Source organism: Thermobia domestica, chromosome 7, assembly GCF_964235325.1.
Source record: "Thermobia domestica chromosome 7, izTheDome1.hap1.1, whole genome shotgun sequence".
In the NCBI taxonomy this organism is placed as follows: domain Eukaryota; kingdom Metazoa; phylum Arthropoda; class Insecta; order Zygentoma; family Lepismatidae; genus Thermobia; species Thermobia domestica.
The window spans coordinates 245827497-245899585 of NC_137460.1; positions in this window are offsets into that span (position 1 = coordinate 245827497).

Sequence of the window (72089 nt, forward strand, 5' to 3'; positions counted from 1 at the left end):
TGCACGTCCTCCCCTAGTGGAGGAAGACGTCCACTAGACCTTCCTCTTCCCGACTCCCACCAACCACCCGCGAGTCCGGTAGCGGTATTCGCGGCTGAGAGGGCATGCAATGATATGAAAATGAGGGGTGATAAATGAATGACGTATGAAGCCGCCCTCTCAGCTCCACCCCCTCCCCGACGATGACGGTCCGCTACATGGAGGGGGTTTAAAAATTGGGAAATAATAACAGAAAAAACCTTTAAAGAGAAAGCGAAGGAAAAGTGGTATGAAGAAGTTGTTAAGAAGAGCAGTTTGAAAGGAATATACACACATAAAAAGCGTTATGTGAAAATAAATTATATGAACAATGATTTACGAAGCATTTTACTTTTCAAAGCCAGGTCAGAGAGCCTTGAAACAGGGGTAAGATTGAATAAAAAATTAAAGAAGTGAACGAAAAATATCAATTATGTTTTAAAGAAGATGAAACATTAGAACACTTATTGTTAAAATGTGAAGAAACCCAAAAAATCAGGGAAAAATGGAAATGGATCGATGAAATGAAAGAGAAAGGAAATTTGGTTAAATTAGCTTGGAGGGTAGGCTTTAACCCATTTGGGACCAGTTTCCTATTTTTAGGACACTTGATATTTTATTTTTTATAACAAAGAAGAATAAGGTTTTCGTGTTCTGCTAATTACAGGGAGCAATTGGAGACCTGACGTAATGCACTGTATTTTTTTATACATTTTTTTTCTTTCCCTCTATAAAAGACGGATGCTTAAATTTACCTGTGTAAGTTACTTTATTTGGGTATGTTTCGGGCAACGTTATGTTTTGTTTTTAATACAAACAATGCATTTAATTTATATGTATTAGGCAGCAATCAGACTATAAAAAAGTTATTTTTGTTTTGTTATTACTTTCGGTGCTATAGATGTTGAAACATTAGTGTCTTATAAATAGGACGCTGGTCCAAAGCAATATACTACTAAGTAATAAAAGCGAATGTATAGATAGACTGACGACCTTGATTTTTCGCGTTTTTATGCTTATCATTCATTGTTCAATACTTAAATACTACATTTTTTTACTTTTCTCAATTGAATGCAATTTGCATCTAAGCTTTACTGTAACTACAGTAAATAAGTAAGTGGTAGAAAAAGAAAAGTGCTGAATAATAATGTTAAAATTTGAAAAAAAAAATACGCATCATACAGAAAGCTTCCCCTAGTTGGTGTACAAACTGACAAACTTCAGCGAACTGAAAGAGAAATGTTGTAAACAAATCACCTGCAGAGATATTCTTTTGTATTTTCAACAGTGACTCAGTGCAATATAGCTATAGTGAAGGAAACAGTTCGTTATGATGTATATATAAAGAACAATCAGCATTTTCTGTTGTACGATAATACAACTTGTTATGAGAATTTGATCTCTGCTATGGAAAGGATATGAAAATAAAGGAGAGTGCTAGCGACAATATATATCATGATAGAGAAGACGATTTTTCTTAAGATTCCAGAGTGGTTTTCAATATGCTAGATATTGTAAATGGTCTGAATAGTCATCTGCTATATTTTGAGAATTTTTTCGCAAGTAGAGATCTGCTAATACATCTTCGTGAATTGGGATTCAGAGCAACCGGTACTCTGCAAAGCAATCGTGTGTCTCAGTATCCATTGACTGATTCAAGAGTTGAGTAAATACATATGCAGGGAGTTCATATGAATACAGATTCGACTGGGATGGTAAGTTCTCATTGCCAAATGAAATGACAATTGGTGTTGTAATTGGCACAAATTCTGAAAACATACATCCTGTTTCGTGAACGATGAGGTGGAGCCGACTACATCATGAGCATATTAGAATTGAGCAGCCTCATTTTATCCTACAATAACCATATGGGAGGTGTCGACTGTTTCAAAAACTTAGAATTGATATAAGATGCAAGAAGTGGTATTGGGTGATATTTTCACGAATTATTAACATGATGATCGTAAACTCATAATCATGTTTACGAAACCAACTCAGCTCAATATGGATCTTCTGACATTTACACGCAACATATCTGTATATCTATCATATATATCAAACTTGGCGTTCACATTTTCAAATGTATGCAATGATGAAAGTCTCGCTGGAAGTGGTTACTTCATTATGGAAAGGAAGACGTAAAGATGCCAATAGATGCACTTGAATATCATTATCATACTTTGTAAAGTGTAATGTCACATTGTGTTTCAAAGCGTTTCGTGAAACACCAAGAAGGCAAAGAAAAATAAACTTTGAATCAAAGCCAAACACGTGTAACAAACTAGCACAGGTAGACTGAAATTACAAAATAGCAATTATCTGAACTTCAAACGTATCAGTTTAGTGTTCTAAATACTGGTATTTCTACGTTATGTTTAGTTATGTCATATATCTTATTTTGATAATTTTCGTAAATAAACATCAATACAAAACACACACGCATATATATATAAGTCAGGAAGACTTCGTGCTTCGATAGACCGGCCGTGATCACTCAAGCAATAGAATGCAATTAGTTAGGAATATGGCCTTTCTAGTATATCAGAAAGGACCAGCGTTCTATTTATAGGACAGGACGTAAGTCACATCCGATGCGCAGGAAAAATCAAAATGTTATATTTTCGTGATACTTAGGCAATAATAAACTAAATCGAATTCTTAAACTGAAAGAAATCAAAAAAATAATAATTTGGTCCCAAATGGGTTAATGTAAATGGAAGGGAAATAAGTGAAAAAGAAATAGAAAAAAAACAGAGAACTTCTTGAATTTTGGTGGAAAAAGAAAATGGAAAACGTTAAATAAAAAGAAAAAAAGAGCAGTACTTACTTTTTTTCAGGATCCAAACTTCCGAAGAGAAGGAAGGAAAATGCCTTGAACCCAAACTGTTAGGTTCGAGTTTCGGCAAAATTTTTCGAAACCAATTGCTAAACACATCACCTGTCATCTCATCATGATAATCCCCTGTTTTGTTGGATTCAAAAAGTAAGACTCCTCCCTCCATAAAACCGTCTTCACTTCCAATATGTAGGAGAAGCAGGCGCTTCCCCTTTCCTGTAGGATTTTTCAAGTCAGTGCTCAAACCTGAAAGAAACGCTTGCTTTCTATCTTTTACACTTTTGTTGTTGTATGACCTTCATTGACCCAAGTCTCATCAAGGTAATATATTTTTTTTACCTTGTTGCCTGTAGGAACGAATTTTCCTTAGGTATTCCCTCCGCCAGTGTATTATATCTTCACGATCAATGATTATTTGTTTTCGATTTCTGCGGACAAATTCGAACCCAATTTCACACAGTAGAGTATAAAAAGTCGTTCTTTTGAAATTAGGTAAATCTGTATCGCTGTTTACAGGAGAAAGCAGTTTATTGAGTGTCGGTGGTTCATTTCTCACATAAAATTGATGAACTTTTCTACGAATAGCAGTTCTTACAAATTCATCACACTGAACTTCCAATACTGGTTTCTCACGTCTATTTCTTCCCGGGAGTTGACAGTATTCCTTTTTTCTAATCTTTCACTGCGAGCACCATTAACACTAAACACAGACACACCAGTAAATTCTGCACTTAATTTCACTATGTCTTTTATGGCTAGAGTTGGATGTTTTTCACACAGCTTATGGAAAACATTGAGGACAATACGTTTTTCACCACTACGCAACGGTTTACCCTGTAGATGTTTTACATATTCCCCGCCCGCGGCCATATTATAAACTGTAATTCGCGCGAAGGTGGAGGAAAGCCACTTTCTGCGCATGCGTATTCTCATTTATTTCATTAATTCAATTTAATTCTTAGATATATTGTTACTTCTATTATTTAATTGTAAGGAAATTGCATTTCTCGAAGGAAATTGCTTTATAAGAAACAAAACATTTAAAAAACAGATTACTTAATGATGGACTATTTTCTTCTACCGCGTGGATGTTGATAGGTTCTGTAACGAATGAAATAAAGCCATCACCACGTGTATTTGTTTACATGAGGTACTGAACGTTCCTTGAATGAACTTTACTGTTTTCGCTGTGATACCTGTCAAAAGATGGACGCATACACTGATACTTTTGAAGGTATAATATTAAACATAACTGAGATTCGTTTCACAATGTGAAACTACGGTAGACTTCCAAATTACACGATATCGATACTCATACTTGGAGTACTACTTCGATAACAACTGCTTGCAATAGACGAGTAAGATCATATGTAGAAGCTGTTGTTGGACTCGGAATTCATATCAAAAAGCATTATTTTCTATATCGTATTGTTTCTGCTCTATGGAGATAAATATTCAACCCGGACGTGCTAATTACAATCTATCATCTGTCAATATCATCTACCACTTTAATAGACATGTAACCTATTCTTGCAACGCTGTTTCAATTGCAGAAAAAAGTTTCTCTGGATCTCTTAACGTTTTTGCCCCATGAAAATAAATATTGAAACCGAACGTACTAGTAAAAATTATCATTTTTGGTTTCTGTAAAGTGTTGCAGTTCGTGTTGGTATGTTTTCTTAAGGCAATGAACCAGTAGAAAAAAGTTGCCGCTACCTATTATAATTTATATTCTATGGCAATCAACGCTGAAACCGGAAATGGTTTATATCCAAATCTTCCAATAGAGGGTTAGAGTAAGGCATGGATGCTATTCTTGACATGCTGAATCCATAAGAATACAACGTTTCTTTTTTTACTGTTTTTATTCTATGGAATCATATTGAAACCTGAAGTACTACTGAATTGCAACATTTCCGGTTTTAGAACAGTGTTGCGGGCGGTTATGTTATGCTCCATGAGACGCTGAGTCGGTTCAAAAAATGCTTGGCGCTGTCCTCTACCTTTTTTCTATAGCTATAAACATTGAACTGAAACCTAAAATGACTGATTTCTATCACTTCTGGTTCGAATAGAAGGTTAACGGATAAGGAGCCTATTCTGGAAATGTTGAATTGATTGCGAAAAATGAATTCTCAATTTCCCTGATTTAATAGGGATAGGTGCATTAGACCGACACCCACCAACCACCCGCAAGTCCGGTAGCGGTATTCGTGTCTGAGAGGGTATGCAATGATGTGCAGATGAGGGGTCATAAATGAATGAAGAATGAAGCCGCCCTCTCAGCTCCACCCCGTCTCCGACGATGACGGTCCGCTACATGGAGGGGGAAGCTTGGAATTGAAGAAATGCTGAAAGTAAATAAAAATGGCCAAACAGCAATGAAAATATATCTACGCTTACCTCTCTTTCCAGCGCCAACTATCGAAGACAGTATCATGTGCATAAGAACTTTCATTGTTGAGAGTGGCTTAGAAGCTGAATTTACAAGATTCCAGCAGTATTTCTGAGATCGTTGGCTGCGGAGAATCACACCCGAATGGTTTTCTGTATTCGGACCGCCATGTAGAACTAATAATCTGATAAAGTTTCTATTCAACCTTACTAAAGAAAGTAGGATTTCACCCTTCTTTCTGGAAATGCACAAGTAAGAAGTATTTTATCGCTAGAAGACAGTGGCGTAGCCAGGGGATGGGTCTGGGGAGACTATACCCTCTCCCACCAAAATTTTCCGAAAAAAGACCCAGGATCCCCTGAAATCCTGGTTATGCCACCGGTAGGAAACAAATGAATCGTTTCTTGATGCTCACTTTAAAGATGTAAATAGTAGCATTGAGCAAAATAATGTATACTTATGAGGGGAAGTCATTGAGGGATTATTTAGGGAAATTGGATAACGAAGTGTTGGCATCAAATCCTCTTAAATAAGCTTGTAAAATGAAATGTTGTAAATTTAAATCTATAACTTCTCTCTGAAAGACACTACAGTCATATGCTGCATACTATCGGAAAATCCATTCCATTACGATTCAAACGCGCTATTTCTAACCTCTGTTGGATAAAAACAGGATGCAGTGGCGTAGTCGCTAACGCTTTCGCCTTTGGTACGAGTGGTCGCGGGTTCGATTCCTGGTGGGATCACTCGGTCGAAAAGGTGTAACAGCTTTTCCAGGCCAGCAATCCCGAGTGAGATTTTAGCCTGCTTGGGTTGTCTTCACTCCGTCAGGCAAACGCCGGGAAGGTACCTAACTTAAGGTCCCAGGCCGTTTCTTTCCCTCCCCTTCCATGGATTGTGTGATAGCCGAAAGAAGTCATCCCTCCAATTTTACGGGCTTAAGGTTGTAGATGTCGGCAATTCCCATTTATACGTATAAACAAATGAATAATAAATAAAAACAGAGTAAGCAATATATACATTCTTTGGTGGTAACATAAAAAAGATTAACAATCTATAGATCGCAAACCGCTGGGAGTAGATCATAGGTTCGCGACATAGAATTTTTTTGAGTAGAATCTCCTCCCCTATCACTACTCCGAGAGACGCTAATTCCTCCTGGAACACCCTGTATAAGCACTTCATGGTGCGTGAGGGGAAATTTCTCTCAAAAGGGAAATGTTGAAGCTTGTGAGGGGAAAACGCTTACGGAAAAATTGGCAACACTGAGAATGTCTTTAGGAAAAGTGCCAAGTATTGTGGGTACATTGAGGACCACTGAAATGTGTGAGCACACAGTTAGTGTTGAAAACCATCTGTGAAATATACAGTGGTGGAAAGACACCGCTGTCAGACATGGACCATTGGAAAGTGTTCAACTTAGACAGGGTATCTACTTTCAGAAATATGTGTTTTGAACCAATAACTACTGTAAAGTGTGACTAGGTAATGACTCTTTTGTGGCTGTCCAGACATTACTCCAAAATATGCACGTCACTTATAGCGATATCATACACCACACCCATATAACTCGAAGAAGATATATATCAGTGGACTGTGGCCCGGAGGCAATGCTACAGAACCCCTCCGTGCAGTCTGCCTTCCTGAGAAATTACGCTCGAAATAGCGTTGTGCATACACACAAAAGTGAAGCGGAGCACCAAAACTCAATATGGAGACATTTTGGGCATTATTCAACTAGAAAGTTTTTATCCCATGCTTTCGGACGCCTATAACTCATGAACTATTCATGAGTTAATAGGGATGATCTATATTGCTTCCACTTTCAAAATCATATACCGAAGTTTGTCCCTAGAGTTCTGAAACACATTTATATATGATTTCGGCTTTTTAAAGTAATTGCGTTTCAGTTGTGGTCTATCCAATGTTAGAATATAAATACAAACTTAATATCTACAATCCCCTTCCTCCTAATAAATGAACACCATATTTTTAAGGAAACGGAGAAAGTAATTTTATTAGGATCACGTAGTGGGACTTGTAAGATCGTAATGTTAGTACCTCCATCCGTCCTCCGTTACTGCGCACAATAACTCTGGAACGAATACGAATTTTTCAATTCTGTTTTTTGCAATCGATAGGTATATTAATTATCTCGGGCAAGTTCGTTAATGTGGAGGTACTACATAAACCGGAAGTGCTTGAAATGAGCAATCTCCAGTTTTAATGTTGGCCACTGTAAAGAGAAACGGTAATAGATAGCGATAACCTGTTCTCTGTAATCGATTAACCATCCTTAGAATACATTCCCTCTCCATACTAATATCTACTAAAACTGTAAGCGGTACAGATTTACTAGAACTTCCTGTTTCAATTAAATCTAAAGAGAACAATAACTGTATGAGATAGCGAGAAGCGTTTTTTTGCAATCAATTTACCCTTCTAACAATATGTATCATCTTCACTTTTAATCTCTTATTCAAACCAAAAGAAGCAGAATTCAATCACTTCCGCTTTCAAGTTCGTTCACTATAGAGTAAAAACGATAATAGATAATGAGAAGGTGTTTTCTGCAATCAATTAAGCATTTCATTATCTCCATCAAGATTCTACTAAAACCGGAAATGGTTCCAATCCCTACAACTCCCGGTTCTAATGTTAACTCATCAAATATCACACCCCACATACCAAACTCCCTAACCTGGTGTACTACTTCTATTAGTTATTTTCACAATACTGTATATTTTAGCAGTAAGGAAATACTATTACAATAATAATGGTATGGTAATACAGGCATAAATTATTTTCATTGTTGCAAGCTAGAGAGTAAGCATTTTGTCTTATTTTACTTTTCAAAAGTCATTATTGGTTACTCTGAATCAAATAATCTTGTGTTTGCAAGGGGAATATTGTTTTTTTTTTTTTTTTCATGCATATTATGATGACACATATACCAAGGAAGGGTACTTTGTGTCTACAACAAAAACTTTTGCATAAATTTTGGATTGTTTCTTAGAAGATAGAATATTGAGACACAAAATAAACTTGACATTAGTTCGGCTGCAGGGAAGCAAACTAGTTCACACTGGTTTTTCATGAATCTAGTAAATTGGACCACGAGAAACATGAACCTGAAGGAATTTTGACGATTCGAATTTCGGAACTCGAGATATTCGAATTTGAAGTCACCAGGGAAGCAAACTGGTTCACACTGGTTTTTCATGAATCTAGTAAATTGGACCACGAGAAACATGAATCTGAAGGAATTTTGACGATTCGAATTTCGGAACTCGAGATATTCGAATTTGAAGTCACCACGGAAGCAAACTAGTTCACACTGGTTTTCCATGAATCTAGTAAATTAGACCACGAGAATCATGAATTTGAAGGAATTTTGACGATTCGAATTTCGGAACTTGAGATATTCGAATTTGAAGTCACCAGCGAAGCAAACTGGTTCACACTGTTTTCTCATGAATCTAGTAAATTAGACCACGAGAAACATGAATTTGAAGGAATTGTGACGATTCGAATTTCGGAACTCGAGATATTCGAATTTGAAGTCACCAGGGAAGCAAACTGGTTCACACTGGTTTTTCATGAATCTAGTAAATTGGACCACGAGAAACATTAATCTGAAGGAATTTTGACGATTCGAATTTCGGAACTCGAGATATTCGAATTTGAAGTCACCACGGAAGCAAACTGGTTCACACTGGTTTTTCATGAATCTAGTAAATTGGACCACGAGAAGCATGAATCTGAAGGAATTTTGACGATTCGAATTTCGGAACTCGAGATATTCGAATTTGAAGTCACCAGGGAAGCAAACTGGTTTACACTGGTTTTTCATGAATCTAGTAAATTGGACCACGAGAAACATGAATCTGAAGAAATTTTGACGATTCGAATTTCGGAACTCGAGATATTCGAATTTGAAGTCACCACGGAAGCAAACTGGTTCACACTGGTTTTCCATGAATCTAGTAAATTAGACCACGAGAATCATGAATTTGAAGGAATTTTGACGATTCGAATTTCGGAACTCGAGATATTCGAATTTGAAGTCACCACGGAAGCAAACTGGTTCACACTGTTTTCTCATGAATCTAGTAAATTAGACCACGAGAAACATGAATTTGAAGGAATTTTGACGATTCGAATTTCGGAACTCGAGATATTCGAATTTGAAGTCACCAGGGAAGCAAACTGGTTCACACTGGTTTTTCATGAATCTAGTAAATTGGACCACGAGAAACATTAATCTGAAGGAATTTTGACGATTCGAATTTCGGAACTCGAGATATTCGAATTTGAAGTCACCACGGAAGCAAACTGGTTCACACTGGTTTTTCATGAATCTAGTAAATTAGACCACGAGAAACATGAATTTGAAGGAATTTTGACGATTCGAATTTCGGAACTCGAGATATTCGAATTTGAAGTCACCAGGGAGGCAAACTGGTTCACACTGTTTTCTCATGAATCTAGTAAATTAGACCACGAGAAACATGAATTTGAAGGCATTGTGACGATTCGAATTTCGGAACTCGAGATATTCGAATTTGAAGTCACCAGGGAAGCAAACTGGTTCACACTGGTTTATCATGAATCTAGTAAATTAGACCACGAGAAACATGAATCTGAAAGAATTTTGACGATTCGAATTTCGGAACTCGAGATATTCGAATTTGAAGTCACCAGGGAAGCAAACTGGTTCACACTGGTTTTTCATGAATCTAGTAAATTAGACCACGAGAAACATGAATTTGAAGGAATTTTGACGTTTCGAATGTCGCAACTGGAAATATTCGAATTTGAAGTCACAAGCGAAGCAAGCTGATTCACACCGGTTATTGACAATTATCGTAAATTAAACTGTGAGAAACATTGATTCGAAATAAATTTGACGATCACACTTTTGAAACTGAAGATACTTGATTTTGAAATATGGATGCCGTTGCGACGGTTTCCTGCATAATTTTGATATGAACCTTTCTGTGGACTCCGATACATGAAAATTTGTTTCCCTTTTCCTTTCGTATGTAGTAATTAGGACTTTCCGAATCGTAATAGTTTGTTTGATTTATTGATAAATAGTAGTGTATATAACAAATAACTCTTGTTTATCGAATATTCTACTTTTTAGTTTTTGGCACGTAGCCTACTATATATTTTTCTACTAGCCTACTATATTTAAAGTACTTCTTTATATTTTATTGTCTGAGCGGCACGCTGAAGCAACATAAGTAGAAACGTAGAAATAAGGAAATAGCACTACCTAAGCATAATATACTTAAAAAGATCGAAATATTTACAAGTGAATAAAACGAGTGACGATCAATCAGAAGTAATCATGTTCATCTGCTTTGGATATATTGGTGTAAAAGTTCTCTTCCTCCTCCTCCTCCTCCTCCTCCTTCTTATTATTATTATTATTATTATTACAGTAAAACTTGTATGAAACTGAATGTATTGGATTCAAGATTTTCTTACGTTTGGGTCAGATTTCCGTTTTGCACAAATTTGGGAAGAAATAAAATTAACCATTGGGACTTTAAAAGGTTTCCGATATAGATAAATTTTCGCCTTATTTAAGTTTTGATTAATACAAATTTCACTGTATATGAAAATAATTTGTTTTACTCTTATGTTATGTGGAGTTCAAGAAACTAGTGGAAAATATTAACTATAGGAGCATTTTATATATGATGCCGTATAGATGGCAGAAAAGAAATAATGTTTCCGGTACATAAAGTTTCAGCTTCATGTTTGATGTAATTTGTAACTAACTTACAGGTTATTTTGTAATAATTAGTTATTTCCTGGAAATTAATATTTAAATACAAATTGCATGAATTGTGAAGTTTATGTGAACTACTTTAAAACAAACTGTTATATTTACAGTATCCTGGTAGTATATAATTTCTGTTATTTAAATCTTGTCTCTGTTCCTGTTGTTGAGAGTGCATGCCAATTTTTGGTGATTGATTTCACGCAGCAGTTTGGTTTTTCAACAAACTCATACTATGTTAAACAAAAAAGAACAGATGAAGCAGTGGCGAAAGCCAATGATTACAACAGAAAAGAACGACGAGGGCATATGGCCCGAACTGGTAAACTTGACAAAGGACAACTTTCTTAGCACATTCAATTCTGAAGAGTTCGCAATTAAATTTCTGCAGAAATACCAGTTATTTCATCGTCCAGAAGATGAGTACAGGGAGGAGTTCACCTGCTTTGTGTGCCACAGTCACTTACGGGTCATAAATCAGAAAGATCTGAAATTGGGTTGGGGCTTTCGCTGCTCGAACCAAGGATGCAGATCACGAAATTGTTCAGAATGTAAGCGTCTCAACCGAAAGTGCAAACCACTATGTGGACAGCGATACTCCCCTCTTCACAACACAGTTTTTGAGAACACCCATTTGAAATTTACGGAGATCCTTCATCTCATTTACATTTGGCTACAAGGAGACGAATCACGACGAATGGATGCTTTTGAAAGAACTAACGTTACCCCACGTGTTATTTTAGAGTGGACAAAAGTGTTCCGAGAAATATGTCATTATGTTGTCGGTAAGCGGCGAAAACACCGGAGAAATCGAGATGGATGAATGTCATCTGTATACTCGTAAAAATCATCAAGGCCGGAAACTGAGAGGAGATTCTCTGTGGGCCGTTGGTGCTGTTGAAAAAGACACTGGATACTGCTTCGTGGAAATTACAGAAACGAGAAATGCAGAAATCCTGGAGCAAATAATCCGTGATAATATTGAAGAAGGATCAACAGTGACAACAGATCATTGGTCTGGATATAATAATATATCAAAAAATTGCAATGTTAACCACAAAAGAGTAAATCATTCACAGTGCTTTACAAAACTTAATGTAAAAATCACGAGGGAAGGGGATTCATATAAGTCCGACCTTGTAAAAGTAACAACAAATCACTGCAAAAATATGTGGGGGAAAATGAGACCTCACATCAAATGTGTCCGCGTATACAGAAATAAAGAAGGAGAGCTCATCGAATTCGCATCCACGTATTGCGATCAATTTGTGTACTTCCAGAATATTCTCAGGCCTTTCAAATACAATCATAAAGGCTATACATTAAAAGATTGGCGGCGAATGTTTCAACAGTTCTTGATCGACATTTGGAACGTTTACCCTGGCATTGGTGGAGTGCGATATGAACACCCTAAAGATGTAGAAGAAGAACTTGATGTCTATTTGGTCGTGGAGTCTCGTCGATACAACCCTTCCTTACTTGAGATGGATCTTTCTGAAGCTCATTTAGAGTCACTAGGAACGTAAGTACAACGTAAGGAGGTGACATTCTCTGAAACACTAGCCAAGCCAGATCAACATTCATCTTCCCAGCCATTGGGTCAGTTTCTGGAAGAGCTGAACACCCGATTTCGTGATGCTCTCACATGGATACGCTTTCATCACGCAGCTGAAGATCTCAATGCTTTTCTCCCAACTCTTCATTGGGTTAGTGAAGTTTTCCAAACTGTTCAACATCAAGAACAGATCTGCGGCTGGCAAATTCCACCAAATCATCCCTCAAGAGATACACATCATATGCAGCGACACCCTCAGTTGGCTTTCTTACTTAGTGATTTCACAATTCCACATATAAATGGTTTGGGTAACTGTTTGTTCAACGCAATTAGCTTTGCTCTCTTTGGTCATGAGTTTTACGCCTATTTTTTACGACTCTACACTGTCAAATATATGTGGCAAAATCGAAACTGGATACTCACTCCTCGAGCAGATCCTCAAGATGAACTTCAACGCGTCCAATTCTTTATTGACAACGAAGGAGATCTCCTAAACTATATATATCATAGCTCTGAGGTAGTTACTAACGAAAATATGAATGAAGGAGGTATAGCTCGAGAAGGCTGGGGAGCAAATATCCATATGGCCATTCTGGCAAGAGCACTTTGCAGACCAATACACGACCAGTACACTGTTATAGTCCGAGTAGAAGAACAGGATTACCAGCAATTGATCAATGTCAAACTATTCAAGAAAAAGTAGAAGAATTATTGAGGTGCGGGAACCGATATACACTTGATGTTAACAATTAACATGAGCCCTTAAGAATTTGGGTTCTTGACGCACATATTGAACCTCTAATCAAGATTCGAGAAGATTTGAATCCTCATTTTCTTGAGTTGTAAACATTTTGAGACTAGTACTTACTATACATTAAACCTAGCCTATATAGTGTAATTTGTTATTCTGTATATTATACCTATGTTGTACCTGCATGCCATTCATCTAATTAAAATGCATAAATTTAGAATACAGAGAGGATGTATGAGCATTTAAACAAGTGCCATTCGTAATTTTCAAATCTATATGTAGGAACATATGAAGCAACGTATCAAGAACCGCAAAATTATCATTAGTTTACAAAGTGACTGAATGTCTTGCATTAAAAACTGTTGACTCAACGAAAGTTAATACCCATACCCTAAACAAGCAACATGCCCGAAAGTAGAATAAATACACGATTGAGTCACAAATTGCCAATCCTAGAATGCCTGTAGTTGTTCAAAAAATCTAAATCAAAAGCAATAATACAGTACTCTGGTAGTGATATACAACAATAACAACAATAGCAATAATAATAATAATAACTTTGAGCCTCCCGAGGAGTTATGGTACTTTCAGATATGTTGTTTGTTCACAGTATAATTTAAGTCGACGACTACTCAAAATGTGTCAATTTAAAAAGACATAAAGAGGCACTTTGTTCACAACTAGCAGCCTCTAGTTATAGCTCCGAAAATTGAAAAAAAAAATCCCCAAATGTTAAAAAAAAAACCTCAAAATTAATTCACTTGCGACCCTCGGTCCATGTAGGCAAAAATGTTCCAAATTAGTTGTAGAATACACCCTCTAATTAATACATCGAATTTTCAGTTACTCTGCATACGAACAGCGAAACCTTTTATGAATCAGAAACAGGAAAAGAACTTCTTTCAAATATTATGCTGAAAATCATCTCCATTATGTCATATTAAATTTCAAATTTGCAAGTATTCAACTTCAAAAGTCTTATCGACAGAGAGTATTGGAATCAACATTCATCGTAGTGTAATTTACGATAATCAAGAAGAAAAAACAAATAAAAAAACAGTGTGAACCAGTTTGCTACCCTGGTGACTTCAAATTCATGTATCTCGTGGTCTAATTTACTAGATTCATGAAAAACCAGTGTGAACCAGTTTGCTACCTTGGTGACTTCAAATTCGAATATCTCGAGTTCCGAAATTCGAATCGTCAAAATTCCTTCAAATTCATGTATCTCGTGGTCTAATTTACTAGATTCATGAAAAACCAGTGTGAACCAGTTTGCTACCCTGGTGACTTCAAATTCGAATATCTCGAGTTCCGAAATTCGAATCGTCAAAATTCCTTCAGATTCATGTTTCTCGTGGTCTAATTTACTAGATTCATGAAAAACCAGTGCGAACCAGTTTCCTTCCCTGGTGACTTCAAATTCGAATATCTCGAGTTCCGAAATTCGAATCGTCAAAATTCCTTCAAATTCATGATTCTCGTGGTCTAATTTACTAGATTCATGAAAAACCAGTGTGAACCAGTTTGCTTCCCTGGTGACTTCAAATTCGAATATCTCGAGTTCCGAAATTCGAATCGTCAAAATTCCTTCAGATTCATGTTTGTCGTGGTCTAATTTACTAGATTCATGATAAACCAGTGTGAACCAGTTTGCTTCCGTGGTGACTTCAAATTCGAATATCTCGAGTTCCGAAATTCGAATCGTCAAAATTCCTTCAGATTCATGTTTGTCGTGGTCTAATTTACTAGATTCATGATAAACCAGTGTGAACCAGTTTGCTTCCCTGGTGACTTCAAATTCGAATATCTCGAGTTCCGAAATTCGAATCGTCAAAATTCCTTCAGATTCATGTTTCTCGTGGTCTAATTTACTAGATTCATGAAAAACCAGTGTGAACCAGTTTGCTTCCCTGGTGACTTCAAATTCGAATATCTCGAGTTCCGAAATTCGAATCGTCAAAATTCTTTCAGATTCATGTTTCTCGTGGTCCAATTTATTAGATTCATGAAAAACCAGTGTGAACCAGTTTGCTTCCCTGCAGCCGTTAGTTCTGATACAAAATCTGATACTAAAGCTTTATCCATGAAAATCATTATTTTTTTAAGTAGAAATTTTGAAACATCTTGGCACATGTAATGTTAATTTTGTCTTTAAAAGGAGTGGTTTTCACTAAAGAATCACTATACGGTGGTTCAAGGAACTTTTAAGATTTCTACAGTGGAAGAAACTGATCAAATATGTAGTTCTATGAACAGCGTTATTCTATATTTAAAAAAGCGTGAAGATCAAAAGGGGTCACTGAAACGTACGTCCATTTTTCGTACATTTGAGTGCTAAACTCAGTATAATCTCAAGCTCCACTTACGTAATTTTTGTCTAAAAGATTGTTACTACTGGATGTAGAACAATCCAAAGGATCATGGGGTTTTAGAAAAGCAGTGCGTCCTTTCTGATCTCCATTTCTTGATTCTTTCTTTTCATATGTAATTGACACCTCATTCGACTCACGTAAAATCTAACTTCGATTGCTTCACGTGAAGTTGCTTTTTCCTTTGTTGCTCTCACAATTACTTCAGCATTGTGTGCATCACTACTGCCCTCGAAAGTACATGAAAACTGCTCGAAAAGAAATATATGTAATTCCAATTCATGAGTTCACAGGTTTCGCAAAAATCATGTTTTTTTTAATGAAGTAATGTACACAAGGTACAAGTTTTGCTTACTTTTTCTTCATTTTTTCTCTCATTTTTTTAAAAATTTAATTAAGTCCAACCTTATTTGTACTTTCATTAGTAATTTTCTCCTTTAGGCTAACAAAATATAAAATGCTTTAAGTATATTCCGTTCAAAGTAAAAGTCGCCCGAAGAGATTTTTAGTATTTGTATTTTGTAATTATTATTGTGGAATGTACAGTGCAGTTGTAAATCGGAAATAACGTTGCAAGTTAGTTACTCCAGTACCCAGCACAAGTACAGTATGACTTTAGGGCAATACTGGAAGTTAAAATCAATAATAATACCTCAATAATTTGCTTACATACAAATTCAAGAAGAGGGTAGTATGCCTTCATGTTCTTCTTTATGAATGTAGGTTTATTCAAAGTATCACCCGTGTTAATTAATACTAATGGTAAAACGCTCAATAACATCCTTGAACAAATTGAATCGTCATTTGGAATAAGGAAATAAGTCCAAAACTTAGTACTTTTTTCAGAATTAATTTTTAAAACGTCTGTGTAACTCTTAACTTTTTTTTTTTTTTTTTGCTGACGTAGTCTACTGAAAAAGACTGTTCTATTTTATGCTTCATAATTATTCGTTCCGACGAGGTTACATCTACCTTAGTTTTATTAACACATTAAGGAAATAGTAATTAAGGACATGAAAATGCCTAGTGAATATTTGCATACGTTTTAAGAACAAAATAAAAAATTCAGTATGTCGCTGACAAAACATTTTCACAAGTGTGTTTCTTGTTACTTCACGACGTAATAGGTGAATATTAATTCTTTAAATTATACTGACTGAAGCATCCAAATGTTGGATAACTTCCACTACGTTTCCAATGACTCCTTGTCACCGTCTTCATGCTTTCCTTTCATTACGTTCCTTGTAGAACTGTATAGGCGGGTTTTCCATAAGATGGGACAGGTCGTAAGACGGGACAGTGGCAACACTGCTTCAGAGACAACATGGGATCAGGTGATTGTAGCGTCAGTTTGATGAGCGCTCACACATACTGTGACAAAGGACCAGCAGCTGGACAAAACGAAAGAGAAGCAACATGTAAGTATATACCATATTTTCTAAAATATATCTGAAACAATCAAAACCTGTTTTCTACTACTCAGGCACACTTTCTAAAAAAAAAAAAAAAATGTTTGCACAGACATGTAAGATAATGGACAAAGTATTGTAGTGACACGTTGGCCAAGGTAATTTGTAAAACGCGATGAGAACTGTAACGCAAGTGTATTTCCTAAGACGGGACCAGCGCAAAATCCTAAGATGGGACAATGTCCCGTCTTAGGAGAAAAGAGTTCTTCAATATATAGGCTAATACCAACATAAACTGAAATGGATTAATATATTCTACGTTACAGAATAATAATTAATTATGAATAGGTATCATTGAACATAATTGTGGCGATATGGTTTCAATGAATGAGAATGTACGCTATCTTATATAAAAATAAATACTAAAACAACATTTAATGGAAGCCTGTAGGCCTAGTTATTGGATTGAGCCTAAGCGATTGGTGTTTCTTCTCTAAAGGAATATATGTAATTCCAATTCATGAGTTCACAGGTTTCGCAAAAATGTTTTTTTTAATGAAGTAATGTACACAAGGTACAAGTTTTGCTTACTTTTTCTTCATTTTTTCTCTCATTTTTTTAAAAATTTAATTAAGTCCAACATTCGTATGATAACATCGTTATTCTCAATATTATCTTTACACTAATGAAAATATATGTGTGTGAGAGAGAGCGTTACAGCCATTATTTTTAGTTCTTCACTTTTACTCAGAAATTAAAATAGGTACTTTTGGGAAGATTTTAAAAATTGCTTTTACCTTCATGAGTTCTTAAATGATGTTACACAGCTTTTGCAAATGATGTTTCCTGACAGATCCGGTTGTAATGAAAAAATAAGAGTACGCCTAGGAGGTGTTGGTAAAATTCTTACCTCTGGCCAAATTTTCAAATGTCTTAGTAACATTTCCATGCCACCAAGTTTATTCTGAATTGGAAGAACTTAGGGGGCGCGGTGGCTCAGTGGTAGATCATTCACCTCCTGTGCTTGGGGTTCCTGGTTCGATCCCGGCTCACGCAGTGAGGACTTTGTGGTCGACAAACACCGTGCTCGTAAGTTTTCTCGGGGTTCTCCCGTTTCCTCCCACTTCATTCATTTCTCATCATCACCGTCTCCTTTAGCGTAGCCGGCATTACCGTGGGTAGTAAAACATAAAGACTTCATTTTATTTTCGGAACAACTTAGCGAGAAGATTAGCTTATGCGCAGCACGTAGAAATTAAATCTCAGTGATCCACGTATAGTTAGTAAATGCATAGATAATTAGCCTACCTGGTAGTTCTGATGTTTATCGAAATCTCACAGCCTAGGTCTTTTTTTTTTATTCACTTTTACATTTGTTGTCAGGATTGTAGCTAAATGTGATGACGTCAGCATTTGAAACTGAATAGGATCTTAAGTTGTGTCCCTACCGGAAATGGAACCTGGGAGCACGCGAACCAAAGGCAAGCGTGCTAGCCACTACGCTACACAGAAGCACCATAGTCTAGGTCTAGAATAGTGTCTTGTAGCTTATTGATACTTATGTCCTTAAATTCGATTGCTAAGAACGTTCTTATTCTTCTACTTTCAGAATGGCACCTACTAAACATTACAAACGGAAAACTGATCGTGGAAACTGGTTGAAGATGATATGAAACAGGCCATATCTGACGTGCGCGACAGAAAGTCCGCCAGAGAAGTAACCAACAAGAACAATGTACCAAAATCTGCCTTAAGCAGAAGACTTTTAGGAAACAATAAAATAGCAGTTTGTTGGTAAGATACATCTTGGTCGGTTTGTCAACACGTTTGATGAACGTTTTGAGAATGAACTGTGTGATTACATCCTTACCATGGATACACCGATGTATGGTATTACGTGTTCCGACCTCAAAAAAGTAGCGTTTCAACTGGCTGAACGCAATGGCATTAAATACGGATTTAATAGCGACAAGAAAGAAGCTGGTAACAAGATGTTGTACAGTTGTCTGGCTCGAGAGCCAAATATTAGCGTCAGGTCACCAGAGCCAACGTCACGTGCGCGAGTGTTTGGATTTAATAGGAAGAGTGTTATAAGAGCACCAGGGTTTGATCCTTGTATGTCCCTGCTCAGGAAGCCAGATATAAGGGTTTTGGGTTCGTTCCCTGTGGGTTAATGTTTGTGGTAACAGGTTTAATCGTATCGGGTTTGATACCTGAACGTCCTTGTACTGATTCATAAAAGAAAACAGAATCTTCGACTAGATGATACCAACCAACAAGTAAACATATTAACCAACTAATAACGAAGATGGTGAAAGTCGGGATTCGAACCGTGAAGTATTGGCATTAAGTTTATACTGTGTTCGTGATAACCCCCTGTATTCACCTCAGCTGAACCAGCTGATTGTTCGCAATAGTGGTTACCCAGTTTTACGGTCAGAAGTTTGGGGAACGTTGGGTGTGATGTATATTCCTACTCCATATGTTCCGTGAAGGAAGATACCTGTAGCACTGCGGAAACTCTAAACGTAATAAAATATACACATTCAGAATATTTATCCTCTAACACAAAATAATATTGTTTAATATGCACACTATCACATTACACTGAATATATATTTGAAACTTGGAACTATCACATCACTCACATTATAATAACACAAACATCTTCTTGTGGATAAACTCATTTGGCCCCTTTCGTATATATCCGCGACGGAAGAACGAAATTCCCGCACGTGTAATTGCGATTACGAAAGTCAGTCGACTGGTAAACATAAACACTGATCACTGGAGATGGGAAATTTATCCACAGTTTGTTGTATTTCTTTCACTCCTCCTATATCCTGGTTCCATCGTCCATTCTAATTAAAGTAGGTTACTGTATGTCGTCCTTTTGCACACTTTTGTAGACAATTGGAACTTCCGGAGTATTTTAACGTTAAAAACTCTTTGGAGGTCATTCTCTATATTGAGGAATTAATTATTACGTAAATTTCGTGTATTACGTTAAAAATTTCCCTGTCACTATGATCACGAAGTAAATAAGAAAAGGAAACTTAAGTGGGTAGCGAAGTGATGCGATCCATTCTCTTTAGTTGCTGGAATCCCATTTAAGAAGGGTTGCTGGTATACGAGGGTTGTTTAAGGAGTATATTTAACGTTGTCGTTATAGTGTTAACAAATTTTTCGATCTTGTGGAGGACCTGCGTGATAAATATGGATTTATAGATGTTGCTATTTATAACTGTAACGAAACGGGAATGAAAAACATGCATAAACCTTCAAAGATACCTACTAAGAAAGGTAAGTAGCAGGTTGGTGCTCTAACGTCCGCTGAACGCGGTAGAAATATGACAGTTGTGTGTATTGTGAACGCTTGTAAAAACTATGTCCCTCTAGCTTTCATATTTACACGAAAGAATGAAAATCCTGAGTTTACAAACACAGGTCCAAAAGTTTGTGTTTAATTTGTTAGTTCCAATGGATGGATCCCCCCTTCATGCAGCGGACCGTCATCGTCGGGAAGGGGGTGAGGCTGAGAGGGCGGCTTCATAAGTCATTCATTTTATCACACTTCATCCTCATATCATTGCATGCCCTCTAAGCCGCGAATACCGCTACCGGACTCGCGGGTGGTTGGTGGGAGTCGGCAAGCGGAAGGTCTAGTGGAAGTCTTCCTCCCCTTGGGAAGGACGTGCACCCACCCGGCCTAATGTTGTCTGCGTCCAGTGTTTGTGTTGTCCGGCGTGTTGAGTCTTTGAAAATATATTTTAAAAAAAAATCGCAAAACTAAAAATAATATTAAAAAAAATTAAAAATAAAAAAAATCCGCACCTTTTTGTTTCGTTTTGTTCTTCCTGGGCTGGTGGGGGTCTATCTTTTTGTTGGACAGGTTTCTTTTGTTTTGTTTCACTTCTTCCTTTTCCGGGGCCACGCGTTTTTGTCGACGGGTATGGTTTTCGCACCTCCATTCCCCTTGACCGCGTCGGCCCCACGCTGACCCTAAGGTGTTGGGCGTGCTGAAGGGATTGCCAGGGGGTAGCGTTAGTTCCCTATTAACGCCCCGGTGTGACATCACACCCTTTTTTCCCTTTGTAAATGTTATTTCACATTCACACTTTCATGGGTACTAAAACTAAAATCAGATCCGGCCTCTCCCTCACGGAAGAAGCCCAAACAATGTGAAACTGAAGAAGTGGAAAGGACAAGTATCGTGACCCATGTTGTCCGATATCTTGTAATCAAAGATAAAGACGTTGATAGTGCCAATTCTGATGCAAACCGTCCGAGTGCTATTAAGGGCTTGTCCCCTTTTGTTATTCATAAAGTTATCACCTACCATGCCGGACAGGTTAAAGATATGAAGAAGTTGCGTAATGGCACATTATTGGTGGAAACGACAGACGAGAGGCAAACGGCGAAGCTCCTTAAGTTAACATCTATTGGACCGGTGAACGTGTCAGTTGAACCATATCGTATAATGAACGTTTCTAAAGGGGTAATATCGTGTTGGGATCTCCTCAATGCAACCGAAGAGGAAATTAAGTCGGAGTTGGCGGACCAACACGTTATCGACGTGGCTCGAATCAAAGTAAGAAGTCAGGTGAACTCGTCGCCACCCAGTCCCTGATTCTTACTTTCAGTTTGCCCACGCTTCCAGAGTACGTCAAGGCTGGATACTATCGTTTGAATGTTCGGCCGTGCGCTGCTTTAAATGTCAACATTTTGGGCACACCAGCACGTCGTGCAATGCGAGTGCTGCTCTTTGTGCGATTTGGTCTCGGGACTGTCCAGCCTTTCAGCCCGAGAAGCGTATTCGAGAGCTCATAGTTGTTGAGAAGATTTCTGCTGCTGATGCTAAGCGTCGTCTGAAAGAAAGCGTCCCTTCTTCGCTTTCTGTTCCATTCGCTACTGTTGCAGCAAGTTCTCGAAAATCTGTAGGAACCCAGACATCTGACGTTTCCACCCAGACAGACTCGGTCCCAGAGAATGGTTGTGACACGAAGACCCCAGTTGCAACGACAAGCGAACTTCCCAAAACCCCAAGTGTTTCTGTTAGTGGTGGTCTTCGGCGTAATCCAGCCCATCGCCGATCACCTTATACCGCCGGAGGACGAACTCATGGATACTGAGCGGGCTGTGATTGGACCGCGTGGGAAAGCTCGCCTTAAACGTTGATTTATTCCAGTATGGCGTTTCTTCACTGGAACCTGAACGGCTTGTGTAGTCACCGTGAGGAATTGCTACAACTGGTCTCCGACCACTCGCCAGTTGTTGTCTGCTTGCAAGAAACACATTTTAAGCCTACCCTGTCCTTTTTTTCTGGGTACACAATGTACAGATGTGATAGGCCAGACGTTGACCACGCTCCTGGCGGCGTGGCAGTCTGTGCCTCCGATTCTGTTCGTTCTCAGCAACTTCACATTGTATCCCGACTGCAAGCCGTTGCGGTGCGAGTACACTTTTCACGCCCGCTTACAGTTTGTTCATTGTACGTTCCTCACTCAGAACGTTCCTCACCGCCGATCTGCTTCAGCTCTTCCATCAACTTGAGCCACCAGTCTTGCTTGTGAGAGACATTAATGCCTATCAACGTCTGTGGGGTTCTGTCCGTACTGACGGTCGTGGCCGCGAGGTCTCCGAATTTGTTGAGGAGAGTGGCTTGCTTCTCCTTAATGATGGCAGTCCTACTCATTTCTCCACTGCCCACGGCACATATTCTTGTATCGACCTCTCCATGTGCAGTGCTGGCCTCTTGACCTCATTCACATGGAGAGTGCATCCTGATCTTTGTGGCAGTGATCACTTCCACTTGTTTGTTGACGGTCTCCCTGTTCCTCCTCCTTTTCCTCTCCGCCGCTTCAATCTGAAGCGTGCTGACTGGCGTAAATTTCGTGAGCTCAGTGAGTTTCATTGTCGTGATGATCTCCCTGTAGCTGTTGTGGCTGAGGCTTTTGAGCAGACTGTTCTTGATGCTGCTCATGGTTCCATTCCAGAATGCGGTGGCGTCGTTTCCCGCCGGCGTGTTCCATGGTGGTCTGCGGAAGGACGTGAGGCTATCCAGGCTCGTCGGCGCGCTCTTGCCACTTTTAATCGTCATTCCACAGAAGAGAATCTTCAGCAGTTCCGCATTCTACGTGCTCGTGCTCGACGTCTCGTCAAGCGCCAAAGCTGGAAGCATTACGTTTCGTCCCTCAGTAGTCGCACACCTATGTCAACTGCGTGGCGTCAGGTTCGCTCCCTAAACGGATCCGCTTCTTTACGTCTTGTTCCAGCCTTAAAAATTAATGGCGTTTTAGAGACCAATTCCCCAGAGATCGCCAATATATTGGGCCACCATTTTGCCACTATCTCTGAGTCAGATCACTACCCACCAGCATTTGCTCGTTCCCGTCCTCAGCTGGAGGGAAACCCGTTAAATTTCCGTACCGCCAACAGTGAGGACTATAACGCTCCTTTCACGCTCGTTGATTTCGATTCTGCTCTCCGTGAATCGTCCAATACTACTCCCGTGCTTGACCATGTTTCCTATGATATGTTGCGCAACCTCTTCCGCGATTCTCAGCGTGCATTATTGCAGCTGTATAATCGCCTCTGGGTTGTGGAGTTTTTTCCACCTGCTTGGTGTGAGGCCCTGGTTCTTCCCATCTTAAAGCAGGGAAAGCCGCAAGTAGCTCCACGAGCTACAGACCCATTGCTCCCACGAGCTGTGTCTGTAAGCTGCTAGAGCGAATGGTCACGAAGCGTCTGGTGTGGTATTTGAAATCGCAGTCCCTTTTGAGCAAATTTCAAAGTGGATTTCGTCGTTTCCGCTCCACTACAGACAATCTCGCTTATCTTGAGGGTGAAATTCAAGACGCCTTTCTCCATGGCGAACATTTTGTAGCTATATTTTTCGACTTAGACAAGGCGTACGACACCACATGGCGTTACAGAATCTTAAAACAATTATATGACTGGGGTCTTCTTGGACATATGGCCCACTTTATTTCGAATTTTCTTCACGAGCGACACTTTAGAGTGCGTGTGGGTCTACTCTCTCAGAGCGTTTTGTACAAGAAAATGGTGTTCTACAAAGCAGTGTTCTTAGCAAGAAATCCCAATGTGTTCACTTCTGCCGGCAGCGTACCTGCGTTGTTGACCCGGACTTGTACCTCGATGGCACCCGTTTGTCATTCGTTGATACAGTCCGTTTCTTGGGTCTGGTGTTTGACCGTCGCTTGTCGTGAGCACCACATATACGCGATCTTAAATACTCTTGTCTTCGAGCTCTGAATCTCCTTCGTGTCCTTTCCCACCGCACGCAGGGTGCTGATCGTACTGTTCTGCTTCGTTTGTACCGTAGTTTAATCCGGTCCAAGTTAGACTATGGCTGTATCGCCTATGGGTCTGCTCGTGAGTCTCTTGCGTCAACTTGACACAGTGCATCACCTGGGCATTCGTATTGCTACTGGTGCCTACCGTACTAGTCCCGTCGCCAGCCTGTATGTTGAAGCTAATGAACCTTGTTTAGCGTATCGTCGCAGTAGATTTCTTAATTATTCTGCGCATGTGCGTTGCATTCCCGACCATCCTTGTAGACCCTGTCTCCGTGGTGGTCGAATATACGAGCGCTATGCTGCACGTCCTAGCTCTACACGGCCATGGTATATCCGTGCGTGTGATAGTGTCCTTGGCGACGATTTTGTGTGGCCTTCTCTTTTGGTGGTTTACTTTTGTGCTCTTTCCCCATGGAAACTTCGTCTACCTCGCTACGATTTAAGTTTGTCTATGTATTCGAAACAGCAGACTAGTTCCCAGGTGTACCAGCAGGAGTTTCCCGCACTGTTGGATCAGTACCCCGATTTTAATGTGTTCTTTACGGGCGGTTCTAAGGATGGGGATTCTGTAGGCTGTGCCTTTGTCACGGACGAGGGTAGCTCAGAATTCCATTTGCATCGCCTGTGTTCTGTGTTCACTACAGAATTGACTGCTCTTAAGCTTGCCTTAGATCACGCTCTCACGCTTTCGTTACGTCGTGTGCATGTTTGCACCGATTCTCAGAGTGTGGTTCTGAGTATTCAGAATGTCTTCAGTATGAACTCTCTCGTGCAGGACATTCTTGTGAGATGCCATCACTTGCAGGAAGAGGGCTGTGTCGTCGTTGTCTGTTGGGTGCCGGGTCATGTCGGCATCCGGGGAAACGAAATTGCTGACACAGCTGCCAAGAACGCCGCCATGGCCGGGGTTGCACTGGAGCATAGCCTTCCCTGCTCCGATCTTCATTCTTATTTTTCTATCTTGATGCGCTCTCACTGGGAAGCAGATTGGGACCAGGCGATTGAAAATAAATTGCACGCAGTCAAGCCACTCATTGGAGAGTGGCGTACCTCCTCGTCCGCTCGTCGTCGTGATGAAGTGCTGCTGGCGCGTTTGCGTATCGGACACACTCATCTGACGCTTGGCTACTTGATGCGGAGATTGAACGTCCTTACTGTGAGGAGTGTGTCCCGCTGAGTATTCGGCACATTCTTGTTGAATGTCCTGAATACTCAGCTCTGAGAGAACGTTTCAGATTGCCTTCTGCTCTTGCCCGTGCTTTGGGGGATTCAAGTGTTATGGTTCGCCGGGTACTTGAGTTTGTTAATGCTACAGGGGTTGCTCACGTTCTTTGAGCTGTTTTAGTGTGTTTCCACTGTTTTATTGCTGCTGCATTTTAAATCTCTATTCGCTTTTATTGTGTTTCTATATATTCTTAGTGTTATATATTTGAATTTATTTATTGTTTTATTTTCTTTTTTTAATTCCATTTGTCTTTTAATTTCTCTTCTTTAGCAGCAGTTTTGTTTTTCCTATTCTTTTAGCCTTTTTCTTCCCATCTTTTAATTCAGAGCAACCGTGTTTATCGTGACGGGGACATATAGCCTAGCTGCTGACGTCCCCATTACCGCCCTAATCACTCACACCCCCAATGGATGGATCACAGGTTAAGTACTTCTTGCGAATCTCAAGCATTTTGCCTCTTACGTTAGACAAAGCAAACAAAATCTGGTACTACAGATAGTTGACGACCACACTTCGCATACAAAGAACCTTTCCACATGGGATTATGCGTCAGAAAACGGTATAGTGCTTTTGAGCTTACCACCACACTGTACCCACAAACTCCAACTATTAGATGTGAGCGTGTTTGGTCCTCTGGAACTTTATTATGATCAAGCAGTTGAACACTGGCTTCGGGATCATCCTGGAAGGTCTTTTACTGAATATCATGTTGCGGAAGCGTTTACAACAGCTTATGGTAAAGCATCTACTGTGGCAAATGCTTCAAGTGATTTTCGTCAAACAGGAATCTGGCCTGTCAACCGCCACATTTTAGAAGACCATGAATTTGTAGTTCAACTTGTGGTTAGGAGGCCTGATGCGTCTGATGTTCGAGATATCACCAACGGTGCAGAACCTAACGTTCTTACAAATACCCAGCCTACGCATTCTGTCGACCTGGTACCTAGGGCTATAACCTTTTCCCTACTTGCTAATTAGTCAGTAGTCAGCCAAGATAATGCCCTTCCATATACATCCAAAACACCATCTTCTAGCACGTCTGCATCTCAGACATCGCATGTAAGCCCAGACGACATGAATCCAGTTCCTACATTAGGCGTATATTCTCCACAGAGCAGTCCAGGACAGAAACATACAGCATCAATGGGAGCGACTATACTAACCTCTACTCCATATAAAACTCTTCTTCGAACAAGAGTGTCATGTGCTCGCCCTACCCAGGCTGCAAAAAGCGTCTCACTGGTGCGAAAAGGAAACTCTAGCTGCGATCTACTCAAACTTCAATTTTTGAAGTAACCAAGAAGGGATAGGTAGTCAAGAACAAAAAGGAATGGTATTGTTTGGTGTGCGGAAATCCATATTCCACTTCAACTGTAGGCTGGATTCAGTGTATGGGTTGTAAGAGGTAAGCTCATGAATAATCTTCAGCTGCAACCCTTGGTGTGTATTATTGTGCAGAGTGCATTGATTAGGAGTGAACAGTGTAAAGGATTGCGATCATAATTCAGGAATTAAGGCGTATTTAAGGTATATTAGTGAAAGATACCAGTTAATGTAGTGCCTAACTATGACTCGTTCCTTGCTAATAATAATCATCATAAATTAGTTATGACTAAGTGTGTCGCACAGTAGCTACACTTTTGTGTTCTGTAATTGTATCTTCATGTGTTTCTCTTTGCGTCATTTTCTTTGTATTCCAGATATTGATGTTGCTATCATAATTATCTAATTGCTCAAAATATTGTGTATTTGCAACTGCATTTGAGTTGATATCAAATTTACAGTACTCTATGGTAGTGACTTGTACTTGTGATAAACAGTTTATAAATTCATCAACAAAACCTACGTTATAACTTTTACAAAATACAGGATGTCCCAACTTTGGAACTGCTTTGTCCCAACTTATGCGCACTATTTCTTAAGACGGGACAATCACAAGCATTTTTTCTTTCATTAGTGGAGCAGAAAGACCATACATTTGAATGTATGTGTTAGCTTTCTTGTTATTTCATTTGTATCTTTTAAATAAATTCTTATTTGAAAAGTGTCCCATCTTGGGCAAGTCTCCCCTACCCGATCACTTCCTCCCACGGTTGAAATAAATTTAAAAGTTCACTGCATAAGCACCGAACATCATTATTTATTAACACAAAGATATGTCGTATAAGTGTTCTAAAAACTTAGAAGCGGAAGGAGTGTTTTTTAATGTATACCAGTGATTCAAGGGATTTCTAAATTAATTTATTTCTGAAGTGAAATGAATTATCAGATTTACAATTCTTTACTTTAGAAAAATAATGAAGATGAGAAGAGATCACTGAAACGTGCCGTTAATTTTTATACATATGCGTGCTTCATTCAGTATAATTTTAATAAATGTGTTTCTTCTTCTTTGTTTTGATACTTTGGTACATAGAATTTGTACATCGTTTAATAACATCTCAGTGTTTTCTTTCCTACGTCGATAATACGATTTGTTTACGTACGGTGAATTACGAAATACACTGTAAATTTTACAATAATAATTACAAAATACAAACACTAAAATATTTTTCGACAAAATATACGTTAGACCAAATATATTTGCACGAAATGTACTTTGGACCAAATTACTAATTACAAAATCGTTGTTTAAGTTCAAATATTAAAAAACCAGTTTAGAAACTTGTTTAATTATTTAATACGAAAATTCTAACTACCAAATCTCATGTCTCTACCTTTAAGGGATTCCGAGATAGGACACCCTATTATAATGATTGAAATCCGCATGCCTTTCTCCTTTCTACCTCCTTCCCCTTTATAATTGAAACATCACAAAACGAAGAAACAGTGCCAAATTATTTTATGTATAAAGTCTAATAAATTTCATGCCTCTAACTTAAGTAACCAGAGATAGAACATCTTATTTCATAATTGAAATCCCCACCCACGTCTAATAAAAAAAAATGAAAAGAAGCTAACCCCAGATAATTTTTTAAAAAAAGACAATTGCTACCTCTATTTAAATTTCTTCCTTCTGAGTTTAAACATTAAACGTGGAAAAAGCGTAAATTCTTACGCTGAATTCCCTGACTTTTTAGGTAAGTCACAAGCCGTGCAATGAAAGAGGTGTAGCAATTCAAAACTTAACTTTCACCATTTCCAGAAAATATTACACCAAATGATTTATAGCACTATATCTTATAGCACTCTGGTGATATAAGACATTGGCCTACAGTCAGTAAGTGAGTGAGTAGGCGGACTAATGAGGACGTCAGCAACAAGGCTATATATCCCCGTCACGATTAGCAACGTTCCTCAGGACTACAAGATGAAAAGAATTACAGACTAAACTGAAGACAGTTTAAATGAACGTGAGCGCTGCTAAATGAAAAGAATAAAAAGCAAAAGCGGAAGATAAAAAATAAATAAGGTAAAATATATAACAATAACAATATAAAGAAAAAAACAAACATTACAGATAAGATAAAAATTCAGCATCAATAAAATCTCAACAGACTAAAACAGATGAGAGAACGCGAGCAACTCCACAATCAGAAACGAACTTAAGGAACTGGCTAAAATCACCATTTACCGTCCGTAAAGAATAGAGTAAAATCAGGGTACTGATCTAAAAATGCGGCAAACTCCTGCTGGTACACCTGCAAACCAGAAGACAGTTTCAAATGTACACACAAACTTAAATCATAGATAGGTAGACAAAACAGCCATGGTGGAACAGCACAAAAGTGAACCAACGAAATACGGGGCCACGCGAAATCGTCGCCAAGTAAACTCTCACACGCCTGGATGTACTATGGACGTGTCAAGCGAGAACATGCAGCATAGCGTTGTAAGTCCGATCACCACGGAGACATGTGGTCTGGAATACAGCGCACATGCGCAGAATAATTAAGAAAAGTTTTGCGACGACATGCTAAGGAAGATTAATTGGTGTCAACATATAGACTGGCAACGGGACTATTACAGTAGGCGCCAGTAGCAATTCGAATTCCCAGGTAATACACTGTATCAAGTAGGCGCAACAGACAATCTTGGGCAGATCCATAGGCAATACAGCCATATTCTAACATGGACCGAATTAGACGACGGTACAAGCGGAGAACAGTACGATCAGCACTAGTGTGGGTCGAGGCAGTTCATTTGGTGGAGCTAGCTCATTCGCTCCGGCATCGATACGGGAGTCGTTCAAAGGTGCTAATTCCTTTTTGAACGGTTGGGAGTTGTCGTTCAAAAAGGAGCCTCTTCTTTTTTCTGAATGGGTGGGAGTCGTCGTTCAAAGGTGCTAGTTCTTTGTTCAAAAGATAACGATTACGTTCCCTGAGTGCCCATGGTTCCTAAGTGTTGCATCACCGTACGTAGAGTCGGAATGCACTGAAGGCAACCTAATACAGAAAGAAAATCGTTGCCCAACAGATTGGGGATGTTGTCTCCACCACCAGCTTTTATGAAAAGCTGGAAACATGAATAATTAAATTGTATAATTCTTTCATGTAATTCAAAAGAAACTAAATTTTGGATGTAGCTTTAACAGGGTTAATATTGTAATAATAAATGAAATACACAAAATACATATTTCAAAAGATGCAGCAGAATTTGGGTAGGTAAACTAAAATGTTAGGTCTGTAGAATTGCAGTGGTTTTAAATGTAAAGTTCCTTCAATATGTCAGCTGATTACAATACCTTCAAGTATTGAAGTAGCTCCATGACGTGTAGTTTAACGATGTTTTCTCCGTCAAAATCTTACTCCCACTACCTCGACAAACTCGGTGTTCGTGGTTTTATTCAAAGGCTAGTTTTACAAAACCCAACCCCTTTTCTTCTTCTGTCAATAAAAGGTAGCAAAACTTCAAATGTTCGAGAAAACCCACAATCACGTTGTCTTGACGTAAAATCGAAAGTTCCAGAAGGTTTAAGACAAAAACCTCCAAAGTTCAGTACCACAAACATTACCCTCAATCAACCTCACAGGAGGTGACATCGTCCAACGTGAACTCACCAAGATAGCTGATAATGTAGAAAATAAGTATTTCCACAATAAAATAATGTTTATGTTTGCGGATATAAATCACTTCACTCAGTAAAAAGAGCATTATCTGGCATGTTAGTCAATATCAGAATATTGACTCAACAAAGTAACAAAACAAAATATAGCTGACATATGACTCGAAGTGAAATGTGAAAAGTAGCAAGTAAGGGAAAAAAAGGCAGGACAAGGAATAAGGTGTAGACATGTGCAGGGTAAAGGACTTCTGCCATTGCATCTAGTTTAATGAACCAGAAAAGTATTACAAATTGCTTCAAAGAAGCTTGAGGCTACATTTCAAATATTCTTGAAGAAAGAAAAAAATAAATAAATGTGACATCCACCAGAATCGAACGACGGACTTCCGGGACCATATCTCTCATCATGTAACATGGCCGCCCTGAAAATGATGTTTTTAGTCCATGAATTGAGAAAATTGCAGAGTCTGGACGAAAAACATGGAATCTGAAAAAACTAAACGAATTTTTAAATAACTGATATCCAAAATAAACACAAGATGAGGATAGAAAATTAACGTAATACCAAAAATAACCTGTAGATGATATCTAAGTACAGGTAATGACGATAAGTGTACAAACCCAGAAATAATGGCGCTGGTATCTTGTAGAAGAAATCGGTCGTTCGATAATGTAATCTTCCGACTCCAAAGGAACTGGTTAGTATGAATCAGTAACGAATCGAAGACTCACAGAGTCAAGCGTGATGATTCACAACTCCCTGGCAGTAAACTTGGCATCAGCATGGCGGAAGAAAAGAAAGAAATAAAAATAATAAGAGTGAGTAAAATATTTAGTTATAAATTAAGATATGGTAAGTAAAAAAACAGTAGTGTATATATATATATATATATATATATATATATATATATATATATATATATATATATTAATTTTTTATGGAAATGATATCAAAACATGAAGTTTTAACTGAAACATAAAAAAAATAGTTTAAGTGCCAGGAGATGAGAAAGCACACTTTGATAAACAGTAAACACACTATATTATAAGTTGTAATTTAAAAAATATATTTATATTTAAATGCATTGACAAAAGAATAAAGGGAAATAAAGTAACAATCAGCAAAGTAAAACTGAAAACAACAGGGGAAAGGTAAATCTTAAAGTGTTAGTCCTAGCACTAAACAGTAGGTAGGGAGTGATGTTATATTATGCAAGGAAGTAAATAGTGCAAAGAGAAGTAAAATGTATTAAGCATATTTTTTTTAAAAAAAAAAAAACTCTAATTGAAGAAAATCACTCTAATTTGGTGTACGGGCTAATTAGCTAACCAAAGAAGATAGAAGATGAGGGATGGGAATAAAAAAACTGTGAAAGGGTTTCAACTCTCAATCCTCGAAAAAGAAAAACTTGAGGTGTTTTAAGTATCAAGTGACCGAAGAATACAGGTTTATAGCGACCTGGGCTCGCTTGTGAGGGTGGAGAGAGTAGAACGAAAGACCATCACCACTGCTATATCTAACTAAACACGGACTAATTCGAAGAACTGTAGCAATATGAGATATTAACTGTAGTTTATAAGCTTGTAGTCCAGGAAATACCAGCGTAAAATAATCAGCAAACTGTCCGTAAAATAAAAAAATACATCCATTTTTCTACAATATGCTGGCAACAAATTCAAATTCTGTATCCATAATATCACTGTTAACAGAGGGTAGCGTATTGTTCATCAAATTCCACAAAATCGAAGAAAACATATCGTAGTAGTCCAAACACAATGTCCAGTATATCATTATCCAAGTAGTAGAATTTATCTCGAGGATGGCGAAATCCAAATAGAAAGGTGATGTTGTATAACACAAATTTTATATCCACATATAAACAGTGCGTAAATAAATTAGTTATTATATTCCCCCAAAAATATACACGAAAACCACCAAAAACATATAAATATTTATATATTTCCGTAGATTCACTCAATTTGTAATCGTCCTGTATAATCATTAATCGTTCACTTACTGTCTGTAGCAAATATCATAGTCTTAACACAATTGTAAACATTGTCCATGTAAATAACACAACTAACAAACTTCTTCGTCGCAAAATAATATATTCACCATAATAAGTTTCACATTAACTATGATAAAGGTATTAGTTCCGTAGAATTATTCTTAAGGTATTTCTTCACTTTTCTGGTAACAAACTAGTATACACGGAACAAAATCCAAGTTGTCCGTCAACGAAACAATACAATGTCGTCATAGGCCATAAACATAACTGAATTCAATACTTCATTATAATTTTCACTAACTTTTGTTATTCTTTCCTCCTTTCTCTTTTCAAACGGAAAATATAGTGCAAATAAAATAAAAAATATATATATGCATATATGTACATTTATATATATTATTCCTTAAAATCCACCACAAAAAATATAGTAAGATCCAAATATGCATAAAAATGAATTAAATAATCAACAAAAACAATAAAATAAATTGAACTATAATAAATAAGAGCAAAATGTTACAACCGGTTAATAATACGTAGTATAATCATTCAAATACGACACAGACATAGGAATATTGGAAGATGATCGTGCATTTTCGGTGTTAGAAGTAGCAGGGGGAGGAGGGGCGGCAAGCTTTAAGCACGAATAGGTGAGGGTTTATTCGAACAACAACACGTCGTTTGTACAGCTTAAACAGTAGGAAAAGGGCCAATAAAAGTAAAGCCATCTCAATAATGTGGACTACAATCCATAAAACGTCTTGATCCAATGAAATCTTTTCAGCTCATGCACTACGAAAGCACAATGCACATAAGAAAAATCCCTGGCGGTGTAATAAATATGCCACCGCGACAGACAAAATAACATTCCATATCATAAGAAAAATTGGGATAAAATTTTCTCTATAATATATAAATAAAAACAATAGGCTTATAAAAACAATAGGAGCCACAGAATAACATGAAATGTTTAAATGGGGTACAGAAAATCTCCAATTAAGGTCCAATAAATTTGAGGAGTTAAAAACTTCATGAGACTTAAATCGTTGATTTAAATGAATAAAATTATTAGAAGCGATAAATGCAGGGAACAAATGAAGAACTGTTGGGGAAACAGCATTAGGTTGAAAACATGGGAATACAGCTTTAGCAAACAGGTGGGCGTTTACTTTTAAAAGCATGTTGCAAGGTAGCGAAATCAAAAGAGAACCAAATCTTGCTTTTTCTGAAATGTCCATTAAAGTGGTATTATCACCAGTAATCAATTGCACAGTAGAAGGTGGGTGAGTAAGAACATACGTGTGTGGTTTCAATTCCAAAAGTTGAGAATGCGTATTATCTCGGCATACATATGAACACGTAGAAATAATGTCATGAACTGTAGTTCCGAAAAACCCATTAAATATACAACGTGCTAACTGTGAGGATGCAGCTATATGAGAAGGAATCTCACACAAGTTAGAAACTTGAAGATTACAAGAAAGTAAATCTGAACCAACTAAAGGTAGGGCCAAAACTTGTGATTGAAACACAACATAACTTGGTTCCAAGTTAATAGAACAAGTCTGATTGTGGTAGCCGAAAGGTATCGCTTTAACAGAATACAATTTAAACAAAATGTCACGTTCTCTAAGAGGTACTTTAAGTTTAGCATAAATGTAAGTATCAGTGATTGTGCAGGATAATAATTTCACAGAGTTATACACATCAATATCAGAGGACGGTATCGCAAGTACCATTCGATGGGTAAACAAAGATTCTTCTAATAAACGTAACTGGGCTTCCAACACATCGTAGGGAACTAAAGTTGGGTCTAATTTTCCCAAGCGGAAACTTTGAACAGCTGTTTCATATTTTTGTAATTCTACCATCTTTAAAATATGCATAGCTAATTGATATATCTCGCCCAAAAGCGAAAAAAGTTGAAGTTGATTTCTATCAGAATGGCTTTGCAATGATTTAGCTAAAATTTTGGATTGGTCAAGTAGCGTTTTCGAAAATACTTCCATCTTTTGAAAATTCTGGCCTAATTTTGATTGAAATTTTAAGAGTTCCGTAGAAGCGTTATGAATATAAATAGAATTATGTAGTAATTGCTGACGAAGCTGTAAAACAGTTTCTTTCAATTTATCCTGTTTTTTCTAATAGGATGATAATTGACCTTGCGTAGCTACATCACAACAATAGGAAAAAAGATTTCCTACAAATCCTAATAAAGCACGTTTAGAACGAGAACCTTCCTTATGCCTATACGGTTCGTTGATAGTCAACAAGTTATTTGCTAGGTGAGAATGTAGGGCATCCAAAGATGATGCTAGACTACATGTCTGTATCGGGTAAGAGGAATTATCGGCACAATGCAAATCTTTAAACATAGATGAAGCAGGAATAGCCTGCGGAAATTCAAAACTTACATTAAAAAAAAAAGTGGGGCTGAGTGTTGATAAAGAACTTGCCCATGCAGTTCATTAAAATAGAATCCAAAATAGAATATGAATACCTCTAAATTTGATGAAACATATGCTACAAAGAAGCACAGGATCATCTGAAAGTATAATACAAAGAAACATACAAAATAAAAAACAAAAGAAAACTATTCCCTTAAAATTACAATAATAATACAGTATAGATGCATAATATTTTAAAAAAAAAAATCTACAATGTTTTCTCTTAAATAAGCTAAATCCAAGTTCGTTAGTGAAATAAAATACACCTGTTTAAGAAAATACTTGGAAAAAATAAGTTTTTTTTTCAATATACTAACATATATGTCTCAATTCTTTATTATTATTCTCTCTCTTCACATTAAATACGTAATTATTAAGTATCGAAGTCACACTAAATAGTATCAAACAACAAGCATCCAATGTAAAATATAATAAAATATAAAATCATGTCATATTTCAGGTAAAATACATATATTAAGAATCCTAGGATTAGTCATGTCCATGAAAAATCAAAATTAGTAAAAGATATCAGAATTGGGATTTTTGAGCTCATAACTATGTAGATAATGTATTCTGAGTAAATAACAGTAGTTCAGGTAAATAAAGTATCAAAGATACAAAATCCATTTAATTGCAGATGGTGTTGGCAATTCATAAATTAGGCGTTAAGTCAAAATATGTCAAATTAGGGAGTAAATATTATCCAATGTAATACTATCAATATGTCAAATATTAGTTCATACGCGCATATGGAAAGAAAAAAAATCCCAAATAAATTATGGATGGCCATTTCATAATTGAAGGGAAAACGTCTAACAGAGATTAGATGTAAATTATCTCAGCGAGAGAAAAATAGAATAGAATAGAATAAGGGGGTTAATGGGGACGTCAGCAACTAGGCTATATGTCCCCGTCACGATGAACAGGGTTGCTCAGAATTGTAAAATCAAAATTTGAACATGCTAAAAATAATAGTGATCGAGAAACCAAAGCGCTGCTAAATAAGAAAACGAAAAGCAAAACAAAAAACGAGAATAAAAGAATAAATAAGATAAAATAGATAACAATAACAATATATAGAAAACAATAAAACGTGACAGAAATATAAAAATTTAGCAGCAATAAAAGAGTACGAACACACTAAAAGAGCTCAGAGAACGTGAGCAACCCCACAAGCTTTAACAAAATCAAGTACCCGGCTAACCATATCATTGTCATCCCCCAAGGCACGGGTAAGAATACAAGGTAGTCGATAACGTTCTCTGAGATCTGAGTATTCAGGACATTCAACGAGAATATGCTGAATACTCAGGGGGACAATACACTCTTCACAGTACGGACGGTCCATACCACGCAGAAGATAACCATGCGTTAGATGAGAGTGTCCGATACGCAAGCGCGCCAGGAGCACTTCATCTCTGCGATTCAAGCGTGAAGACGTTCGCCAATTACCTAGAAAGGGCTTAACGGCGTGAAGTTTATTTTCATTTGCCTGGTCCCAAACTACTTGCCAGTGAGTGCGCATCAAGCTGGAAAAATAACACCAAAGATCAGAGCACGGTAGGCTATGCTCCAAAGCAACCCCAGCTAAGGCGGCGTGCTTGGCAGCTGTGTCAGCACGTTCGTTTCCCCGAATGCCGACATGACCCGGCACCCAGCAGACAACGACGACACAACCCTGCAGCTGTAATTGATGGCACCTCACGAGAATGTCCTGAACGAGAGAGTGCGTAGTAAAGACATTCTGTAAGCTCAGAACGACGGACTGTGAGTCGGTGCAGATAAGCACACGACGTAATGAAAGCGTTAAGGCATGGTCCAACGCAAGTTGAATTGCAGTCAATTCAGCAGTGAACACGGAACACAGGCGATGCAAATGGAATTCTGAGCTGCCCTCGTCCGTGACAAAGGCACAGCCTACAGAATCCCCATCCTTAGAACCGTCCGTAAAGAACACACTAAAATCGGGGTACTGATCTAACAGTGCGGCAAACTCCTGCTGATACACCTGGGAACTAGTCTGCTGTTTGGAATGGAAGATAAACGTAAATCGTAGCGAGGTAGACGAAGAACCCACGGTGGAATAGCACAAAAGTGAACCAATGAAAGAGAGGGCCACACAAAATCGTCGCCAAAGAAACTCTCACACGCACGGATGTACCAGGGACGTGTAGTGCGTGGACGTGCAGCATAGCGCTCGTAAATCCGACCACCACGGAGACATGGTCGACAAGGGTGGTCTGGAATACAACGCACATGTGCAGAATAATGAAGAAGTAGTCTGTTGCGACGATGCGCTAACGAAGGTTCATTGGCTTCAACATACAGACTGGCAACGGGACTAGTTCGATAGGCGCCAGTAGCAAGACGAATACCCAGGTGATGCACTGTGTCAAGTTGGCGTAACAGAAAATGAATGAATGAATGAATGATTAGGGGGGGTAATGGGGACGTCAGCAGCTAGGCTATATGTCCCCGTCACGATAAACATGGTTGCTCTGAATTAAAAGATGGAAAGAAAAAGGTTAAAAGAATAGGAACAACAAAACTGCTGCTAAATAAGAGAAATTAAAAGATAAAGTGCATTAAAATAGAAAATAAAACAATAAATAAATTAAAACATATAACAATAACAATATATAGAAACACAATAAAAGCGAACAGAAATTAAAAATGCAGCAGCAATAAAACAGTGCAAACACACTAAAACAGCTCAGAGAACGTGAGCAACCCCTGAAGCATGAACAAACTCAAGTACCCGTCGAACCATATCACTTGAATCCCCCAAAGCACGGGCAAGAGCAGAAGGCAATCTGAAACGTTCTCTGAGATCTGAGTATTCAGGACATTCCACAAGAATGTGCTGAATACTCAGGGGGACTATACATTCCTCACAATACGGACGGTTCCGCCTCCGCAGCAAGTAACTGTTCGTCAGATGAGAGTGTCCGATACGCAAACGCGCCAGGAGCACTTCATCGCGACGACGAGCAGACGAGGACGTACGCCACACTCCTAGGAGTGGCTTGATTGCATGCAATTTATTGTCAATGGCCTGGTCCCAATCTATTTGCCAGTGAGAGCGCATCAAGTTAGAAAAATACGAATGAAGATCAGAGCAGGGAAGGCTATGCTCCAGTGCAACCCCGGCCAAGGCGGCGTTCTTGGCAGCAGTATCAGCAAGTTCGTTTCCCCGGATGCCGACATGACCCGGCACCCAGCAGACAACGACGACACTACCCTGTTGCTGCAATTGATGGCATCTCACAAGAATGTCCTGCACGAGAGAGTTCATACTGAAGACATTCTGTAGACTCAGAACCACACTCTGAGAGTCGGTGCAAACAAGCACACGACGTAAAGAAAGCGTGAGAGCGTGGTCTAAGGCAAGCTTAAGAGCAGTCAATTCTGCAGTGAACACGGAACACAGGCGATGCAAATGGAATTCTGAGCTGCCCTCGTCCGTGACAAAGGCACAGCCTACAGAATCCCCATCCTTAGAACCGTCCGTAAAAAACACACTAAAATCGGGGTACTGATCAAACAGTGCGGCAAACTCTTGCTGGTACACCTGGGAACTAGTTTGCTGTTTCGAATGCAGAGACAAACGTAAATCATGCCGAGGTAGACGAAGCAGCCATGGTGGAATAGCACAAAAGCGAACCAACGAAAGAGAGGGTCACACGAAATCGTCGGCAAGAAAGCTCTCGCACGCACGGATGTACCATGGACGTGTAGTGCGAGGACGTGCAGCATAGCGCTCGTATATCCGACCACCGCGGAGACATGGTCTACATGGGTGATCTGGAATACAACGCACATGCGCAGAATAATTAAGAAGTAGTCTGCTGCGACGATATACTAACGAAGGTTCATTGGCCTCAGCATACAGGCTTGCAACGGGACTAGTTCGGTAGGCGCCAGTAGCAATACCAATACCCAGGTGATGCACTGTGTCAAGTTGTCGTAACAGAGAAGCACGAGCAGAACCATAGACAATACAGCCGTAGTCTAACTTGGACCGAATTAGACTACGGTACAAACGAAGTAGAACAGTACGATCAGCACCCCACTTGCGGTGGGAAAGGACATGAAGGAGATTCAGAGCTCGAAGACAAGAATATTTAAGATTCCGTACATGTGGTGCCCACGACAAGCGACGGTCAAACACCAGACCCAAGAAACGGACTGTATCAACGAATGACAAACGGGTGCCATCGAGGTACAAGTCCGGGTCAACAACGCACGTACGCTGCCGGCAGAAGTGAACACATTGGGATTTCTCGGTGGAAAAGCGAAATCCAGTCTCATTCGACCAGCGAACGAGACGATTGAGAGTCAGTTGAAGCTGTCGAGTAATGCCGCGAAGGTGGCGGGAGCGACAGAAAATGACAAGATCGTCAACATAAAGCAGACCAGACACAGGAGCCTGGATCTGCGAAAGAACGCTGTTGACTGCGACAGCAAACAACGTGACACTAAGAACACTGCCTTGTGGAACACCATTTTCTTGTACAAAGCGCTCTGAAAGAGTAGAGCCCACACGCACTCTAAAGTGTCGCTCGTGAAGAAAATTCGAAATAAAGTGGGCCATATGCCCACAGAGACCCCAGTCATATAATTGTTTTAAGATACCGTAACGCCAGGTGGTGTCATACGCCTTCTCTAAATCAAAAAATATAGCCACAAGATATTCTCCGTTTAGGAAGGCGTCTTGAATTTGACCCTCAAGGTAGGCAAGGTTGTCAATAGTTGAACGAAAGCGACGAAAGCCACTTTGAAATTTGCTCAAAAGGGAATGCGATTCCAAATACCACACCAGGCGCTTATTGACCATTCGCTCCAAAAGCTTACAGACACAGCTCGTGAGAGCAATGGGTCTGTAGCTCGTGGGGCTAGTTGCGGCTTTCCCTGGCTTTAAGATAGGAAGAACCAGGGCCTCACACCAAGCAGGTGGAAAAAACTCCTCAACCCAGAGGCGATTATACAGCTGCAATAATGCAAGCTGAGTATCGTGGGAGAGGTTGCGCAACATATCATACGAAATACGGTCAAGCCCGGGAGCGGTGTTGGACGTTTCGCGGAGAGCAGATTCGAACTCAACGGGCGTAAAAGGAGCGTTATAATCCTCACTGTTGGCGGTACGGAAATTTAACGGGGTTCGCTCTAGCTGAGGACGTGAACGAGCAAAGGCTGGTGGGTAGTAATCCGACTCAGAGATACGGGCAAAGTGGTCTCCCAATATATTAGCGATCTCTGAGGAATTGGTCTCGAGAACACCATGCACGTTTAAAGCTTGTACATTAAGTGAAGGAGAAGAGCCGTTTAAGGAGCGAACCCGATGCCACACAGTAGACATAGGCGTGCGACAACTGAATGACGAAACGTAATTCGTCCAGCTTTGGCGCTTTGAGATCTTTACCAGACGTCGAGCACGAGCACGCAGAATGCGGAACTGCTGAAGATTTTCGTCCGTTGGATGACGATTAAAAGTGGCAAGAGCAAGCCGACGAGCCTGGATAGCCTCACGGAGTTCCGTAGACCACCAAGGAACACGCCGGCTAGAAACGTTGTCACCGCATTCTGGAATGGAACCATGAGCAGCATCAAGAACAGTCTGCCCAAAAGCCTCAGCCACAACAGCGACAGGGACATCATCACGACAATGAAACTCACTGAGCTCACGGAACTTACGCCAGTCAGCACGCTTCAGATTGAAGCGGCGGAGAGGAAAAGGAGGTGTAACAGGGAGACCGTCAACAAATAGCGGGAAGTGGTCACTGCCACAAAGATCGGGATGCACCCTCCATGTCAATGAAGTCAAGAGACCAGCACTGCACATGGAGAGGTCGATACAAGAATATGTGCCATGGGCAGTGGAGAAATGAGTAGGACTGCCATCATTAAGGATAAGCAAGCCACTCTCCTCAAGAAATTCAGTGACCTCGCGGCCACGACCGTCAGTACGGACAGAACCCCACAGACGGTGATAGGCATTTAGGTCTGCTACAAGCAAGACTGGCGGCTCAAGTTGGTGGAAGAGCTGAAGCAGATCGGCGGTGGTAAAGGCTTCTGAGTGAGGAACGTACAAGGAACAAACTGTAAGCGGGCGGGAAAAGTATACTCGCACCGCGAAGGCTTGCAGTCTGGATACAATGTGAATTAGCTGAGAATGAACAGAATCGGAGGCACAGACTGCCACGCCGCCAGCAGCGTGGTCAGCGTCTTGCTTATCACATCTGTTCATAGTGTATCCAGAAAGAAGGAAGGACTGGGTAGGCTTAAAATGGGTTTCTTGCAAGCAGACAACAACTGGCGAGTGGTCGGAGACCAGTTGTAGCAATTCCTCACGGTGACTATTAAAGCCATTCAGGTTCCACTGAAGAAGCGCCATACTAGAATAAATCAACGTTTAAGGCGAACTTTCCCACGCGGTCCAATCACAGCCCACTCAGTATCCATGAGTTCGTCCTCCACCATGTCAGACTTCAGAGAAGCTGCAGGTGGCTTAGATTTTGGTAGATTTTGGAACTGGAGTAGATTTTGGTCTCTTCGGAGAGAGAACCGTGTCGTTCAACCTGCGGATATGCTGGCTAAGTTTCAGGCCAGCCGTGTAAGGTGATCGGCGATGGGCTGGAGTACGCCGAAGACCACCACTAACAGTAACACGAGGAGTGTTCGGACGTTCGCGAGGCGTTACAGCTGGAGACTTGGGATGTTCGCTCGTTGTTGCAACGGGAGACTTAGGAAGTTCGCTCATCTTTGTGACTGGGATCTTCGAGTCAGAACTGTGCTTTGGGGCCAAGTCCGTTTGGGTGGAAACGTCAACGGTTTGTGTAGCTACCGATTTCCGAGAACTAGCAGCGACAGTAGCGAAGGGAACAGAAAGCGAGGAAGGAAGGCTTTCTTTCAATCGACGCTTCGCATCTGTAGCAGAAATCTTCTCTACAACCATGAGTTCCCGGATACGCTTCTCACGTTGAAAGGCTGGACAATCCCGAGACCAAGCAGAATGCTCACCTTTACAGTTGACACAGAAGGGCTTGGTCGATGTACAAGGATCCGCACCATGACTAGCCTGGCCACAGTTGGCACAAAGAGCAGCACTCACATTGTACGACGTGCTGGTGTGCCCAAAATGTTGAAATTTATAGCAGCGCAAGGGACTAGGTATATAAGGCCGAACTCTTAAACGATAGAAACCAGCCTTGACATACTCAGGAAGCGTGGGCAAACTGAAAGTAAGAATCAGTGACTGAGTAGCAACAAGGTCACCTGTCTTCTTACTTTTGATGCGAGCTACATCTACAACGTGTTGGTCCGCCAACTCAGATTTAATTTCCTCCTCGGTGGCATTGAGGAGATCCCAACACGATATCACCCCTCGGGAAACGTTCAGTACACGATGCGGTTCTACGGACACGTGCACTGGGCCGATAGTTGTTAACTTCATGAGCTTCGCTGTTTGCCGCTCGTCGATTGTTTCCACCAGTAAGGTGCCATTCCTCAGTTTCTTAATATCCTTAACCTGTCCGGCGTTGTATGTTATAACTTTATTAATAACAAAAGGGGACAACCCCTTTAGAGCACTTGGACGGTTAGCTGTAGCATCGGCACCATCATTTTCTTTATCTTTAATTACAAGATATCGGACCACAGGTGTCGCGATACTTGTCTTTTCCGCATTCTCTACAACAGAACGGTCAATCTCGTTCTCAGTAAGTTTGGGCTTTTTACTAGAGGGCGAGCCCGGACCCGTTTTTAATGTTTTTGTACCCATAAAATAGTGATTTATATGAACATTTAGAAAAGAAACGGGTGTGAGGTCACACCGGGGCGTTAATAGGGGAACTAACGCTACCCCCTGGCAATCCCTTCAGCACGCCCAACACCTTAGGATCAGCGTGGGGCCAACGCGGTCAAGGGGAATGGAAGTGCATGAAAACCATTCCCGTCGACAAAAACGCGTGGCCCCGGAAAGGAAGAGGTCAAACAAAAGAAAAGAAACCTGGCCAACCAAAAGATAGACCCCCACCAGCCCAGTAAGAAACAAAAAACAAAACGGTGCGGATTTTTTTGGATTTTTTTATTTTTAAAGTTTTTTGGGTATTTTCATATTTTGCATTTTTTTGGTATTTTTTTTATATTCAAGGACTCAACACTCCGGACAACACAAACACTGGACGCACACAGCATGAGGCCGGGTGGGTGCACGTCCTCCCCAAGTGGAGGAAGACGTCCACTAGACCTTCCTCTTCCCGACTCCCACCAACCACCCGCGAGTCCGGTAGCGGTATTCGCGGCTGAGAGGGCATGCAATGATATGAAGATTAGGGGTGATAAATGAATGAGGTATGAAGCCGCCCTCTCAGCTCCACCCCCTCCCCGACGATGACGGTCCGCTACATGGAGGGGGAGAGAGAAAAATAAACACATAGTCTAATCAAGGCTTTTTTCAACGGAGATATTCCCGTTATATGTCTTATCTAGAATAAACTAAGCAGACATATTCAGTCATAGGAAAATTGATGGAAATATTGTCATAATAGAGATCTTTGTTGTCTGTCAAAAACGCAGAAAAGAATTCGGTCAAAATCAGCTAAATTTTTCTCCAAAACATTTCGTACTGTTGACAAAGCAATCTTCACAGCTTCAGTTTTGTCAAAATGAAATGCGCCTGTTCCTAAACATGGGATTCTCAAAGTTCTATAATTGTTTTCAATAGCTCGCTGACAACAGTTAACATAACATTGACGTAAAATACGCTTATTCTTATCTCTTGGCACACATGTAAATAAAACAATATCTGCTGGCAAATTGAAATCAGGAGAAATTTTAACCTCACCAGGTTTCAAAGAACCCAGTTTTACACAAACTTCTCGTAATTGTGGCCCGGCTGCAAAATGCAAAGCACCGTCCACTCCTGAAAGAGGTGTTAAAGTTTCAACATTAACGACTGCATCACACTTCAGTGTGGCAATATTTCCATGATAAATACTAATTTTATCGTTAATTTCCTCATTATAATTATACAACGGTTTTTTCACCGGAAATTTATATTTCATTTGAGTAAATAGTTGGTAACTTTAACACATCAACCACAGCAAAACTTTCAGTAAATGGTTCAGATTCTATTGTTAATGCAGCATGATTAGATTCATTGGGTTGTTGATCTTCAGGAACACAATTACTTGCATGAAACACTTCTTCATCTTCTTCGTTCGGTGTGACATCTGGGTAATAGGGCTTCAATCGTGTAATGGCTATCGATTCGATCTTTTCCCTGCCTTTCGAAGTTTTATATTTAACAAAATAAGAATTAGCGTTGTCCTTTCGAACAACAATTGCTGGACCAAAGAAAACTCCTGAAAATGCTCTGGCGTGGCTACGACGTCGAGTTGGATCATAAATCCACACACGTTAACCCTCATTATACGTCACTGTTGTATGATGTTTCTCGTAGGACTTTTGTGATGTCCGAAACCTGTCAAATAAATTATCCTGTGCCTTCTCTCTGATATCGTGAAGAGTTATTAAACGTTCCTCGTTGGAAATATGAAAACAAGGTCCATTTATAATCGCCTGATGTTCTAAGTATGGTTCAAATCCATGAAGAAGATAAAATGGACTGTAGGACGTGGATTGATTCACGGTCACATTTTGAGAAAAGGTCACAGCAGAAACATGCTCTACCCAACTTCCATGGTTCATGGGGTCCACTTTCCTTTTTAACAACGCTTCCAAATTCCGGACCATAACTTCCGTAAGACCATTCGTTTAATGATAGTATGGATTTATAAAATTCATCCTTATGTCCAAAATATTGCATAACTCCTGAAATAGGGAACCAGTAAATGCCGTTGATCTGTCCAGTACAATTTCTTTACAAAGGCCAAATCGAAGTATTACGTGATTATAAAGAAAATCAGCTAAAGTTGCTGCTGTCTGGTCACCAATAGTAGCAGTAACAACATATCTTGTCTTATGATCAACTGCAATTGGTAAATATTTGTGACGTAAAATTTTAGCGTCTGAGTAAGGGCCGCTTACATCTAATCACAGGCGATAGAAGGGAGTCACCGATGGCATCATCTGAAGAGTTCCTGGAGGTGATCCTGGGACTTTCTTGTGGCGTTGACATACTTCGCACTGGCGGCACCGGGTAGCAATAAATTTCTTCATATGAGGAAAATATACAGTTCTCAGTAACAACTGGTATGTCTTGGAAAAAACAGAATGTGACGATCCCAACGTTGAAGTGTGTGCGGAAAAAAATACTTTTTCACGAAGAGTAGCTGGAATGACAACAAGACACTGTGGGCCAGATGGACCACGATGTTTACGGTAAAGAATTCCATCTTTCATTTCATAACGCAACGCATGCCGTTCCGTGGTGTAATCCTGTAGATTTTGTCCTTCTAAAAACAAAATGATGTCCTTGAAATATTGATCCTTTCGTTGTTCTTCTTTCAACGTGTCATCAATTTCGATGTAGAAAACTCGCGGATCTTCAAGGTTTTTCTGTTCGTCGTCGATGTCTCGAGGTGCTAACACATTTCTTGACAAACTGTCTACCAAAGTGTTCTTCTTGCCAGGAATGTGTGAAATAGTATAGTTATACTGCTCTAATTCAGCAAGAATCCGTGCAAATTTAGCCACATTTTTCGTCTTCGAAGGTACGTTAAGGCCTTACAGTCGGTTCGTAAATAAAAATGTCTACCTAATAAAAAGTAGCGAAAGCGTCGAAGAGTAAAAATCAATGCAGCTCATTCGAGTTCAAAACGATGATATTTTTTTCATGGGGACCCACAGCACGACTACAAAACGCAATAGCAACCAATGGAGCGTCTGTTTCGTCACTTTCAGGTTGTAGGGCGCATCCAGAAAAACCATGGACACTGGCATCTGTATAAACAAATACGTCTCTATGCGGGTGAAATTGCATAAGAGTTGGGGCTGAACAAATGGCATCCTTAAGCCGCTCAAATGCCTGCTGCTGGACAGCAATCCACTTAAATGGAACATTCTTTTTAAGCAGTTTTTGTAAATCTTCAGTTAAAGTTGAAAATTTGTCTATATAATTTCGCACAAAAGAACACAATCCTAAAAAACTCTTCAGTTGTTTCTGAGTTTTCGGGCGCTTGTAATTTCGAATGGAATCCGTAATGCGATCAGAGATCGACACACCATGACGAGAAATAGTATGCCCAAGAAGTTCTAAAAAAGTTTTAGTCCTCTACTTCTCAATCTCTCGAATAACTTTCGGGTGGTTTAAATAACTTCATCAATCGTATCCGATCCCCACACTATGTCATCAAGATAATAATACACGGAATATTTCTCCAAACCAGCAAGCGTTAACTTCTTCAGATCCTTCAAAGCAAGCGTAATGCACCCTTGTGGTAACGAACAAAAACAATACTGCTGGTCACCAGGAATCGAAAATGCAGTATATAATTGACTCTTTTCAGACAATTTCACTTGAAAAAAAACGCTCGAGAGGTCACTGATATTTATATACTTTTTCCCACTAGAACGTACCAAAATGTCTTGAATAGGTGGCACGGGGAAGACGGTGGGTAAATTACAAGAGTTCAACTGTCTAAGATCAGCAATAAATCTATAAGTTCCATTTTTCTTACAAACTAAAATGATTGGGCTGTTGTAAGGGCTACTACATTTTTTAATAACCTTTTGTTTAAGTAACTGCTGCACTTGTTCATTAACAGCTTCACGTAAATGATACGGAATAGTGTATTGACGTACGTTTATTGGCTGGTCAGTTTTTAGTTGAATTTCTTGCTCATAGTCACGGGCTTGAGAGAAATCGTCCGGGGACCAACTAAAAACATCTTTGAATTCCGTTATTAAATCATAAAACCGTTGTCTTTCACTATCTGACAGTTCAGGATTCACATTTACTCTAGTACAGTCAAACTGATCACTTTTGGTAGGTTGAAGACCATTTTCAAGCGCAACGTTAGTACACAAATGTTCTTCCCTATCTTCTACCGCATTACCTAAGATCTTATTGCGCCATAAAAGAAATCGCTTCTTGGTGGGGTTAGTTACCCAAATATGTGAATTAACACTATCCACATATGACTGTTACACTAACAAATTGACAGTACTTGCTAAAAACTTGTTAGGTTGCAACCAATTTCTAGAACCCACCAAATCAAAACATTTGGTGACTGGAACACATGTTTTTGTACGGGGTGGCAACCAAACGGAAGACAAAACCTTAAAAACTGGTGTGATTAAAGTTGCAAATTCATAAGACACATAATTAACATGAGGAGAAGTTGGCAACGTTGATGGCGGAATCTTTCCGAACCTTGTAACTTCTAAAGTCAAGTCATTCTGATCTAAATTAGCCTTGTGTGCAAGCAAAAAATCCTGTCCAAGAAGTGGAGGATGTGTATACGTAGGAACCACACTAAATGGATGACAAAAAATATGCGATCCCAACCGGAATCGAACTAGAGCTATCTTATTAACTGACAAAGTGTTCCCCGTAACTCCTTTTAAAAATGAACGCGTGCCCATTAACTTAGCACCTCGTGGAACCATGTGAGAGCCTATACACGAAATCTGAGAACCAGAATCAAGAAGAATAGGGCCCTCTTGTCCACTTATAATAGCGTTAATATGTGGTAGAGTTCGTTCTATGTATATAGGGACTTTAACACGCTTAAGAGTCAATGGCCCTTCATCATCAACCCTGTGTACTAGTTTAAATTGCTCCTACAATGCTGAGCAAAATGATTGTCTTTGCCACATTTGTGACAAATTACAGGACGTCTATTGAAATTCCGTGAATTGCCACTATTATTGTGGTCACGAGACTCACTGTGTTGTGATCTCTGGCCATTCCCCCTACGAGATGAAAAGTTACGTCTAAAGTTATTATTATTATTATTACGTCTAAATGAGTTGCGCTGGTCAGTATTTTTTTCACTCTCATCTACTTTTAGAGTAAGCTGATTTAGCTGTTTCTGAATTGCAGCTAACTGATCTTTGTACTCTTCTCTCGGCTGTGAAGCGGAAACAGGAGAGTTCAAAGTCCGAGTCGGAACTTGAGAAGGCTGAGTTTGCACTAAATGTGTTTGTTGCACAGATGTAGTCTCCGGAGGATTTAACTGAATCGAAGAATGTGCTAGGAATGGATTTTTCTTCATGATTTTCTCTATTCTTTACGTTCAAGCAACACACGAGCTTTTTCTTCCTCAAGTAAATCTTGAAGCAATGCTTCCACAGTATCATATTTCTTCTTTATTGCCAACCGCATGTATTCAGGAATAAGTCCGTCTATAATCAGCTGAATTTGTTTCGTAACCGGAGCATCTTTGTCATTACAAAGTATAAGGTTTCTCTTAGCATATACGTACGAAACTACAGATTCAGTCTCATTCTGCTCACGTGCCCTCATTTCCTGTTCCGTTAACTGAGGTAACAAAGAATTCTTAAACGCATCAAGAAACCTTTGTTTAAATTGCGCGTATGTCATATCAGGGAAGTCTGACTGTTTCGAAAGTGTGTCAAACCAATAACCCGCAGGACCTTTCATCAAGGAACCTAAAATCCACTTCTTTTTCAAATCTGACCAGTTATTCACCTGGGCTAATATTTCAAAATGATCAACATATCTCTCTACATCATCGCCTATCCGCCCATAAAATGGTTCTGGCCTGAGAATATGTGACAAAACCCCTATGTTATCCGTCTGTCCACCTTCAGCCATGTCTGATTGAAACAAACCGTCACTATTCTGAAAAGCCGAAACAGAGGGATCTTCTATACTAGATAGCGAATGGGAAAACCGTAAATTTTCTTTAAGCTTATCTAAACAATTTCTTGTAAAATGAACACGTCCAGGAGAAGAGGAAGCAATAGGTTCAAAAAATTCAGTTATATCTAATACATCACTAATGTTATAGCCTTCTGCAAAATGACGCAACGTAAAAAATATACTAATTAAAAGCACAAATTAAATATAGCATATTAAAATTACATTACACCAAACCACCAGACCAATTTCTGCTAGAATTCAATTACGTAGAGCTGCAAGGTACTACAGAGAAAGAAAAAAAACACAGCATCAATTCCACCATGTTGCATCACCGTACGTAGAGTTGGAATGCACTGAAGGCAACCTAATACAGAAAGAAAATCGTTGCCCAACAGATTGGGGATGTTGTCTCCACCACCAGCTTTTATGAAAAGCTGGAAACATGAATAATTAAATTGTATAATTCTTTCATGTAATTCAAAAGAAACTAAATTTTGGATGTAGCTTTAACAGGGTTAATATTGTAATAATAAATGAAATACACAAAATACATATTTCAAAAGATGCAGCAGAATTTGGGTAGGTAAACTAAAATGTTAGGTCTGTAGAATTGCAGTGGTTTTAAATGTAAAGTTCCTTCAATATGTCAGCTGATTACAATACCTTCAAGTATTGAAGTAGCTCCATGACGTGTAGTTTAACGATGTTTTCTCCGTCAAAATCTTACTCCCACTACCTCGACAAACTCGGTGTTCGTGGTTTTATTCAAAGGCTAGTTTTACAAAACCCAACCCCTTTTCTTCTTCTGTCAATAAAAGGTAGCAAAACTTCAAATGTTCGAGAAAACCCACAATCACGTTGTCTTGACGTAAAATCGAAAGTTCCAGAAGGTTTAAGACAAAAACCTCCAAAGTTCAGTACCACAAACATTACCCTCAATCAACCTCACAGGAGGTGACATCGTCCAACGTGAACTCACCAAGATAGCTGATAATGTAGAAAATAAGTATTTCCACAATAAAATAATGTTTATGTTTGCGGATATAAATCACTTCACTCAGTAAAAAGAGCATTATCTGGCATGTTAGTCAATATCAGAATATTGACTCAATAAAGTAACAAAACAAAATATAGCTGACATATGACTCGAAGTGAAATGTGAAAAGTAGCAAGTAAGGGGAAAAAGGGTAGGACAAGGAATAAGGTGTAGACATGTGCAGGGTAAAGGACTTCTGCCATTGCATCTAGTTTAATGAACCAGAAAAGTATTACAAATTGCTTCAAAGAAGCTTGAGGCTACATTTCAAATATTCTTGAAGTAAGAAAAAAATAAATAAATGTAAGTGACGTCCACCAGAATCGAACGACGGACTTCCGGGACCATATCTCTCATCATGTAACATAAGAGATGGAGCACAAGGTCTCTTTTGTAGCTTTTTAGCAGCCAAAGTGTCCCTCTGTCGAGATAGACTGGTACTAACGACCAGCGAATCGTCACGTAACGCAGATCTGTCTTCAGATTATGAAGAACAAAAGTATTATCTACGTAGAGTTGCCATATTTCAAAAATGAAAATCCTGGGCGCTAATAAATTACGAGAATCTTTGAAATGCTTAAAATGAAAAGAAGTGTTATACACTAATTTACTTTCTTCCATTAGATAGAGTTATTCAAGTATTACGTAATCACATTTTTATCATTTTATATTTCTTCTTGAATGGTCATAGGAAATTTGCCAACGAATATCGGACAGGGATTATCGATTAAAATATTTCAGAAGCAAGATGCAGATTGAAACAGAGTACTAAACATAACAATAAGATTGAGCAGTAAAGCCTTTTGTTCCTGGCCCAATGAAACGGATAGGCCTACTTCGTTCAATGTCAAAGTAGTTAAATCGTGAACTTAATTAAATTCATGTTTTATGTATTCCATTTTGTTTTTCAGATATTGAATTCCCATTCTCGGAAGTTGAATAGAACAATTATATACTTCATCCTGTGAAAAAAGCAAACTATAATATTCTCTTCCTTTCTTCTTCGCTGAAATCCGGGACATTTTAGCGTCCCGAGAAATATTTTCGGGACGCAGATCTCGATTCCGTGACAGTCCCGGATTTTGCGGGACGAATGGCAACCCAATATCTGCGGCTACAAATTTTCCATAGCAATTCACAAGACAAGATTTTTTGGTCACTGGTGATACATTGTTGAAGCGAACTGTAAGTGTGTCTCTAATCTCGAACAAACCACACATTATGTTTATAAAAACAAATTTTTGTGCGAAATTTTCTTTGAAATATTTTAATTCAAAGTCGAAAGATTTTAATTTGCTAAAACTATTGTGAATCCTAAAAAAGTATATACTATTTGGGGAGGGTGCAGTGAATGACTCCTTATGTTCGACCAACTTCAAATCTAAACATTTGTATTTGTGATAACCTAAACAGAAACACACACAACATATTTTCTCAAAACGAGAAAATACACACACACACAAATACACACACACACACTCGTGGAATATACTTTTCACAGCGGGGAGGGGGCAGGGAGAAAGAATAGTTTGCCACTAATTGTAGATTTATTTTAAATCCAAGTAGTGTCGATTATTGCTGTAGCCTAAAAACTACACCATATTGAATCAAAGTCTATTTTTTCTTTTACGATAACTATATTTTTAAATACTTTTAAATGGGGGGAGGACAGAGTAGAAGCGCTGAGGAATGGGAGAAAGTCCCAAAAGGTGTATGCATGAAAATTATATCAAAATCTAATCATAATTCTGTAAGTTATCGTGTATTTTTTTTAAAACAAATCGACGAGGAACGGGGTTAATGAGCGTATATTTACTATTCACTGATTTAAGCTCCATTAAGAGGTGATCAGTTGGAAGGTTCAAACAAAATATATTCAGCGTATTGCATCAAAATCAAACTTTTTAAAAAAGAAATTATAGCAGAGCAATCTTTATATATTAAGGGGGTTCATTCACCCCGTGTTGATTATATCCGTATACTATAACTTAAAACATGGGGTTAATATTTTACCCCATTAGACTCCTTTGTTCTTAATGAAAAAAACAAAATCTTTAGTTTAGCGCCTCACAGTTACGTAAGCGAAGTGCCAAAGGAGACGGATGAAATGGCAAGTGAATTATGATGATGAAAGAAACGGTGGAATGAGAATGTGGGAGGAAACGGGAGGACCTGAGAAAACTCACTGGACACAATGTCGTCCACCACAAACTCAGTCTGGGATCGAGTCAGGGACCCTTAGAACCAAAGGTGAGCGCTCTACCACTGAGCCACCGTGCCTCCTGTTCTTAACGGGTTGGAACTCCAGGCAACACAGTTATGTAATAATATGTGTAATAAGCCATTAACAGACGAACCTTATTGGGAGAAGGACATTTGTTTCCAGTGACTACACTCCTATTCCAGGCTTATACTTCAGAGGGCATTTTCTTTCGACTTAACTAGCCACTCTCCCTCCCGGGGGATTATATATCACTCTTATGCAAATACTGCCGCAGTGCAGCAAGGGTGTCATTTCAGAGTTTGCTGGGGGAGGGGAGGGGACAGACTACTCGATATAAGCAAAATTTCGCGTTTTCCATTGATACATTACTGCCCTATTAATGATGTATATAAAACTCAAACTCAGTGGGGAGGGAACAATTGCCTCCCCTTGGATGTCCAGATGACGTCCTGCAGTGGAGCCCCTTATATTTTGATTTTTTGCTCCCCTGCACGAAGTTTACTGGAAGAAATCCTGGTCAGCCTGTTCTAGCGTAAGACAACAACCCTCTGGGGAGAGGAAGGGATGGTTATCAATGCAAGTGTTTGTTTTGTGTGTAGTGTCAGTGTGTGTTCTTCTGTGGTTGAGAGAGTAGACGAATCAAGACGTTGCTTTGGTCTCATATTGCTACACTGATAAAACTCTTAATTTGTTTTATCTGTGAAAGAAATTAATCTCTAACAATTAACTCTTAATTTGTTTTATCTGTGCGTATCTAGTAATTGCAGTGTGTTGACATGCACTGTCAAGTGGAATTTTATGACATCCTGTAGTTGTGTACTATCTTGTGTTTGTGTTTAGTTAATCTTATAACGTTTAGTTATGTCTAGCAGTTCTAGAAAAAAAGAGTGAAGTGTGGAACTATTTTAGTGAGTTGGGGGAAGGGAAAGCTAAATGTAATTTCTGTTCGAAAAAAAATCATATAAAGGCGGAAGTACATTTAATCTTACCCGCCATTCACGCACAGCATACCCCACAATTAGCTTGTCAAGACAGCGGACAACTCCGCACAAGACGATAATCCTGATGAGCCGTTGGCAATAATTGATGAGGAACGAGATTCCGGTTTATCTGCTTCCGGTTCAAGTACCGGTGACGGAACATCCCAGGTTCACGTACACCGGCACTATTACAAGCACCCTCTTTGGTTCATGGAAGAGGCCGGTCCTAAGCGACTATCAGTAGTTACCTTCAACGGACTCTTTCCGGTAAAAAATCCACAGACAGATTTTGCCCTTTTGGAGACTATTGTAAAAAAATTACCTGCCATTTGAGATAGTAGAAAGCCCTTCGTTTCAGAAATAAAGTCTCCTGAACAATGGAATGAATGAGGGTTAATGGGGACGTCAGCAACGAGGATATATGTCCCGGTCAGATCAACAACAGTGCTCAAGACTTCAAGATTAAAAAGGAATTACAGGGTGAAACGAAGACAGGGTAATTGAACGAAAAAAGCTAAAATAATAAATAAGATAAAAGATATAACGATAACAATATATACAAAAAAACAATAAAATCTCAGAGGGGATATAAAATATTCGCAGCGACAAAACAATAACAACAAACTAAAAATGCTCAGAGAGCGTCAGCAACCCCAGATGCAAAAATAAACTGAAGTACCCGGTCAATAATCTAACTAGAATACCCCAGGACACGGGTAAGTAAAGAAGGCAGTCCATAACGATCTCTGAGATCTGAGTATTCAGGACATTCAACAAGAATGTGCTGAATACTCAGAGGGAAAATACGCTCTTCACAATATGGACGGTTCACCTGACGTAACAAATAGCTATGCGTGAGATGAGAGTGTCCGATACGCAGACGCGCCAGGACCACTTCATCTCGATGACGGGAACAAGAAACGTACGCCACTCTCCTAGTACTGGCTTAACTGTATGTAAAGGGCCTGGTCCCAATCCGCTTGCCAATAAGAGCGCATCAAAGAGTAAAAATGGTTCTGAAGATCGGAGCTAGGAAGGCTATGCTCCAGTGCAATCCCCGTCAACGCGGCGTTCTTGGCAGCTGGGTCAGCACATTCGTTTCTCCGGATGCCGACATGACCCGGCACCCAGCAGACAACAACGACGCAAGCCTGTTGCTGCAATTTATGGCATCTCAAAAGAATGTCCTGCACGACTGAGTGCATACTGAATACATTCTGTAAACGAAAAATCACGCTCTGAGAATCGGTGCAAACAAGCACACGACAGAGTGAAAGCGCGGTCTAAGCAAGCTTAAGGGCAGTCAATTCAGCAGTGAGGACGAAACACAGGCGATGCAAATGGAATTCGGAGCTGCCCTCGTCGGTGACAAAGCACAGTCTACAGAATCCTCATCCTTGGAACCGTCCGTAAAATCACACTAAAATCGAGGTACTGATCTAACAGTGCGGCAAACTCCTGCTGGTACACCTGGGAGCTAGTCTGCTGTTTCGAATGCAGAGACAAACGTAAATCATGGCAAGGTAGACGAAGTAGCCAGGGTGGATTGCACAAAAGTGAACCAACGAAAGAGACGGCCACATGAAATCAAAGGCAAGGAAACAGTCACAGGCACGGATGTATCATGGACATGTAAATCGAGGACGTGCAGCATAGCGAATGAATGAATGAATGGGGATTAATGGGGACGTCAGCAACGAGGCTATATGTCCACGTCACGATATAAAACCTTGCTCAGGACTGCAAGATTAAAAAGGAATTACAGGCTAAAACGAAGACAGTGCAAAGGAACGAGAGTGCTGCTAAAAGAATAATAAAAGGAAAAAAGCAAAAGCGGAAGATAAAAGAATAAATAAGATAAAAAATAACAATAACAATATATAAAAATAACCTTAAAACATGTGAGAAAATTTAAAATCTAGCAGCAATAGAACAACGAAAACAAACTAAAAACAGCTCAGAGAACGCCAGTAACACGCACGAACTCAAGCACCCGGCCAACAATATCGCTATTATCCCCCAAAGCACGGGTAAGGAGACAAGGCAGTCCGTAACGTTCTCTGAGATCTGAGTATTCAGGACACTCCACAAGAATGTGCTGAATACTCAGGGGGACTATACATTCCTCACAATACGGACGGTTCAGCTTCCGCTGCAAGTAGCCGTGCGTCAGATGAGAGCGCCCGATACGCAAACGCGCCAGGAGCACTTCATCTCGACGACGATCGGACGAGGAGGTACGCCACTCTCCAATGAGTGGTTTGACTGCATGTAATTTATTCTCAATGGCCTGGTCCCAATCGGCTTGCCAGTGAGAGCGCATCAATAGGTGAAAATACGAATTAAGATCGGAGCAAGGAAGGCTATGCTCCAGTGCAACTCCGGCCAAGGCGCCCTTCTTGGCAGCTTTATCAGCACGTTCGTTTCCCCGGATGCCGACATGAACCGGCACCCAGCAGACAACGACGACACAACCCTGTTGCTGCAATTGATGCCATCTCCCAAGAATGTCCTGCACGAGAGAGTTCATACTGAAGACATTCTGAATACTCAGAACCAAGCTCTGAGAATCGGTGCAAAGAAGCACACGACATAAGGAAAGGGTGAAAGCACGGTCCAAGGCAAGCTTAACTGCAGTCAACTCAGCAGTGAACAGCCATGGTGGAATAGCACAAAAGCGAACCAACGAAAGAGAGGGCTACACGAATTCGTCGGCAAAGAAACTCTCGCACGCATGGATGTACCATGGACGTGTAGAGCGAGAACGTGCAGCATAGCGTTCGTATATCCGACCACCACGGAGATGTGGTTTAGACGGGTGGTGTGGGATACAACGCAAATGCGCAGAATAATTAAGAAGTTGTGAACTGCGACGAAATGCTAACGAAGGTTCATTAGCTTCAGCATACAGGCTGGCGACGGGACTTGTTCGGTAGGCGCCAGTAGCAATACGAATCCCCAGGTGATGTACTGTGTCAATGAATGAATGAATGAATGGGGGTTAATGGGGACGTCAGCAACGAGGCTATATGTCCCCGTCACGATGAACAACGTTGCTCAGGACTGCAAGATTAAAAATGAATTACACGTTAAAACGAAGACAGTGCAAAGGAACGAGAGTGCTGCTAAATGAATAAATGGAAAAAAGCAAAAGTGTAAGATAAAAGAATAAATAAGATAAAAAGATAACAATAACAATATACAAAAATAAACTTAAAATAAATGACAAAATATAAAAATTTAGCAGCAATAAAACAAGGACAACAGACTAAAAATAGCTCAGAGAACGTGAGCAACGCCAATAACATGCACAAACTCAAGTACCCGGCAAACAACATCACTATCATCCCCCAAAGCACGGGTGAGAACAGAAGGCAGTCCATAACGTTCTCTGAGATCTGAGTATTCAGGACATTCCACAAGAATGTGCTGAATACTCAGGGGAACTATACACTCTTCACAATACGGACGGTTCAGCCTCCGTAGCAAGTAACTATGCGTCAGATGAGAGTGTCCGATACGCAAACGCGGCAGGAGCACTTCATCTCGACGACGAGCGGACGAGGACGTACGCCACTCACCTAGGAGTGGTTTGACTGCATGCAATTTATTCTCAATGGCCTGGTCCCAATCGGCTTGCCAGTGAGAGCGCATCAAGATGTGAAAATAGGAACGAAGATCGGAGCAAGGAAGGCTATGCTCCAGTGCAACCCCGGCCAAGGCGGCGTTCTTGGCGGCTGTATCAGCAAGTTCGTTTCCCCGGATGCCGACATGACCCGGCACCCAGCAGACAACGACGACACAACCCTGCTGCTGCAACTGATGGCATCTCATAAGAATGTCCTGAGTGAGAGAGTGCATACTGAAGACATTCTGTAGACTCAGAACCACGCTCTGAGAATCGGTGCAAATAAGCACACGACGTAATGAAAGCATGAGAGCATGGTCCAAGGCAAGCTTAAGTGCAGTCAATTCGGCAGTGAACACGGAACACAGGCGATGCAAATTGAATTCTGAGCTGCCCTCGTCGGTGACAAAGGCACAGCCTACAGAATCCCCATCCTTAGAACCGTCCGTATAGAACACACTAAAATCGGGGTACTGATCTAACAGTGCGGCAAACATCTGCTGGTACACCTGGGAACTAGTAGCTTGTTTCGAATGCAGAGACAAACTGGTATCATAGCGAGGGATACGAAGCAGCCATGGTGGAAGAGCACAAAACTGAACCAAAGAAAGAGAGGGCCACACGAAATCATCAGCAAGGAAACTCTCACACGCCCGGATGTACCATGGACGTGTAGAACGAGGACGTGCAGCATAGCGCTCGTAATTCCGACCACCACGGACACGTGGTCTACAAGGGTGGTCTGGAATACAGCGCACATGTGCAGAATAATTAAGAAGGAGCCTCCTGCGACAAGACGCTAGGGAAGGTTCATTGGCTTCAACGTACAGGCTTGCAACAGGACTAGTACGGTAGGCGCCAAGAGCAATCCGAATACCCAGGTGATGCACTGTATCGAGTTGGCGCAACAAGGAATCACGAGCAGAGCCGTAGGCAATACAGCCATAGTCTAACTTGGACCGAATTAGACTACGGTACAAACGAAGTAGAACAGTACGATCAGCACCCCACGTGCGGTGGGAAAGGACACGAAGGAGATTCAGAGCTCGAAGACAAGAGTACTTAAGATTGCGAATATGTGGTGCCCACGACAAGCGACGGTCAAACACTAGACCCAAGAAACGGACTGTATCAACGAATGACAAACGTGTGCCATCGAGGTACAAGTCCGGGTCAACAACGCACGTACGCTGCCGGCAGAAGTGAACACATTGGGATTTCTCGGTGGAAAAGCGAAATCCAGTCTCATTCGACCAGCGAACGAGACGATTGAGAGTCAGTTGAAGCTTTCGAGTAACGCCGCGAAGGTGGCGGGAGCGACAGAAAATGACAAGATCGTCCACATATAGCAGACCAGACACAGGAGGCTGGATCTGCGAAAGAACGCTGTTGACTGCGACAGCAAACAACGTGACACTAAGAACACTGCCTTGTGGAACACCATTTTCTTGTACAAAGCGCTCTGAAAGACTAGATCCCACACGCACTCGAAAATGTCGCTCGTGAAGAAAATTCGCGATAAATTGGGCCATATGCCCACGAAGACCCCAGTCATGTAATTGTTTTAGGATTCCGTAACGCCATGTGGTGTCATACGCCTTCTCTAAGTCGAAGAATATAGCTACAAGATGTTCGCCGTGGAGAAAGGCGTCTTGAATTTCACCCTCAAGATAAGCGAGATTGTCTGTAGTGGATCGGAAACGACGAAATCCACTTTGATGCTTGCTCAGAAGTGAATTGGATTCCAAATACCACACCAGGCGCTTGTTGACCATGCGTTCAAACAGCTTACAGACGCAGCTCGTGAGAGCAATGGGTCTGTAGCTCGTGGGGCTAGTTGCGACTTTGCCTGGCTTCAAGATAGGAAGAACGAGAGCCTCACGCCAAGCCGGTGGAAAAAACTCCTCGACCCAGAGGCGATTATACAGTTGCAAGAGAGCAAGCTGTGTATCGCGGGGGAGGTTGCGCAACATTTCGTAAGGTATACGATCAAGACCTGGAGCAGTATTGGATGATTCACGAAGAGCAGAATCGAATTCAACGAGGGTGAAAGGAGCATTGTAATCTTCGTTGTTCGCGGTACGGAAGTTTAACGGGTTCCGCTCTAAACGCGCCCTAATGGGAGCGAATGCTGGAGGATAATGTTCAGACTCAGAGATAGATGCAAAGTACTGGGCCAAAGAGTGAGCTATCTCCGAAGTGTGAGTAACTAAGACACCATTCACAGACAAAGCAGGAACGTCAACAGTAGGAGAATTGCCAGTAAGAGAGCGGACCCGACGCCACACAGTGGACATCGCTGTGCGACTATTGACGGACGAAACGTAATGCATCCAGCTTTGGCGCTTCGAGAGCTTAATAAGACGTCGAGCTCGAGCACGTAGAATGCGGAAACGCTGCAGATTGTCGTCTGTTGGATGACGATTAAAAGTGGCAAGAGCGTGCCGACGAGCTAGGATAGCCTCAAGGATTTCCGCAGACCACCATGGAACACGCCGGCGGGAAACGTCGCCACCGCATTCTGGAATGGAACCATGAGCAGCATCAAGAACAGTCTGCTCAAAAGCCTCAGCCACAACAGCTACAGGGAGATCATCAGGACACTGAAACACACTGAGCTCACGGAATTTACGCCAGTCAGCACGCTTCAAATTGAAGCGGCGGAGAGGTAAAGGAGGAGTAACAGGGAGACCGTCAACAAACAACGGGAAGTGATCACTGCCACAAAGATCGGGATGCACTCGCCATGTCAATGAGGTCAAGAGACCAGCACTACACATGGAGAGGTCTATACAAGAATAGGTGCCATGGGCAGTGGAAAAATGAGTAGGACTGCCATCATTAAGGATAAGCAAGCCACTCTCCTCAAGAAATTCCGTTACCTGACGGCCACGACCGTCAGTGCGGACCGAGCCCCACAAGCGATGATAGGCATTAAGGTCTCCTACAAGCAAGACTGGCGGCTCGAGCTGATGGAAGAGCTGAAGCAGATCGGCGGTGCTAAAGGCTTCTGATTGAGGAATGTACAATGAACAAACTGTAAGCGGGCGAGAGAAGTATACTCGCACCGCAACTGCTTGCAGGCGGGAGAGTAGGTGAATCTCCCGAGAATGAAAAGAATCAGAGGCGCATACGGCCACGCCGCCAGCAGCGTGACCAGCATCTGACTTATCACATCTGTACATAGTGTACCCAGAAAGAAGGAAGGACTGGGTAGGCTTAAAATGGGTTTCTTGCAAGCAAACGACAACTGGCGAGTGGTCGGAGACCAGTTGTAGCAATTCCTCACGGTGACTACAGAAACCATTCAGGTTCCACTGAAGAAGCGCCATACTGGAAGAAATCAACGTTTAAGGCGAACTTTACCACGCGGTCCAATCACAGCCCACTCAGTATCCATCAGTTCGTCCTCCACCATGTCAGACTTCAGAGAAGCTGCAGGTGGCTTACGAACTGGAGTAGATTTCGGTCTCTTCGGAGAAAGAACCGTGTCGTTTAACCTGCGGATATGCTGACTGAGTTTCAGGCCAGCCATGTAAGGTGATCGCCGATGGGCGGGAGTGCGCCGAAGACCACCACTAACAGTAACACGAGGAGGTTTCGGACCTTCACTCGGCGTTACAGCTGGAGGCTTGGCATGTTCGCTCGTTGTTGCAACGGGGGTCTTAAGAAGTTCGCTCATCTTTGCAACTGGGGTCTTCGATTCACAACTACGCTTTGGGACCAAGTCCGTTTGGGTGGAAACGTCGACGGTCTGTGTAGCTATAGATTTCCGAGAAATAGCAGCGACAGTAGCGAAGGGAACAGAAAGCGAGGAAGGAAGGCTTTCTTTCAATCGACGCTTCGCATCTGTAGCAGAAATCTTCTCGACTACCATGAGTTCTCGGATACGCTTCTCGCGCTGATAAGCTGGACAATCTCGAGACCAAGCAGAATGCTCTCCCTTGCAGTTAACACAGAAGGGCTTGGTCGCTTTGCAGGGATCCGCACCATGACTACCCTGGCCACAATTCGCACAAAGAGCAGCACTCGCATTACACGAGGTGCTGGTGTGCCCAAAATGTTGACATTTAAAGCAGCGCAGAGGACTGGGTATGTAGGGCCGAACTTTTAAACGATAGTAACCAGCTTTCACAGACTCCGGAAGCGTGGGCAGACTAAAAGTAAGAATCAGTGACTGAGTAGCGACAAGTTCACCTGACTTCTTACTTTTGATTCGAGCTACCTCTATAACGTGTTGGTCCGCTAATTCCGACTTGATCTCCTCTTCGGTGGCATTGAGGAGATCCCAACACGATATCACCCCTCTTGAAACGTTCAGCATACGATGAGGTTCGACTGACACCTTCACCGGTCCAATGGCAGTTAACTTAATTAACTTCGCCGTTTGCTTCTCGTCTGTCGTTTCCACCAATAAAGTGCCATTCCGCAGTTTCTTTATGTCTTTAACCTGCCCGGCTTGATGAGTAATGACTTTACTGATTACAAAAGGGGATAAGCCCTTAATAGCACTCGGACGGGTTTCCTCAGTACTGGCACTTTCAACGTCTTTCTCTTTAATTACAAGATATCGGACAACAGGGGTCGCGATACTTGTCTGTTCCTCAATTTCACTATCATTTTGTTTGGGCTTCTTCCGTGAGGGAGAGCCCGGTTCTGTTTTTTGTGTTTTGGTACCCATAAGAAAAAGATTTTTTTAAACATTTATAAAGGAAAAAAAGGGTGTGAGGTCACACCGGGGCGTTAATGGGGAGAACTAACGCTACCCCCTGGCAATCCTTTCGCCACGCCCTCAAACTTAGGATCAGCGTGGGGCCGACGCGGTCAAGGGGAATGGGCGTGCAACAAAACCATTCCCGTCGACAAAAACGCGTGGCCCCGGAAAAAGGAAGAGGTAGAACTAAATAAAAGAGACCTGGCCAACGAAAAGATAGACCCCCACCAGCCCAAAAGGAACAAAACAAAACAATAGGTGCGGATTTTTTTGTACTTTTATTTGTTTTAAATTTTTTTTTGGCTTTTTTGTTTTACGATTTTTTTTTTGTTTTTAATTTTCTCAAAGACTCAACACGCCGGACAACACAAACACTGGACTGACACAACAGCAGGCCGGGTGGGTGCACGTCTTCCCCAAGTGGAGGAAGACGTCCACTAGACCTTCCTCTTCCCGACTCCCACCAACCACCCACAAGTCCGGTAGCGGTATTCGCGGCTGAGAGGGCATGCAATGATATGATATGAAGATGAGGGGTGATAAATGAATGACGTATGAAGCCGCCCTCTCAGCTCCACCCCCTCCCCGACGATGACGGTCCGCTACATGGAGGGGGTACTGAATGACGAAATGTAATTCATCCAGCTTTGGCGCTTTGAGATTTTTACCAGACGGCGAGCACGAGCACGCAGAATGCGGAACTGCTGGAGATGTTCGTCTGTTGGATGGCGATTAAAAGTGGCAAGAGCAAGCCGGCGAGCCCGGATAGCCTCACGGAGTTCCGCAGACCACCAAGGAACACGCCGGCGGGAAACATTGCCACCGCATTCTGGAATGGAACCATAAGCAGCATCAAGAACAGTCTGCTCAAACGCCTCAGCAACAGCACCTACAGGGAGATCATTACGACAATGAAACTCACGGAATTGACGAGCGCACGGAATTGACGCCAGTCAGCACGCTTTAGATTGAAGCGGCGGAGAGGAAAAGAAGGAGTAACAGGGAGACCTTCAACAAATAACGGGAAGTGGTCACTGCCACAAAGATCGGGATGTACTCTCCATGTCAATGAGGTCAAGAGACCAGCACTGAACATGGAGAGGTCAATACAAGAATATGTACCATGGGCAGTGGAGAAGTGAGTAGGACTTCCATCATTAAGGAGGAACAGTCCACTCTCCTGAAGAAAGGCCGTCACTTCACGGCCACGACCGTCAGTACGGACAGAGCCCCATAGACGGTGATAAGCATTAAGGTCTCCTACAAGCAAGACTGGCGGTTCGAGTTGATGGAAGAGCTGAAGCAGATCGGCGGTTGTAAAGACGACTGAGTGAGGAACGTATATTGAACAAATTGTTAGCGGACGACAGAAGGATACTCGCACGGCGACGGCTTGCAAGCGCGATACAATGTGAATCTGCCGAGAATAAAGATAGTCGGAAACACATACCGCCACGCCGCCAGCAGCGTGGTCAGCATCTGGCTTATCACATCAATATATAGTAAACCCAGAAAGAACGAAGGACTGGGTAGGCTTAAAATGGGTTTCCTGCAAGCAGATAAGCACAGGCGAGTGGTCAGTAACCAATTGGGTCAATTCCTCACGGTGAGTAGAGAAGCCATTCAGGTTCCACTGAAGAAGCGCCATAGTAGATGAGATCAACGTTTGAGGCGAACTTTCCCACAAGGGCCCATTACAGTCCACTCCGTGTCCATCAGTTCATCTTCCACCATGTCAGATTTCAAAGAAACTCCAGGTGGCTTACGAACTGGAGTAGGTTTTGGTCTCTTGGGAGAGAGAACCGTATCGTTGAGCAGGCGTATATGCTGGCTAAGCTTAAGGCCAGCGACGTAAGGTGAGCGGCGAAGTCCGGGAGTACGACGAAGACCACCACTAACAGAGACACGTGGGGTCTTGGGGACTTCGCTAGTTTTTGGAACTGGTGTCTTCGGAAGGGCGCTCGTGGTTGCAACTGGATTCTTAAAAAGGCCGCTCGTGGTTGCAACTGGATTCTTAAAAAGGCCGCTCGTACGTGCAACTGGGGTCTTGCGGTCACAATTAGGCTGTGGTACCAAGTCGGTTTGGGTGGAAACGTCGACAGTCTGGGTGGCAACAGATTTCCGAGAACTAGCGGCAACAATCGCAAAGGGAACAGAAAGCGAGGAAGGAAGGCTTTCTTTCAAACGACGCTTCGCATCGGCGGCAGAAATCTTCTCGACAACCATGAGTTCTCGGATACGCTTCTCACGCTGAAAGGCTGGACAATCCCGAGACCAAGCAGAATGCTCACCCTTGCAGTTGACACAGAAGGGCTTCGTCGCTGTACAGGGATCCGTACCATGACTAGCCTGGCCACAATTGGCACAAAGAGCAGCACTCGCATTGCACGACGTGCTGGTGTGCCCAAAATGTTGACATTTATAACAGCGTGAGGGACTAGGTATATAAGGACGAACTTTGAGACGATAGAAACCAGCCTTAACGTAATCAGGAAGCGTTGGCAAACTGAAAGTAAGAATCAGTGACTGGGTAGCTACGAGTTCACCTGACTTCTTACTTTTGATGCGAGCTACGTCTACAACGTGTTGGTCCGCTAACTCCGACTTTATCTCCTCCTCGGTGGCATTAAGGAGATCCCAACACGAGATCACACCTCGAGAAACGTTCAGTAGACGATGGGGTTCTACGGACACGTTCACTTGGCCAATTGCAGTTAACTTCATCAGCTTCGCAGTTTGCCGCTCGTCGACGGTTTCCACCAGTAAGGTGCCATTCCGCAATTTCTTAATATCTTTAACCTGTCCGGCGTTATAAGTTATAATTTTATTAATAACAAAAGGTGACAAGCCCTTCAGAGCACTCGGACGGTTATCGGTAGCATCGGCACCATCAGTTACTTTATCTTTAATTACAAGATATCGGACCACGGGTGTCGCGATACTTGTCTTTTCCACATTCTGGCTGACGGAATTTTCGATCTCGCTCTCAGTCAGTTTGGGCTTTTTAGTAGAGGGCGAGCCCGGACCCGTTTTGTTTGTTTTTATACCCATAAAAGTGTAAATATTAATAAACATGGATAAAGGGAAAAAAGGGTGTGAGGTCACACCGGGGCGTTAATAGAGGAACTAACGCTACCCCCTGGCAATCCCTTCAGCACGTCCGACAACTTAGGATCAGCGTGGGGCCAACGCGGTCAAGGGGAATGGAAGTGCAAGGAAACCATTCCCGTCGACAAAAACGCGTGGCCCCGGAAAAAGAAGAAGTTAAACAAAACAAAAGTAACCTGTCCAACAAAAAGATAGACCCCCGCCAGCCCAGGAAGAACAAAACAAAACAAAAAGGTGCGGATTTTTTTTATTTTTAATTTTGTTGTTTTTTTATATTATTTTTAGTTTTGCGATTGTTTTTTTTAATATATTTGCAAAGACGCAACACGCCGGACAACACAAACACTGGACGCAGACAACAGTAGGCCGGGTGGGTGCACGTCCTCCCCAAGTGGAGGAAGACGTCCACTAGACCTGCCTCTTCCCGACTCCCACCAACCACCCGCGAGTCCGGTAGCGGTATTAGCGGCTGAGAGGGCGTGCAATGATATGAAGATGAGGGGTGATAGATGAATGAAGGATGAAGCCGCCCTCTCAGCTCCACCCCCTCCCCGACGATGACGGTCCGCTACTTGGAGGGGGCTTACAGACTCAGGTCTGTAAGAGTAATGGGTCTGTAGCTTGTAGGGTTAGCTGCGACTTTTCCAGGCTTTAAGATGGAAAGAAAAAGAGCCTCAGGCCAAGCAGGTGGAAAGAACTCCTCTAGCCAGAGGCGATTAAACAATTGCACTAAAGCAATTTCAGTATCACATGAGTGGTTAGCCAACATATACGAAATACGGTCAAGCCATGTGCGGTGTTGAAGGATTCACGAAGAGCAGAACTGAAATCAACAAGCGTGACTGAGGGATTGTAAGCCTCGCTGTTAGCACTACGGAAGTTTAAGGAATTCCGCTCTAACCGGTCCTAAAAGGAACGAACGCTGGAGGATTGAGTTCAGTCTCAGAATTAGATTGAAAATACTGTCCCAAAAAGTCAGATATCTCTGAACGGTTAGTTTCTAGAACACCATTGACAGATAAAACTGGAATATCAACGGAAGAATTAATTCCATTAGGAGAGCAGACCCTACGCCACACAGTAGACATCACTGTGCGACTATTGATGGAAGAAACATGACTCTCCCAGCTTTGGCGCTTCGAGAGTCTGATAAGACGTCTAGCTTGAGCACGTAGTATGGGGAGCGCTGGAGATTTTCGTCAGTGGGATAACGATTAAAAGTGGAAAGAGCGCGCCAACGAGACAGGATAGAATCACTTATATTCGTATACCACAATGGAACTCTCCGCCGGAAGACGTCGCCGCCACATTCTGAAATGGAATCATGAGCAGTCTCAAGAACAGTTTGCTCGAAAGCCTCTCCTGCAGCAGCTGCTGGGAGATCATCACCACAATGAAACGCACTGAGCTCACGAAATTTACGCCAGTCAGCTTGCTTAAACTTGAAGCGGCGGAGACATGAATGAACAGTAACAGGGAGACCGTCGACGAACAATGGAAAGTGATCACTGCCACAAAGATCAAGGTGCACTCTCCATGTAACTGAGAGCAATAGACCAGCACTGCACATGCAGAGGTCGAGATAGGAAAGGTACCATGGGCAGCGCAGAAGTGAGTGTAAATCCCATCAATAAGGAGGAGCAATCCACTCTCCTCAAGAAATCCCGTTACCTGACGGCCACGACCGTCAGTACGAACAGAGCCCCACAGACGATAATACGCATTAAGGTCTCCTACTAGCAAAACTGACTGCTCGAGCTGATGAAAGAGCTGAAAGCAGATCAGCGGTTCTAAAGGCTTCTGAATGAGGAACATATAATGCACAAATCGTAACCGGGTGAGAACGGTATACTCGCACCACGACGGCTAGCAGTCGTGATACAAGGTGAATCTGCTGAGAATGAACAGAACTGGAGACACATATGGCCACACCACCAGCAGCGTGCCCAGCATTTGTCTTACCACATCTGTACATAGTATATCCAGGAAGAAATATGAACTGGGTAGACTTAAAATGGATTTCTTGCAAGCAAGCAAGTACAGACGAGTGCTCAAAACGAGTTGTGTCAATTCCTCACGGTCAGTACCGAGGTCATTGAGGTTCCACTCAAGAAACGCCATACTAGAAGAGCTCAACGTTTAGGTCGAACTTTCCCACGAGGTCCAATAACAGCCACTCGGAGTACATAAGTTCATCCTCCACTGTCAGGTTTCAGACAAATTGCAGGTAGCTTACGAACTGGAGTAGATTTCGGTCTGTTAGGGACAGAACCGTACCTTTGAGCCTACGTATATGCTGACTATGCTTAAGGCCCGCCACGTAAAATGATCGGGGATGTACTGGAGTACGCCAAAGACCATCACTAACAGAATCATGTGGGGTCTTAGAAAGTTCGCTTGTCGTTGCAACTCGAGTCTTGGGAAGTTCGCTCGTCGTTTCAACCGGGGTCTTGGGGTCATAATTACGCTCTGAGACCGAGTCTGTCTGGGTGGAAACGTCGGACTTCTGGGTTGCTACAGATTTCCGAGAATTAGCTGCTACACTAGCGAATGGAACAGAAGGCGAGGAAGAAATGCTTTCTCTCAAACGACGCTTCGCATCTGCAGGAGAAATCTTCTCGACAACCATGAGTTTTCGAATACGCTTCTCGCGCTGAAACGCTGGACAGTCCCGAGACCAAGTAGAATGCTCGCCCTTACAGTTAACACAGAAGGACTTGGTTGCTGTACAGGGTTCCGCACCATGACTACACTGCCCACGATTTCTACAACGAGCAGCACTCGCATTACACGATATGATGCTGTGCCCAAAATGTTGACATTTAAAGCAGCGCAAAGGACGAGGTATATACAGCCGAACTTTCAAACGATAGTAACCAACCTTTACATAATCTGGAAGCGTTGGCACACTGGAAGTAAGAATCAGTGACTGGGTAGCAACGAGTTCACTTGATTTCTTTGGAAAGACTAAACACTTCAGAAAACAAACACTGGACGCACACAACAGTAGGCCGGGTGGGTGCACGTCCACCCCAAGTGCAGGAAGACGTCCACTAGACCTTCGTCTTCTTAACTCTCTTGAACCCCCCTGAGAGGGCATGCAAAACATGCAGATGAGGGGTGATATATGAAAGAATGATGAATCCACCCTCTCAGCTTCACCCCCTCCCCGACGATGACAGTCGACTACATGGAGGGGGGCTCCTGCATATAGAACACAATTTTTGCTCTTATTTCTTTATGAGTGCACTCATCTCCTACCAAAAGGTAGCTTGCACTTCGAAACCAACACTTACAATCTCAGATTATTTCTATAAATGAAATAGGATCCTTCAAGGGTATTGCTTGATTTCCTTTGTCCGATAATTTCCTTGTAATTTTTAATCCTAAATCTTTTGGCTTTTCTCCCTGCCATCTACTTTCTACAGGAAAGTAGAAGTATCGTAATTTTTATTTCATCTACGATCTTTGGATCTTTTGAGTTTTCTTTTTGTTTCTCATTTTTAGAGTAAACAGTTCCATCTCCTTTGTCCTCGTTTTCGGTCTGTTTGACGGGAGAGTCTGTATTTTTTACTTGATGAAATAGTAAATGAAATTTTGTAAGTGAAAGTCGTTGGTTTTCACGACTATCTTGGTTTTAAAGAAATTAAGCTTTTAGGTATTGTTGGAGTATATCTTTTCAATTCTAAATGGTCGCTCATACGGTGCTATACTCCAGCCGTCTCTCCTTAAAATTCTCATATTTTTTGCTAGCACGAGGTCTCCAACTTTGAATTCGGGATTCCGTTGTTGACTGTCATATTTTTTTGTCATATGTTTTGACTGTCATATGTTATGTGTTGCTTTGTCCTGATACTGTCGACTAATTTGCATCATGTTTTCCACAAGTTTTTCTATTGTTTTCGTATCGTATGAGTCATATTCAGCAGCACCTATAGTAGGTGCAATATCATCTTCTGCATTACTATTTAAAACATCCATTGGGAAGACAGGTTCTTGTCCGAGCATTAGGAAGAATGGCAACACTCCCGTAGAATATTTTTGTATTCTGTGTGCAAACATCATACTTTGCAAAGCTTTCGTCCACTCTTCTACCCGTTGCTGAAGAATCTTTAAAATGCATTTTTATTGTTCTATTTTCTCTTTCTACAAGCACATTTGCTTGTGAATTTTACGCGGAGGTGATTCGCTGTTTTAACCTGTCAAACGGAAGAGTTCCTCCGAAACTGAAGTAACGAATTCCCTTTCTTTATCGCTGATTTGTATTTTGGGACACACAAACATGTATATCCATTCAAAAATGAAATCAGCTATACTGATATGAGTTTTGTCATGAAGAGCCTTTCCAAACAATATTTGGTAAAATAATATATTGCAATAACAGCATATTTCTAACCATCAACCTCGGGTAGTTGTATTATATCCACGCCTATTTGCTTGAGAATTTGTTTTGGTGGTGGTATTGGTTGAAGCGGTACAATTGACCTGATACAAGTTGTATTTACCTTTTGGCAAGTGAAACCTCTCCGAATGTATTCTCGTACGTTATGTGACATGGTCTTCCAGATATATATTCGCTTTATTAAATCGAAGGTGGCATCACGCCCTCTACGTGATGACAAAGACTTGGCTTCAACACTTCCTTTGAATCTCGAGTGCACAACCCTTACTATGTTTTGCTGCGATAACCTATACAACACTACCTCGATATATCTCTCAGTATCTGTGTTGCTACTACTTCGTGATTTGTGCATTAATTTATTATTAATTCTTTTATATATTATGCACTGTCTCCGAAAGATGGACTTTTCATTCTTAGTCCTGCTGGCCTGATGATATCCTTTCCCTTGAAGATAATGAAGATCTTCGTTAGCGTTCAAGTGTTTATCATGCCGACGACACCGAGCTGAAAATATTGAAGTGAAAAAAGACATTAACACTATTGTTAAAATAACACTGCTCTACAATGATTTTGCCGTTTGGAAACTATTAAGGTTTTCTTAATGTTTTGACCTGAGATCCAAAAAATGTAATTAGTTTTTCCCTATCACGTACAGTTCTCTTAAAATAGAGGGGAGGGGGAGAGGAAAATAGCCGTATATATGTATATTTCGGAAGAAGTACTGATTATAATTACAAATACAAAAAGACACTTTCTGTGCCATATCCTTCTGATTATCTTTGAATTTGTAATAAAAGACGTGCAGTTACTTATTCGGCTGACATATGTACTGTATCTGGTAGTACTGAATGATATCACAACGCGTTACACGTTGGGAACGCAATAACAGTGTTGTGTAAGCTGGAGAACTATAATGCAGAGGAAAGGAGGCTTTTCATTGATTCCAACAAGAGAAGTTTGAACGGTCTGCTTTTTCACAACGACAACCAACAACCCTCTGTATACCCATTATTCATTCTGTGCATTTAAAGGAGACTTACGAAAATATGGAAATGTTTAAAAATAAAACTAAAATACGAGGATCATCAGTGATTATTGTGCAGCGATCTGAAGGTGATATATATGCTTCTTGGACAGCAGTAAAGGTACACCAAATATCCATGCCAATTTTGCGAATGGAAGAGCATAGAACGCGATAAACACTGGACTCAAATTGATTGTCAGCGAAAGCCGCAATATAGGAAGTAAGAATGTGAAAAACTTCTGCCTCGTAGACCCTTCAAAAGTCATATTACCATCTTGCATATGAAACTGCGCCTAATGAAACAATTTGTCAAAGGTCTGAATAACGTTGGGCAGTGCTTCCAGTGTCTAGTGACAAAATTCTCGGAACCTTCAAGTGCTAAGTTAAAAGAAGGAATATTGATTTGTCCTCTGATCAGAAAGTATCAGAAAAGTCATACTTTGAACATTGTATGACAAGTGTTGAAAAGGAAGCATGAAGTGCATTCACGGATGTGTCATAATTTTCTCGGGAACAACAGAGACGAAAATTACAAGTATATTGTGTCTAATATGCTCCAGAAGTGTAAAATATTAGGGTACAAAATGAGTCTTAAGATTTATTTTTTTTTTATGCATTCACATTTAGACAGCTTTCCTTTTAACTTCGGTGACTAAAGTGAAGAACATTATGAAAGACTTCACAAGGACATCAACGCAATTGAATTCCACTATCAGGGGCGTTGGAGAACAACAATGTTGGCGGATTATTGTTGGACGTTGGTACGTGAAGATTCACGAACTACTCACAAAAGAAGTCTAGTTATAGGAGCTTCCAAGTGAAAAGGCAGAGACAAAAATGAGGTAAATTGTTTATCAATGACCCTCAGCGACGTAAATACACTAGTTGTCGCCTGGGGCAAGAACACGCCTTAGCGCACCGCTAACCAACTGAACCAAAACGCTCCCCCAAATATTTGCCCAAGTTGAGCCTTCCCAATCCGGCACCCGAAGCACAAGCCCCGTTTGCCCCTAGTTACGTCGATGAATTATTTAGAATATTGATGTTCCGATTAGTTCTCACGCAAAATAATGTTCCTTTGTCAGAAATATATAGTCATAATGTTACTCTATATTAGCAGCGTTGCTGCGTAAATAGCACAATTTAAGCAATCATGTTTTCCGATTTGCGAAAAAACCTGAGCTGATGAGGAAAAACTAATTTCGAAATTAGCACCTCAAATTATATAAAATCGGGTGTCAAATCAAAAACAGCTTTCAAAAAGTTTCATTTTGTGAGTGAGTGAGTAGGGTGTTAATGGGGACGTCAGCAACGAGGCTATATGTCCCCGTCAGGATTAATTAGGTTGCTCAGAACTTCACTATTAAAAATGAAAATAACTAAAAACCAACAGTGTTCACAAAGACGAAAGTGCTGCTAAAGAATAAGAAAAGAACAAAGATAAATAAAATAATAAATAAGTTAAGAGATAACAATAACAATATATAGAAAAACAACACTAAAAACGGAAGTCAAGATAAAAATTTAGCAGCAATAAAACAATTACACAAGCTAAAACTTCTCAGAGAACGTGAGCAACATTAATGGCCGATACGAACTTAAGTGCCCGGCTAACAAAATCACTATTATCCCCCAAGACACGGGCAAGTAAACAAGGCAGTCCAAATCGTTCTCTGAGATCCGAGTATTCAGGACATTCAACAAGAATGTGCTGAATACTCAGAGGGACAATACACTCTTCACAATACGGACGGTTCACCTGACATAATAAATAGCTATGTGTGAGATGAGTGTCCGATACGCAGACGCGCCAGGAGCACTTCATCTCGACGACAGCACCAAAATGACGTACGCCACTCTTCAAGTACAGGCTTGACCGCGTGTAATTTCTTCTCAACGGCCTGGTCTTAATCAGCTTGCCAGTGAGACCGCATCAAACAATGGAAATGATTCTGAAGGTCGGAGCAAGGAAGGCTATGCTCCAGTGCAACCCCAACTAAGGCGGCATTCTTAGCAGTTGCGTCAGCACGTTCGTTTCCCTGGATGCCA